Source organism: Marmota flaviventris, chromosome 18, assembly GCF_047511675.1.
Source record: "Marmota flaviventris isolate mMarFla1 chromosome 18, mMarFla1.hap1, whole genome shotgun sequence".
Classification (NCBI taxonomy): domain Eukaryota; kingdom Metazoa; phylum Chordata; class Mammalia; order Rodentia; family Sciuridae; genus Marmota; species Marmota flaviventris.
Window position 1 is genome coordinate 56,325,640 of NC_092515.1, and position 72,089 is coordinate 56,397,728.

The following is a 72,089-nucleotide window of genomic DNA, read 5'->3' on the forward strand; positions in this document are numbered from 1 at the left end:
CCACCTAAAGCAAAATTCAATGGGCTGGAGAAAGAATGTTGAATATATGTAAGTGCAACTTTGATAAAATGTTGGCTCTTTTGCCAAGAAAAAAGTGTCAATTCAAGAGTTTTTATATGGAATTATTGGCTGCTTGCTATTTTCCTTTCAGCCCACTTCCCCAAATGGAGTGTAGTAAGAGAGCGAGAAGCCATCTGATTTTCTTGGCTGTCCGTATTCCAGCCATCCGTTAAGGCCCTTCTCAGTTCCATCCTCTTCTGTGAGGATTTTCCTTGCTGGCAGAAGCTCATGTTTCTCCATTTCTTCCATCAGTTCCAGCTAAACCTCTTTGCAAGTCATACAGTGTAGGATAGCCTAGTCCAATCACCACTGCTCTTCAACTCAGTAACTGAGAAGTGTCCACAGGGCATCTCGTGTCCTCTCCTGCTCCTCCCTGATGTGCTGTCCTGTGGCAGCTGGTGTGATCCTTTCAGTCTTGGAGGTGTCCATAGTACGTCCTTCTTTTAAACCTCCAGTCTTTCAATAGACGGAATAGAGTCTGAACATCTTCTGAATCTTGCTGGGTGCAGGGTCATAGGTCCTGAGCCCCTGCCCCATCCTATCTCTGTCCTCTCTGCTTGTCGCGTCTCTGACACCTTTCTGTCCACTACTTGAGCCATTTTTCTTTCTTGTCTTGAACATCTTGTGATATTTCACATGCGTGGAGAGATCTCCTTCTGGCCATTTGTCATAGGCTTTAGTGGGACCTCCAAATCTCAAATACACATTTTTTTAACACAATCTCTAGTTTATCTCTAACCCATGTTTTAGAGCACAGGGCAGCAAATTTGTGCTGCAGAGGTCCAGAGAGTAAGTATTTTTGGTTTTGTGGGCCAGACAGTGTCTGTCAGGGCTGCTCCACTCTGACCATTGGAGCTAGAAAGAAACCATAGATAATACATAAATAAGTAGGCATGGCTGTATGCCAGGAGATCTTTATTTACAAAAACAGATTCAAAATGAGAGAAAAGAGAGAAAAAAATGCCCAGATTTGGCAGCTGGCCGCTGGCCATAGTTTGCCAACCTGCTGGTATAAGGAAATTCTTAAACAGGGATCTCCTCAAAGTCCCTTTGAAGCATTTTCACAAAACAGTTATCTGGACTCCTAATGTATGAGTGCACACACACACATACACACACACACAGATTGAAATAAGAATTTTAAAATATGTCCTTGTGTCCCACAGTAAATTGTGCTATCTTGAGAAGTAGTAGGTGTTCAGATCCTGGAATATTAAACAGAAAGCTAGTAATTCCTTGACAGAAATGATACTTACAAATGTCTACTGAAGAATAACACCATTGTTTCTAGAATATTCTATAACTCGGCAGTGTCCTCATGCTTGAACTTTGGCATCAAGCATGACTGAATTCATCTCAGCTTCCAACCACCTGCTAGCTGTTTACTTCTGATAAGTTTTCTTAACCTGAGATTCGGCTTGCTTATCTTTAACATGGGGATAGTGATATTTAACTGGCATCATGCTGATTTGGATAAGCGGTAGATATGTAAGTATTGAGCCCAAGGTCTCATCTTGTACCTGGTTCTCAAAAAATCATTTGCATTTCTGGTGTTAGTGTTAAAACTGGCATTTGTGTCTGCCATACGGCTCATGGCTTTGACCCTTTATCAGAAATACGAAGCTATAGCCTGGAATGCCTAGAAATATGTCCCATAGTATTAGGGTTACATTTATCCCTCTAGTTCTCATAGTACTCTGACAAGCTGAGACCTCGTAAAATATCCCAATTCACCTCACCTGTGCCGGGACTTGCTCAGTCATTGAAAGAGCCCCTGTCTCTTCAGCTAATGGCGAATTTGCATGGGACATGGAAACAGTTCTTGTGAGAGGTTTTAGGTAGAGCCTCCCCATCTAGATGTTTGTCCCAGAAATTTTCTCAGGCCATAAATAGACCTCTGACCAGGACACGTGGCTAAGTGCTCACATTCTGTGCTCTTCTGGGGCTGAAGCTGTGGGCCCCACCTTCCGTGGAATTCTGCCAGCTCTCTAGACCATGTGAATCTCTGGGCCGAGAGGTCACCTTTTCTGCTTCTGGGACATACAGTCCCTGCACATCTCGGTCCAGGCCAACAGCCCAGAAATTATTCTACAAAACATTTTGCAACACTGGCCTGAGTACAAGACGTTATCAGGCGAGCTTACTCCATATCCACATGGTTCTTCTTAGTATTTCACCTTTGGAGGAAACACAGCCCCAAATCATTAGTTTCCAGAGCCACAGATGGTACAGATAAATCTCCAATCAATATGTGCACTGATAAGTTCTTATCAGTGGAAATGGACCCTGGGAAGTGTTCACCAATTGATGTTATCACACTAAGTAAGCCACTAATAACCCTGCTTCGTGGGTCATTACTGTGTTCTAGAGATTCAGCCCCAGCCCACATACTCACACAGGGCCTGGTGCTGCACATTTCACACGAGCTGGTGTTAAAGTATAATGGGAGATAAATATGTCTTTACTCTCCTGTTTTGGACTCTCCTTCTCTGATCCCATTATACATTATGAGCTTTTGTCACAGAGAAAGCTTTGAGAGAATACAACTGGGAAAGGGCTTTACTTGGAGAGTGGAACTCTCATGATCCATGTGCTGAGTCACCAGCAGTTTGCTGATTCATCAGGACAGCTCAGGAGCCATCATGTCCAGGAGCCAGCTCTCACCCAAACTGCCTCCTCCCAGTTAATTACAGTGGATTTTTACGTTCTACTCTTAGAAAGGAAAATTTAAGTGCATCTAATATAAGGAGAATCTACTCTTCAACCTTGGATTTTCAGAAAAGTGATGATTATGGGCTAGGGTCTTACTATAATAAATAGAATACCTGTCTTTTCACAGGTATGACACCTTTCATGTGGTTTCATCAGTGATGTCCAAGGGCCAGGCTTATTCAGTTTATTTCTTCTAGAATTTTAGAAGATTTTATCTATGCTTATATGTGCGGCTAAACTATACCAATCATAGCTTATAGCAGAATTAACTGGTGGAAAGAAAATGCCAATTAGTAAGTTTTCAAATACTTAGTGAATGTTGTAGGTTATACTCATAAGCATGTGTGAATTCCACTAACTTTCACTGGGTATATTGTCAGTGTCAGATCCACTACTGGCCGAAGACAATAAAGTATCGAACAAGATGGAAACAGTACGGAGTTCACATAAAGTAGAGGCTCATGGGAAAAACAAATGTGATACAAAAATTAGATGATTCAATAAGGGTAGGGCCTTGTATTAACCAGGGTTCTCTAGAAGGACAGGACTCCTAGCAGAGGGTGGGGGAATTTTAAAGAATTGGTTCTTGTAATTTGGAGGCTGGTGATTGTGAAATCTGTAGAGAAGACTCCAACATAGGGAACACTTATACCTCAAGTCTGAATTCATCCTGAAGGAAGAGTCCCTCCTCTTTGGGAGACCTGAGCCTTTTCTCTTAAGGTCTTCAACTGACTGGGTGAGGCTCAATACCTTATAGAAGGTAATCTGCTTTACTCGGACTCTACTAATTTAAATATTAATCTCCTCTAAAAAAATACCTTCAATTGACATTGGTGTCTGCCCAGATATCTAGGTACTGGCCTAGCCGAGGAGAAGCATACAACCAGTCATCACAAGGCTCATCGCTGTCGAGCCTGGGATACTAAGAGAATACACAAGAGATGTCCTCAGCTAGTCTGTGGTGTGGAAGATGGACTTCCAAAATGGCGCCCAATAACCTCCCACTTGTGGTAGCATGCCTCCTTCTCCTGCATTGTGGATCAGACTGCATGACTTACTTCAAACCAACGAAATGAGGTAAAGGTAGTGGGATGCCATCCCTACGGTGACCACAAATGTCTGGGACTGCCATCTTGCTGACAGACTCTATTGCCTTCTTGATTCACATGCATGACAAAGAAAACTGCCATAGGAGAAGTCCATAGAACAAAGAGACAGGTGACCTGCAGACAGGCAGATGGAATGCCAGACTTTTCACAGGTATGCCGTCTTCCACGTGGGAGACAGTGATAGACTAGGCTTATGTACTTTATTTCATCCAGAATTTTAAGAGTCTATCTATACCTACATATGCAGCTAAACTACAGAAAGAATTACTTATAGTAGAATTAAATGGTTGAAAAGTGGTGCCAATTAGTAGGATTTCAAATATTCAGTGAGTTCCATAAGCAATTAGGTCCCACAACTATGACATGTTCCCATCCAGGCCCCTTTGTGAACTGCAGAGCTCAGCAGCAGCAGGAAACCCCTGGCACCAGACTAGCTCATTGTTAAGTGACCTGCTCAGCTGTGAGGAGAACTGAAGTCCTTGGTGCAGCCACCCATGAGGAACTGCTACCAGCAATCATCTGGAGGCTTCCAATCAGATCCTTCCTCGGTCAAACTTTCAGATGAGAATGCAGACTCTCAGATGACACCTTTATGTCAGCCTCATAATACACCATGAAACAAAGGACCCAGTTCAAGCAGCACTCTGACTCCTATTCCAAACACACGGAAATTATGGTCTGTGATGTTTTAAGTTGAGAGGTGTTGGGGCAATTTGTTATGCAGCAGTGATAACGAATACATAAGTGGGTGGAAACTTCACTGAATTAATGAATATGTGCTCTGAAAGATATATACATATGTGAGGATATACCCAAACCTTAAACACATGGCAACTGGTGGAAAATTCAGGAGTTAGTCAGATTGTTGATGCCTGTGAGCAGAGAAATAAATGTTCTGCCTCTTCTATAGCAGAGAAAGCCAGAACCAGAATTTTTCTCAAGTTTCAGACATAAAGGAACTTTTCTAGACTCTAACCCCACGGGATGTGGAAAAGTTTCTGGATTTCTTCATCACTGCTTCCTGGGTGCCTGGGACACAGATGGCATGATCAATAATCCCTGCTTGAACCAACCAACCAATGAGCAAACCAACAACAACAACAAAAATAAAAAAAATAAAAATGAGTGAAGAGAATCCAGGACTGATCAACGCTGATCGACTACTAATAGACAGATTTAGATGAGGCGATGGTTTTTAGGAGGAGCCAGTTTCCATTTGCTTGGAGACATTCGTTCTGCGTGAGCTGATGGAGAGTCTGGAACTCGCTGAGATCTTGATCATGATGGATGATGCCACAGCCCAAATCACAAGTCAGGGCTGCCCCAACCCAAATCGTCTGTTCAGAGTCACAGACTCAGCATGTTGCATTAGGAGTGACTGTTGTGGATGGGAACTAGGTTGGGATACAAAGAGCTCCCAGCTGAGCAGGTCACTTGACAATGCGCTAGTCTGGTGCCAGGGCTTTCCTGCTGATGCAGAGCTCTGCAGCTCACAAAGGGGCCTGGGTGGCAACGTGTCATTGCTGCGTGACCCACATGCTTCTGGAATCTCCAGCGGGCTCCATCTCCCCATTGGGTCTGGATGTGGAAACCACCCGGACCTTAGCTCTGAACCCCAAATTTCAGGGCCCAGAACCATCAGCCTCACCTAGTAGAAATGTCGATTCTCAGGCCCTCCCCTGACAAGCCTTGTCAGAAAACAGGAAGGGCAGAGAAGCAAGCAATCTGTGTTTGAACAGGTCTTCAGGGGATTCTAATTCATGCCCAAGTTTGGTTTACAGTGGAGGAAAACTAATTTAGAGAGCACCGTAATCATCTAGATGGGAGATAATGAGGAAATAATCAAAGGAGGGAGCAGTTAGGATGGCGGTAGGGGATGCAAAGCTAATATATTTTTAAAAGTTAGAATTGCTTGAGTTTAATGATTGATCAAATGCAGAAAATAGACGAGGAAAGACTAACTAAGAACAGAGTAGGGACGAAGAGCATGAGAAGAAGATTAACATTAAACAGGGATGAGAGGTGGGAGGGAAAGGGAGAGAAAAAGGAAATTGCATGGAAATGGAAGGAGACCCTCAGGGTTATACAAAAGAACATACAAGAGGAAATGAGGGGAGAGGGAAAAATAATACAAGGGGGAGAAATGAAGGTCAGTAGAGGGGGTAGAGAGAGAAGAGGGGTGGGGAGGGGAGGGGAGGGGGGATAGTAGAGGATAGGAAATGTAGCAGAATACAACAGACACTAGTATGGCAATATGTAAATCAATGGATGTGTAATTGATGTGATTCTGCAATCTGTATATGGGCTAAAAATGGGAGTTCATAACCCACTTGAAGAAAAGTGTGAAAGATGATATATCAAGAACTATGTAATGTTTTGAACAACCAACAATAAAAAAAATAAAATAAAATAAAAAAAAAAAAAGAAATGATTCTTACAAAAAAAAAAAAAAAGAAAAAAAAAAAAGACTTCAGGCTAGTTCAGGAGTCCAACGTGTGGGGATGGGTGTGGTTTTAACTATGACAGGAGTTTCCAGAGATGCAGGACTTCAATTGCTGAAACCAGGAATATCCTAAGCAAATCCAGACAGTTAACCTTCCCTAACAGAATTTAGGAAATTATAAAAATGGTGATAATGACAATTGGTGTGGACTGAATTATGTTCTCCTCAATTTTGTATGTTGAAACCCTAACCCTCAATGTGACTGTATCAGGAAATAGGCCATTAAGGGGGTCATACTGTTAAATAAAGGTGCAATGTTTGAGTCCCAACCTGAGGGAACTGTAGCCTTATAAGGAAAAGACTGTATCTCTCTCCACCATGTAAGCACACAGCAAGAAGGCAGCCATCTGAACACTAAGCAGAGGGTCCTCACCAGAACCCAACTGTGCTGACAAATCTCAGACTGCTAGGCTCTATGACTGTAAGGAAATAAATATTTGTTGTTAAGCTATTTAGTCCATGTATTTTACATGACAGTTAAGCTAAGATAATGATGGTTTTATTATTTATTATGTTGTAAACACCATGAAATACTCTGTATAATATCTCATCTCATCCTTATAACACTTCCTTAGATGAGTGTGATGATTATTTCCAGTTTAGAGATTAGTAAACTGAGGCTTAGAGAAGATAAGCCACTTGTCAAAGTTACACAGCTAGTCAGTGTCAGGGTTAAGGTGCTGTTTATTTGATTGCACATTAGAATCATTGGGAGCTTTTAAAATTGTGGGTGCTTGGGACCAACTCCCAAGAGTTCTCACGCAGTCGATGAGGGGTATAGGCCAAACCCTGGATATTTAAGCCAAGCAAGGCTGAGATCCGGGTGTGTTAGAATCACCTTGGAAACATGTAAAGAAACAACAGCACTAATTGAATCCAGGTGTTTTCACAAGCATTGTGGCTCTAAACCCCCAGGCCAGAAAGGTGGATCCCAGGTCTGCCTGACTCCACCCGCCAGAGAAGCTACTTTTTGGGACCTGTGAATTTTGAATGTTGGCATAATATCCAGGTGGAACTGTTGAGGGTATATGTCCTCATACCCAGATCTATGCATCCGACCAAGGTTGGAACTAGAGTTAAACACCAAAAGCATTCAACCTGAGAATTAATGCTTAAGAGTTAACCCAGGGAAGGAAAACAGAGGTGGGGAATTCTAAAGAACATGATTGACTTTTAGATAGTGAGAAATTTTGCTTATCTGTGAGAAAACAGTCCTCGGAGAGCTTTTGGACATTATTGTAGCTAGGATCTTGCCCAATGCATGAAGATCAGTCCCTTGGCTTTCATTGATACAAACGGTAAGTAGGCCAGTGACTCTAGGTGAGAGCTCCATCCATTGAAGAGCAAGCGATTAGCCCAGCCCTGGAATTTGCTGCTTGGCACTTCCTATTCTCTATAAAATGCTTGAGACGTCATGTGGACCTTGTGGTTTAACATCATTGATTCAAGAGTCAAGCCAATTAAGAAGCATTATGTGGATATATCAGGGAAGAAGCCTCTAGGCCAAAGTAAAGAAAAAAACTCTGTTTATCATATGTGATCCTAAACAAATTCACTTCCTCCGTACCATGAGACTAACAAATGCAAAATACAGGAGTCAGCCAACCACTTTCCATTTATTTTCATTTTTTTTTCCCTCTCAATGATGTTGTTATTTGAGAGTCTAAGTTGAAAAAATTCTAGGGCGTGGGGAAATATCTTGTTCATCTCTGTATTCTTAGGGCCTATTTCAAATCTGAGAGCTTTGTAAATGCTCAACATAATTCTGTTAGATAAGTTCTCTTTTCTAAGCCAAGTCATCTCAGGACTTGTACATTGAAGAAATGACTCCAAATTTCTCAAAATTAATCAAGGAAATCTTCCAGAGGTGGCATTTTTGGCTCAATTAGGGAAGGGTGATGAGACGTCGAATCTGACCCTATCTCTAATTGTTTCTAAAGTACCTGACCTTATAGGAGGGTGTATGTGGCTCCGAGTTCACTTGCAGCCACGAGATACTGTAACACATCAAGAAAGATGAACCAGTGGAGGAAGGAATGGATGGTGGAAAGACCAGGGCAGGAAAGAACTTTGGAACACATGTAATTTTATTTCTTAAGCCAAGAATCATATATCCAAAAATGTGATGTTTTATTTCAAGGCCTCATCATGTCAACTCATAATCATATCAATCAATCAATCAATCAATCAATCATCAATCATCTACTGCTTTCTAGTAATGAGAAGATGCACTTGGTACCTTCTTTTCCAAATTTTCAAAATATTCATGATAAAAATTCAGGTCAAAAATTCCTCAGAAAATACTCTTGAGAACTGGGTTTAGGTGATATGAAGTCCTAACTGCTCAAGAAATGATTTCCATGTAGCAATTATCCAGTGAAAATGACTCTGGACTTGACTCATACACATGGTCAAATTTTGCTAAATGTCAAACGTTTCTTTTCTGTTGAAATCGATACACTGGCAAGGAAGCTCCACAAACCTGCCAGCTTCCAGGGGGCTTTTCTCACATTGTCCAAAGAAGTAAATTGAAGAAACCACTTATTGGATGAAATTGGAGGATCCCCAAATTCATAAATCAATTTCCAAATTGCAGGAAAAAAATATTACTTTTTAAATGCACCTAATTGTTATTCATTAATCTAGGCCCGAGAAACTTCATCAGGGTGGTTTATTGATGAGGCAGCCTCCAAAGAACATTATTCAGGCACAGGGAAATGAAAAGCTCAGACCCTCACCAAAATAATAGATTGTAGGATACAACACCTGATTTGATGGGGTTTGCTTTAGGCTAATTCAGGAAATAACACAGGGTTTGCATATTTTTATTTCCTGGGTTTCTTTTTTAAGCAAAAAGAAATAGAAGATGATGGGAGGGGAAATAAGACAGGTACATTGGAAATAAATATGAAGGCAGACGGATTGGAAAACTCACTTTAATTTTTCTCCTAAATTCTATCTCAGAGAGCCACCGTATGTTATCAATAAGCTCAGAACGGGGACCTCAGGCCTGATAAGCATAACAGGCTTTCTCAGGACTTTTTCTTGTCCCGGTGGACAAGGAAAGTACCCAGCCTCCCTGGGAAGTGGCTTCGTAAGTCCACCTGGATCAGCCAGGAAACACCTGGAAATATCCCCAATCCCAAAAGGAAGATTTATAGCTGTTTTTCCATGAGGACATTTGAGAAACCAACTGTCTCTTTGATAAGCCAATGCCAAACAACCCACTCTGCGGGGCCACAGGCCAGAGGACCATTTGTATCAAGCAGCTGCCTTTCACTGCTTCACTCATCCATCCGTCCATCATCCACAGGCACATCCATCTATTTACAGCCTGTCTCACAGTGACAGAAGGCCTCCCACAATGCCCTTCAGCTAGAGCCCACTTTCTCTGCCCCCTTGAATATTGAAACTCCTCTGGAGTCATCCTCAGCCATACCCTTCACTTCCTCGACGTCCATTTGCCACATGCATAGCTTTCACTGAGGTCACGGAAGACCTAGGTCTTCCCAAGCCCAGGGGTCCACAGCCCGCGATCCTTTAGCCAGTGGCTCAGCTCCACTTGACATCGTTGACTGCCCACTTGCCAAAGCACCTCGTCTTACAGAGGCCACCCATTAAACAGCACGTTTCTCATTTGTATCTCCAACTTCTTTGCCTCTGTATTCATATCTGTCTCCCTAACAACTCTTTAACCTCTTCACTGGGTTATCCACTGGGGATCCCAAAACAGAACGCTTCACCTCCCCCAGCCTCAAGCCATTCCTCTGCAGACTTCTTCATAAATCAAGGGTATGTTAATATTTCCACCCACCCTGTTGCCCAGACCCCAAATCCTGAAAGTCACCCCTGATTCTCATTTTGATGCTCACCTCCCAGCCATGATCCCATGCTTACACTATATCTAATCTTTTTGATGCCTTCCCATCCTCTCTCCTGGATTCCCATCTGCTATAACTTCTGCTTTTACCCCTTCTCTACTGTTTCCATAGACAGGAGTCAGATCCTGTTACCCAAGACACGGTCCCAGTGACTTCCCATAGCATTCACAACAAGACTCGGATTCTTAACTTGACCTACTGTGACTTTGCCTTGCTGGCCTCTGACCTCTGGTTTGTTTGTGGGGGGAAGCTGGTCCCCTAGGTCAGTGTAGGGCAAATTTTGACCATACCTTAGAATTGATGAATAATTAATTGTAAAATGCCTGGGACCCCACTTGGCTCTATTAACCCAGAATGTCTGTGGGAATGAAGCAAAGATATGCATTTGAAGGCTCCCCACGTACCAGAATGGATCATGTGTAGGTGTTCCCTTCCCATCATTCATTCTCAGAACATTGTCATCCTTCCAGAAATGGTTTCTGAGTTCCTGCTGCTCAGGATTTCCCCCTCCCCTCTGCCTCCTTGTTGACGTATGACCCATTACTCTATTTCCTCATAGCTTGCGTTACTCTCTGAGATTAATCTGCCTAATTTCTTATCGACGGACCATCTTCCTTTACAAGAACTGGAGAGGGTGATGATGGGGTGTGTGCTTCTTTCCTTCTCTAATCCTAATAACTTTCCCGTTGGCCAGAACTCCATGACAGGACCCACCAAATTGCTAAGGATGCTGGGAAATTTTAGCCAACAGTGCTCCCAGGAAAAGAGGACTTGGTTTGGGTGGTCATCTGGCATGTTTGCCACAGAGTCAGGAAAAGGGATGACTTCTCAGGTGTCCAGGGAAAGGGCTCCTACTGGAGACCACCCAGAGGAAGCGGCATCAAAGAGAGATTAGTGAGCTTCCGGCAGGCAAAGGAGGCACTGATGGAAGGGTGAGGTTTCCCAACAGGGGGCTCATCGTGGTTGCTGCAGTATTTGAGGATCTGGAAGAGAACATCTGGAATGTTCTGGAAGCTGGAAAGATTCTAGGGTGACTGGGAGAGAAGCTGCCAGGGAGTGCGGAAGACATCCGAGACTGGGGTGCCCCGTGACCCCTAAGAACTTTGCACTTTTCTCCTGAGATGATTTGGGGGAGGAGAGAGATGCATGATCTGATTAGCGTGTTGGAAAATTCATTTGGCTAAAGTGTGGAAGCAGGGACATGGTGATGGGTGGGCCAGACTTGAGGCCCTGGAGACCGGTGACAAATTACAGCCATCCAGGAGAGAGATACGTGATACAATTTTTAAATGCCAGAAAGAAAGAATCGCACACCCTGCCTATCTCTTTGACGGATTATTCAGTGTAATTAATTTTTGAAAATTGGATTAGCTGGTTGATGACTTCTTAGAGTGCCAGCCAAGGGATCTGGGACCCTGAGTGGGTCACACCTGAGTTTTGGGCAGCTGTGGTGGTCTGCAGAATCTTCTATGTACTCTGGCACGTCGAAGGATGCTTGAGGGGGCAAATGATGAAAACTGAAATTCCAGCGGAGCTCCATACAAAGGGAATCTTTTATTCCGCAGAACCAAGTCCCGGAATGGCTGAGGGCAAATGAGACTGTCTTCTGAGGTTTTGCTCTGCGTCTGGCTTTGCAGAGAAGCTTCACAGTGGTGACCCTGCTGCCTGATTCTTTGTCAGCACCCCACCTCTGCTCCTTCCAGTCCAGCTGACCTGTATGTCCCTGGGAACACCAAGGGCACACACCCTCAGGCCTTTGAAGATGTTGGACATGGAGCTGCAACATCCCCTTCTGCTCTTCCTGATTCATGGTCATCGGAAGCTTCCTGCCCTGGTCACCTATCACCTGATCTAAGGATGTCCTCTTCCTATCCTGACCTGGCTGATGCTTCCCTGGTATTCTCCAGTAACTGGAATACACCTGTCCTGTTTTATTAAAATCATTGACTTTTTTGCCTACTTTTCCCATAATACTAGACCTGCCTTAGTTTTTCCATTTCTCTTTGTACTAATGTCTGGAAAACAGCGGAGACTTAGGAAGTCAATCTCAACCCCATGGATTTCTGCTCTGTTTAAATTCTTTCTTGTTTGGGAGGAAATAGACCAGGCCACATCGTCACCATATTTACTATTAACAGTACAGCACTACTGACCTGACAACCGCACATGCACGTCACATTAAGCTTATGCTTATGTATGTGTTTAAAATAGACTTTTAGGATTTTGGCGAAGTTTGGGTGTATTGCTGGGAAAAGGCTTCCTTTGCCAATGTGCTTCTTGTAAGGAAAGTAACTCAAATGTAGCAGTCTCTGACATTTTGTGACATTCAGGAGTCCACTGCCTTCTTCACTTTCTTAGCCTTCAGCAGAAAAATAGGACAGGAAGCTGAGGTGCATCCTATTCTCAAGTGGTGAGTAGAAATGAGACTCCGAGGGGAGGAGTGGCGAGACTCTAATGAGCAATCAGAACAGAAAAATAGAACAATGCATTTTCTATAGAAATACCCTGCATCCAGGATGGAGTTGTTGCAGGCCCACTTTAACCGGAAAGAGCATCAAAATGAACATAATCCAATATTTGGTTTGCATTCAGAAACCCAGGTCCTTCCTAATAATGTACAAAGGAACACCATGCACTAGCTAGCTGTTCAGTGATGCTTTGTGGCAGGGGGGAAAAAAAGTCTTAATGACAATTTGATTTTTTTTTTCAAAATGAAAATAATAGATCAAATAAATTCTATGACTTTAAAAAAAAAAAAAAGACTGCAAGGCGTTTTCCAGCTTCACTCTTTGCTCTTCTGGTACCTCGCTCTCCCCTGGTGTCCAGGAAACGTGGGATAAATACTTGCTCAGTGAAAAAGCAAGGCCTGTTGCCTCTGGAGGATGCTCGGGCCTCTCCTGGGAATTCAGTGTTGGAGATCTGGGCAGGTCCAGACCCTGCTCACCTAGGGTGGACAGGTGTCCCCAGGTGAAAGAGGTATGTTTTAGTAAGTGGGACAGGCATCGATCAGTTCACTCCTGTGTGGCTTTAACATCCATTACCGTTTAGCGTGACTCTCTGGCTGGGCACCCACCTGTGTTGGTGGGTGCATGCCTGTAACCACATGTACTCACACACTGAAGGATTGGCACTGGGTCTGGCACCCAAGGCCCCTGCAGTGCAGCTCCAGGTAGCACACAAAGGCTGGGGAAGGTGCTAGGAAGGCCTCTCTCCGGACTTTTTTTTTTTTTAAATATTCTCCAAGTTTCTGAACAATCTACACAGAAATAATCCTGGGGTTGGGAACATGGTGAGATGTTGATTAGAGAATTCAAACTTTTGTCTTAAGTTCTGATGTATGTAGAGCATGGTGAATACAGTTAATAACACTGGAGTTTTTACTTGAAATTTTATAAGAGAGCAGACTTTATGTGTTCCCCCCACACACACACACTGTATATGCACAAATGGTACCTGTGGGTGGTGATGGGTGGTGTCAATTAACGTGATGATGACTGTCATCTGCCCTGTGTACCAGTGTCAAGTCTGCACATTGTACACCTTTGCACAATACAGTCTTTGCTTGTACCCCTACCTCCACAAAGCTGAAAAAATAAACAGAACTAATTCTAACGTGCCAGTTTTCACTGCTGGGCAAACAAAAGCAGCATTGGAGCCCAGCAATGTGGTCATGCCGCCCGCTCCCCCTCGCCCAGCTCCGTGCTGGGGCTGCCATCGTCAATGGCCTCCTTGTTGCCCATCTCGGCCCCCGTGGGGTTACTAGGGGGCTCTCTCAACTCAATGGACTCTCTCTCTGCCATTGTCTCCCGCTATCAGTTCATAGGCTCCAGGATATAGACTGCATTACAATTAGTCATAATGTCCAGCAGGCCCTGAAACTTATTTGCCACACAGAGTTTATTGGCCTTTGTGACAGGGACAAAGGGAGGCTTGTTGGAAGCTGGGCACAAAAGGCAAACACAATGTATGGATTTCTGAATGACACAAAGGCAGGGAATAATAGCGGCTGCACAAATGGCCGTGCTGGGGACCAGCCGAGGCCCTTCCCCCAGCCTGCTCGGGCGGCGGTTCCACGCGCTTGCCTGACCTGCTCTTCAAGAGTTTTCTGGCAGGAAGGGACAACCTGAGCTGGGCAGGAGGCCTCACACTGTCAGAAGGGTCCCTCAGCCGAGAGGGAGTTCTGGGAGTGACCAACAGTATTTACACAGCACTCCTTTGAGTTCTTCACGGGAGACGAAAATGGGTTCAGAGGTTCCAGAAGAAGAAACCTGTCCAGACGATACCTGAGTGTGTGCAAGTGTGTGAGTATGGGTGTCTGTGTGTGCGAGTGCACATGTCTGTGAGTGAATTTGAGGGTATGGGTACGTATGTGTGTATTGGGACTATGCAGGTGAGAGTGTGTGTGTGTGTACCTGCATGTGTAACTGTAAGTGTGCCACATGCCTGCATGTTGGAACACGTGGGAACATGTGAGTGCCTGTGTGTGTGACAGTGTACAGTGGAGGGTTGCATCAGTGTGACCATGTGGGACTCTGGGGAGCCTTTTCTGTATGAGTGCATGTGTGTGTGTCTGTGTATCGGAGTGAGCAAGGGAGTGTGGGTGAGGGGTATACACCTGTTTCTCTGCACTTGTGAGCACATGTTGGTGGTGTGTGCCTGTGACCACACGTACTCACACACTGAGAGAATGGCGCTGGTTCTGTTGATGTGGGCTGAACCCTCTAAGAGGCCCATCAGCCTGCAGGCCCATCAGCCTCCACTGTGACAGCCTGACTGATAGAGAGCAGCCCAGCACTCTGGCAGGACCAGAGGAAGGGTCTTCTGACCAAGGTGGCTTTGGTGACTGCAACGAACTTTGATCCATGATGTCACCTAATAAATTCCCAGTACCGAGTGACGCGGTTCCATCTCCCAGGAGCATCCCATCAGCTCCCCCACAGGCTGGCCTTCCATTTTCACCTTCCGGACACCACTGCGCAGTCTCAGGCACGTCCACGTCCTGTTGGTCTACCCGTCCTTGGGCTCCCATCAACAATCTACCTCCCTCTCCCCTTCCCTTCCTCCTCCATCCCTCTCCCTTCCCTTTCCTGTCTCCTTCTCCTTTCATCATCCTCTGAAGGCAGAGGCACCCAGATGTGAGGCTCTGGGTTTCTGTACTCTCCTCCTCCTGGAGCACAGCAACTTATCACTGGCTCCTCTCACCACCCCTAACAGCAGCCAATGTTGTATGAAGCTCTCCCTGTAGGAGCTATTTTGCTCATAACACCTTAAGAAAATAAGAGGTGCTTTAGAAAACCCCACTGCCACATCCTGACGGTAGGAATAGTACTTGGTTCTGCAGATGGGCCTGTCCATGAGAGTGGGGAACCGGTTTCAAAAAGCCCATTTCCACCAAGCTCCCAGCACATCCAGAGAGGCAGCCCGCCCTCTTCCTTACTCCCCTCTGGCTCTAGGTGATTTTTCATACTTTTGTGTAAGTTCTTCAGAGTGTTTAGGAGTGTTAAAGAGGCATGGACACTTGACTAGACATCCCCTGGCACTGACTGGCTGTCCCGCAGTTCCCAAGTTCACCCACCGGCCTATCGATCGATTCATTCCTTCACCCATTCCATCAATTTGCAAGTGTTTTAATAATCTACTTATGTATGAGGCCCTGTTCTCAACTCGGGGTACACAGAAAACACTTAGATGAAAACCCTTCGCTGGGAAGCGTCCATTCCTCTCTGAAGAACTAGGACCCTCATGAGGATTCCACCATGTGGCTGTTGTGAAAATCACATGTGAGACCCCCTCAGCCTAGCCTCTGGCCCAGGTGGGGTTTCCAAACATGCCAGCCACTGTTACTGTCATATAAAGGCTTCCCTTACATCTGCACAGACTTGCAAATTGAACTTCTATGGAATGAAAAACTGAGTAATTAAGTTACTAACTTCCAAGGCTTGGTGAGTCGGTTGGAGCATTTATATGTTTACATTCATGATGCTGATGCTGGCTCTGCCGCTTACCAGCAGTAGAGGACTGAGCTCTCCCCTCATCTTTCCTCTTCTCAATTACATGGGAATGAGAAATGAGATACCATTTATAAAACACGGAGTGCAGCAGTGCGTCACCAGCCATTAGGATGCTCACATAGCGAAGGTGAGCAACGGCCTTTGCAAGTCCACACTCCTGGCCCCAGCTCCCAGCCCTCCTTGTAGTCCATGTGGCTCTTGGTGGCTTTTCCCACACTGCACCAGGTTCCTCATCTTTAAAACTGAAATAATAGCTGGGCACGGGGTGTACCCCTGTGATCCCAATGACTCAGGAGGCAGAGGCAGAAGGATTGTGAGTTCAAGGCCAGCCTGGGCAACTTAGTGAGACCCTGACTCAAAATAAAAAATTAAAAGGGTTGGGCATGTAGCCCAGTGGTAGAGCATCCCTGGGGTCAATCTCTAAAACCAAACCAAACCAAACAAAGCTGAAATGATGCTTATCTTTTAGGAGGGTCAAGATATAAAAATAATGTATCTATTGGCACAGAGTAGGCAGTCCAGTGTTAATTTTCTCTCTTAACTTCCCACTGAATTCCTGCTAGAATGAATGAAATGAAATACAGAGTGGTATACTTTTTACATTTCAGTGAGAAAAGAACTCACCTAAATCTGTCTTCAGTTTTTCTCACCTTTTCTTCATAATTTCCATATCTTTCTTTATTTCAGTGGATTAAAAAAAAATTCAGCCCCACATTTAAGTCAAGGATTAACAAACGATGGCCCCAGGTCCAGCCCAGCCTACAGCCCATTTTTCTCCAATTCATGAGCTAATAAACTTTCACTTTTTAAATGACTAGAAAATATGTCAAAGGACAGTAATATTTTGTAACATGTAAAAGTTACATAAAATTCAACACAGTTCCTGTGTTGTCTGTGGCCACCTTCAGGACAAATAGCAGAGAGAGTCCCGCCCATTGATTGTGGCAGAGCACTTTGACCCACAGAGCCAAAAATATTTAATTTCCAGTCCTTTAAGAAGTTCATCATCCTGATCTTGTTTATCCATTTAATCTTTGATTGCGTTGTTTTTTTTTTTCCCAGTTATTCCTTTAACTAACTGAAGGGCCTTTTCCCCCCAGAACTCAAAGTTTTAACAATAGAGTTGTCCTTAATATTAATGCTATAGTCCACCTAATCATTCGAGAGACATTAGATTCACTTAAACTTCTCTGTTACTTCTATTAAGTCCGTTTCCATGTATGTGACCTCTTCTGCTTGAATTGTTGCCCTGCCTTTCCAAGGGCCAGTTTCCCCTGATTGTCTGCATCCGTGTGTAATTAAGATAGTGGGGAGATGAGACTCTATAGTGTTTCCCACAGACCACAGGAGAACCCCTGGCCATCTGCTGATGGATGCACATCCGGAACACAAACACTTCCTCTTGGATGTGTTGGCAAGAGGACTGGTTGGGTCTGAGATTACCTTGTCTTCCTGCGGGGGAAGAGGCAAACTTCCCACAATGCCCAGGCACCGTAAGTCACTTGGGGCCATTTTTGTCTCCCTTTCCTTATCCCAGCTCTGGAAGGCTCCTTAGTTTATCCCTCTAGCTCCCGGGTCCTTAAGGAAAGGTATACTTATGTCAACACAGGGATTCACAAAATAAGCGTAATAAAATGTGTGCCGTTTCGTGGAAGAGACTGAATAGCTGACATCAACCCTTTAAAGGAACCCATACCCCACCTCCAAATAAACACAGATGTTAAGATTCACTATGATGAGACAGAAAGTGATCTTGTGGAAAATAATTGAGAGTATCTCATTCACGTGTCTCGTTCAACTGCATGTGGTGAGTGGCTTAGGGTCAAGAGCAATGTCCTACTTTAACCTGAATCACAAGAGCCCAATCAGTTACATCAAAGGAAACTAAGCCAATAGACCAAAAGTCGCTCTCAAAATATCACTATGAGTCCGTGATATACCAGAAATGGTTCCATGTCCTTCTGCACGTGTGATCTCATTTGTTCCATATAAATCCAACATGGAAGTGGTGGATATCTGACCCAGCCCTGTGGGACAACCCTGAGCTGAACCAGATAAGAAGACTCCACCCGTAGGACTTTTTACCCAACAACTTCAGGCACTTACAAATGCCTTATCTTCTCTGGCTTCAAAACCAGGGCAAATTGAACCCAGAGGAATTGGGCTTCCTGCTGGTGTCCAAGTAGCAATGGGGGAAAGCCAATCAGACCCAGCGCTTTGGTCTTGGACCTGCATGTTAATCTCCAAACGCTGCTTCTTCCCCATAATGAGAGCCACCTTCCCTTTAATTAAAATTCCCTTACAAATGTAGACATTCCACATTTACTAATAATTACTCAGAGAAGATTTTTTAGCAATCAGCACCACATAAATATCCGTACCTCCTCCAAGACCATAGCAGTTGCAGTGTGCTTTCTGCCTCAAATTTATTATTCATATACTGCTGCAGATAGACAGAGCTCTTTGTGGCAATTAACATGGGCCTTCCAGTCTCCTCCTGCGGAACGCGGCTGGAGACCAGCATTACTGCTTCGATCACAATTACTATTAATTGGAGAGCTCTCCCTCTATAAAATATGTACTACCCGAAAGTGCGATGAGCTGCCCAAGAAATATGAACTGCATGTCGAGAGATGTATTGTCAGGGCTCCGGATTTAACAAGTCATTTACCCTGCAATTACTGGGGGGAATCCTCTTAATGGGGCTGAGGACATGCTCCAAACAGCGGGGGCTGAGGCTCCAGGCTCATGTGACTTTCCCATGATAAAATGAACCACAGGCTGACAGCAAATGGCCCCATATGTCTCGCTGGTGTTTTTATTTTTAATACAGTTGGAGAACTAGCAGGGATTCCTGGTTACATGAGCTCCCTTGGTCTAGTTCAGAAGACTCAAACATCCTACCAATTCATCATTTATTTATTTTTGTAAGTCATGGAAACTGCTACATGCCAGACCTTGACCTTGAATCCAGACCCTGGGATACCAAGGTGAGCGTGGCCAAGCCCAGCCCTGCAGGAGCTGAAGTCCCACGGGGATGATGCTGGGTCACAGAGTGAAGGAGACGCTCCTGTGAAGATGGGCAGCCACAGAAGACACAGGAAGGAGGAGCCGCCATCTGTCTGCAGAGCTTGAACCTTGAGCTCCTACAGGGAAGGTAGGAATTGTTGAAGGGAAAAGTATCAGTGAGGAGAATCCAGGTGAGGAGGTGGCATGTTCAAAGGTGTGTTGGCAGGGGATCAGAGCAGGTTGGAATCACCAGAGAGTTCACTTTGGGTGGTGGAGTCGCCTTGTGTGTGGAGACTGTAGTTCACGGGGTTGTTTCATCATACAGCCACCGCCCAGAGGAGTTCCCTCTCTAATCCAGGTTGACTTTAGGACCTGGTTTCCATGGCTCCATGCATCTATTCTATCAGAATGTTCAGAGCATTTCAGTGTGAAAGATCTCTGCGGTCTCCTCCATGACCAATACCAGGTCAAGCGAGAAATCTGAAACATCAAGACAGGGGTGGCTTGGCTCACTGCAGAGGCAGCAATGCAGCTTCGGTGCTCCTGACCAGACACTTAAGCCACCCTAACTGAGAGGGATGAGTGGGACAATAGGGACCGTCCTCTCCTGGGGAGATTCTGAGGTTCCCGTTCTAACTTCACTTCTTCTTAGTGATGGGGTGTATTTGGGCAAGAGAAGTCACCTCTCGGAGACCAGGTTTCTGTATGTGAAAGGTGAGCAAATGTTCCTTACCTCATCATCATTTACTGAAGCCATGGGAAGTCATGGGGATCCTAGAGGCCTGTCCACTGATAGCACACCTGAGATGGCAGGAATTCTAACCTGTGACTTGTGTCAAAGTTTCCCCAGCCTGACTGCCATTGGAATCACTCCAAGGTCATCAAAATTACATGTGCCTGGGCCCCACCCCAGAAATGGTGATTTCTTAGTTCTGGGTTCAGTGAACAGGTCACAGATAGGAGTGGAAAAAACAGCTTTAGAAGAACATTTAAAATACAGAATTAAACATTTTTAACAACCCACATTTTTTTTTCTTAAATTTTATTTCTTTTAAAGGCATTTCTAAAACATCTTCCTTTTTTTTTTTTTTGTATGATATGCAAAGGCATTATTTAGGTACATCTCCAAGTTCCTAAGGGTATAGTGAAGCCAACCTGCTCTATCTCAAGAATAAAACCAGGAAACTCTAAATACAGACAATGCTGAGGCCCTCCATCCACCGTAAACGAGATGTCTAATTATGAACGAAGGGTTTGAGTTTGTCCAGATCCATTGGTGTTCAGGCATTGGTATGGTCTGAATTCCTGTGTTCCCCTTCCCCGGAAATGTTGAAACCTAATCATCAATGAGATGTTATCAGGAGGTGATCACTTTGGGAGGTGATTACTGCTTGAGGGTGGGGCCCTGGAGAATGAGATCAGTGCCCCTGTGAAAGGGTCCTATTTGGTGTGCACAGTCCCTGCACTCAGGGCCAATGCCTGCAACCCCCTGCCTCCCCCCACCCAGCCAGCTGAGGACCCCATCCCCCTCCAACTCTGCTATCAACACTTTCAGAGGAGTAGAGAAAAATACAAGAAGGAATCCAAGCAACAGTAGAAGCAAAAAACACTTAAGTATCCCTTTGTTATACATTCTGGCTATTTTACCTCCAGAGTTTCTAGAATGGAGAAGCATTGTTTCAGAATTTCAAAGATCAATAGCTAGCTTTCCCTTTGCCATAGTCTTTTCCATACCTGCCGTTCATCTCTTGTTTCTGGCCCTCTCCTCTCTTAATTGATTCTTCATAATGGTGTTCGTTTCATATCGTCCTGTGGTCTGCCAAAGTTTATGAGTGGAAACTTTTATTGGATATTTTTGCATCACATTTGGGTTCTCTGCTCCGCTTTCCTCACTCCCTGAGTGGCCTCAGGCACATCGCCAGACCCTCAGTTCAGTGTCTTCTTGGGTAGAACAATAAGGCTTTTCATGGCTCCAGACCCACAGCAAACATTTAAAAACTTCTTTTGGAGTGCTTGATGCTATAAAAGAAGTTGTGCACTTTTAATTCAGATAGAGACTTTTGTAAAACCCAAAGCTTTTACACAGATTCAGACAAGATGTCTCAGGTAGGTACAAGGGGTGAAGCCAAAGCTACCTGGTATAGATTTTCTTCCTGCCTCATCACGAGAGCACTGCTGGTCATCTTTAACGTCAAAGCCCAAATGAAGTAAAATAATATGAAATGAAGTCAAACGGAAATGAAGCAAAGCACAACAAAAACCCAGAAGCAAAAGTTTACTTCCTGATAATAAGAAAAAGAAAAAGGAAAGCAGCCAAGATTTCTGTGCCCTAAATCCTAAATAGAGGACGAGAGACCAGGATAGAGGTGGTGGGAGGGCTTGCTTCTCTCTTTGAGCTGTCAACTGTTCATCTTTAGAAGACAAACAGCTGCTCTTCCACCCTGTCAGAGCGTTCTCACCTTTAATAGGATTGAACAAGCCACTCTGCGGTCCCACCTCCGACCTGCAGGAATCTTGTCTCAGGGGACACCGCCCATGGCCTGGTAACACAAAATGCCTCTTGGCACTATCCTCAGGATGCATCTGAGTTGCCCCTGACAGTATAATTTGCATACATCACCAGGTTTCTCCATCCACACCCATCCATGCCACAGGGCCCTAGAGTCTGCAGTGGGCTTGCTGCAGCCTGGGTCCTCCTGGCTTGAAGCAGACTTTGTAAATAGAGCCTGCTCCTTGGGAGCTAATTGTGCCAAGCGCCTGAGATTAAAAATGACAGGGTACATTTAAATGCAAATTTACCATTGAAAAGCAAGTCCTCACTAGTGGAAGCTCACCTCCCATAGTCTGCAAGTTCTCTGCAGCACTGCTTGGGGGTAAGGACAGAGTCCCCACCCAACCAAATGCAGATAAGGCAAGGTGCTCTTGTACAAGTGGACAAAGAGCCAAGGAAGCTGGGGCAGGGTCTCTGGCCACCTGGAGGAATCATCCACCATATTAATCTGAGCCCTGTTCAGACCCAGATGCTGTTCCTGATGCATGAGGGCACAGGGACACACACATCCGAAATGTGTCAAGCAACGTCAGATACGCCCCAGCACACCCTGACCCATGTGCACACCAGCACGTGACACGGTCCCACCAGGTCCCTCTGCATACACATGCCTGTAAACATAAGCGTGCTCTGGAGTGTGGCTGCTGCGTGGGCTCAGGGTGGACTGTCCTAAGCTGTGACAGTGGGCAAGTTGTCTACCCTCTGTTCTCAGGCTAAACAAGAAAAAGAAGGGAAAGTACTTGGTCCTGCAAGGCACTCACTCAAGAGCCTTATTATTATCATCGTGGTCTTTCACCATCTACTTCCACCTGCCAGGCGAGGAGAAAGCAAGTCTCTGAGCCCTTTGTCCCTCTGCCCCTTCCTACCCAGAAAGCTCCTCCTTGTGCAGATGGGGGCCCATGGGAACTGCAAATGGCCCAGACAGGAGGAGCCATGCTTCTATCCACACACACCCACACAACAACACACCACAACTGCACAACAACACTACAAAGGAAAAAAAGTCTGAGCCTTGCCCCTGCTAGTCATCAATTCCACAGCTTCGCACAAGCACCTAGGGTTTAGATACAACCCCCTACTGCCCAAGCACTATGAGGCCACCTTCATGGCTGAACATGAAAAAGTCAGAACTGAGAAGACCTAGCCTCAAATGGGGTACACTCAAGTAAAGGGGGGGCAGATTTGCCAACAGCCTACAATATGGTGGGAGGGGGGTTCTGCAGTTAAACTCACGGAGTTATTGAAGTTATTGGAGGGCAGGTGGAGGAGGGCATGCGCCCGAGGAGGGCTGTATAGGGAGTGAGATTCTAGCAGGATTCCACAGATTGGTCTTCAAGGGTGAGGCCTGGGAGGTGTCCCTGGCCCAGGGAACAGCACGTGCAGGGTCCTCCCTGGGCATGGCTGCAGCTCAACCTGAAACCCAGAGGGCCGGCCAGGGAAACTCTTCTTTCACTGCTCATGCTTGAGTTTATCAAGCACCAGGTACAGGACGCTGGAAGGGAAAATGACCTTGAGGATGGCACAGGGTGCCTTTACCTCCAAATGCAAGAGGCATCCCCGGATGTCCCCCTTCCGTGGCCCTTCTGCATATTCGCATCCACATGCCTTGACCCAGCTGTGAACGGAGCATGTGAATTGCAGAGAACCCCTCAGAGAACATCACGGAGCCCAGAGGGCGGCCAGGAGAGTGCCAAGAATCAGGTCATTTGCAAACGGCCAATTGCTACAGTGGAGAAGGGGCCTCATTTTCTCGCTGCCTTTTATTATGGTCACTATTATTAAAAACACTTGAAAGTGCATGAGCACCTTCTCGGCGTCAGCAATAATCCAGTTCTTCTCTCCTGAATGCCAGCTGTTGGCGTCACCAGGAGGGACAGTCTGCTTCCAGGGCAGCTGGAGGGCTGCTCCATCATGGAGCAGGAGGACAGGCCTCCTCCTACAATCGTTGCCTTCACAATTGTGAATTCAAATAACCCAGTTACATAACGCGGTGCTTGTGACAGCCCATTGTTCCGCCAGCCCTCACAGCAGCTTGTGTTCCTTCCACTGTGCGCCAGACTGTGAGTGTCCCCTGTACAGGGACGGTGCACCACCCTGCATTCTTTCTTTTCCCCGCAAGTGAAATAGATTTTTGCATTCACCAGGTATTTTCAAATATTCCATTTTCCTCCTCCGCAGTGCGCCACGATGTTTTCCGACTTGGGATGGGGTTGGGGGTATAGAACTCAGGACTTGCACGTTGGCTCTGCAAATGAGAGGGGGTGCACTAGAGCCCCGGAGTTGGTAGTCAAATTGCAAGAGAGACTCAGTCATCATCTGGGTGTGGATGGAACCTCTCCTTCCCTCCCCATATGATGAATTTTATGACATCAGGTTGCATTCAACTCTAATTAAAAAATCCAGTGGCCATTGTGTGCCAAACTGCTGTTTTACCTTACACATCTTTTCTTCTTCTTCTTCTTCTTCTTCTTCTTCTTCTTCTTCTTCTTCTTCTTCTTCTTCTTCTTCTTCTGACAAAACTTTTTTCTCAGAAGAAGCACAATAGAATTTTTTTTAAAAAAGTAAACCATAAACATGTTGTCCAAGTGTCTTTTAAAGATTTTTTTTTTTTTTAAAAAAAAGAGTAACACTCAATTAAAACAAGAGAGGTTTATAGATTCCACCCCCAGCTCCTTGGCAAGATTTGAAATAAACAGCTGTGCAGGAGGCTGTGGTCGAGTCTGGCTGTGTCTACCTGGGGCTGCTGGCTAAACAGTTCTGATTGAACCCACAGTCCTCTTGTTCCGGGACCCTCTGAGGGGGATTCATTTCTAGACTCAGTAGTTTGGAAGACTGACTATTGGGCAGTGGTTCCAACATCTGCAGGGGCATTTTCGGAATGAGCCACTCAGCCATCCTGGCCTCTGAGCAGGGTCTGCAGCTGGTTGACCAAATATCTCCTTTCAGGTTTGATCCTGCATCCCAGGGTCCCGACCCACGTGGGAACCATCCATCAGGGTTCCAGATTAGGAATACATGCTGATCTGACCCAGTTCAAAATGTGGTCTGAGTTTCAAAACCTGAGCTCTGTGCCCACGGTCTTGTCTCTTCTTGCTGGAGTTGACTGTTCACTGAACCACTTCAGTAAAGATCACACGTGCAGATAGCACTGACGGATCCCTCTGTGCTGGGCAACCAAGCAAATACTTTACGAGTATTATATCATCTAATCTTCCCAACAACCCTGTTATTATCCCAATTTTATGGATGTAGACACTGAGGCCCAGGGAGACTGATAAAAAATAATAATAATAACTAGAACCATGCAAGTCCTATGGGAGGAAACTGGACTTTGGATCTGGGGATCCTGGTTCCAGAAGCTGGAATTGGAAGCAGAAACCGCTGCACCTTGTCTGTTCTTTCTCTCAGGAAACATTTCGATCACCCTTTGTATCTACTTGTTGGAGAGAAGAGCAAAATGATGTCCTTAGATTTCACAAAACAGATACGGCATGACACTTGAACTGCGGGTATCCATAAGGTATCCCTGAATGGAGACTGCATGCATCTTCTGTCACCATGAGACAAGTCTCCACGAACTGGGTGGCTGTAAATGACACACAGATATTGTCCCACAGCTTCCAGGTGGGCTGGCCAGGCTCTCTGCTTAGGGCCTTGCAAGGCCAAGGTCGAGGTGCTGCCAGCTGGGCCCCTCCTGGTGAGGAACCTGGTTCTAAACTCCAGGGGGTGTTCACTGGAAATAGCTCCCTGCTGCCTGAGGACGGAGGGTCACTCCCTCCTGATTGTCAGCTGGGGCCACTCAGTCCTCATCCCATGGCCTTCTCCATCTTCAAAGCTAGAAATGGCACGTGGAGTCTCTGTCCTCTGTCTCTCTGACTGCTCTCTGCCACCACCAGGACTCACATGATTGGATCTGACCCACCTGGGTCACCTCCATCCTGACTTGGGACTTCAATGACCTCTGAGAAATTGATTCACAGCAGTACCTGCATTAAGGTTGTATCAAATATCCAGGGGATGGGAATCTTGAGGGGCCACCACAGGGGTTCTCTCTACCACAGAGATAGCAGGCTGGGGCCTGGGCACCTGGGCTGGGAGTGGACGCTCCCAGGCCTTCCCCCTGCCACTCATCAACAGCTGGATTCTTGTCTACTGGGCCTCGATTTCCCTATTTGTAAAAATAGGAGGAAAATGACTCAAATTCTCATAAGGATTTTGAGAGAATTAAATGGAGATGATGCTTGTAAAGGGTTTTACACGGTGCCTGGCATATAATAGCTGTTCAACAAACGTTGCTTCCTATCATTACTGATATTATCTATGATTAATTATGTGATTATATATATCGAGGGGACATCATTCATACTAATAAAAGTGTAAAAAGTAAATGGCTTTAAAGGGGGTGATTCTTGAGACAATTATAACCAGAAGAGAGGAGCTAGAAGGCTCCTAACACAGAGAAATGATAAGGAGATGGAACTCGTTTATCAGTACACATTGTACACACGTGCTGAATCACCACACTGCGCCCCATAAACGCGGACAGTTACAACAGTAACAATTAACTTTTAAAAGAGCCTCTCTGGGCATTTTCATTCAGTCCCAACTGGGCCCAGCTTCATTCCAGCTGCCACCCCTCCAGGGGGCAGTGTGTCCCACACAGGAAGTCCTCAGGGCAGCTGTGCATAGGAAAAAATCACACTGGGGGTCAAGACCCTCCTAAGTATCTTACATACTGTGACTCTTCACCAACCACCTCGGGAAGGGCGTACTAGTAGTATCAGCCCCCTTTACAGATAGGGCAACTGAGGCTGGTGAGACCTCACAGCTGGCCAGAGGAAAAACCGCTGAGTGTTCCGTGCTTCTGGCTTCAAGCACTTCCCTCCCCCTCCCCTCCCCTGCCGGTTCATGGAGGGGCTTGCATCTCCTGAACCTGCCCAGATGGCTCATCTCCTGCACACAGCGGGTCCACCGCCTGGGCTGCCCGGGCTGCCAGCTCCCGTTTTCCACTTCCTTCTCCCTGTGCCTCCCGCTTACACTTCATGCATCTTTTTAGTGTGCCTACAAGTGGCCTGGGGACCACCTAAAAAGAACATCCTACTCCCAGCCGTCTGGGGTTGGGCCCAGCACTCTACATTCTAACAAGGCCCCTGGAGGCTGATGTGTGCATCACATTTTGAGTATCAAGTCTCCAGTGAGCCATGAGCTCCCCGAGACCCGGATCATGGCTGGCATTTCTGCTGCCTCAGTGTCCTCTTCCACGAAGTGGGTTTATCATATCTTGCCCATGGTTGAAATCAACACTTGAAAACTACGTTAAGAAAATAAGATCCTTTCTTCTCCTATATCCTAATTCCCTCCCTGCATTTATAAACACACATGCACACACATGCACACACACACACGTGCACATACACAGAGAGCTCAAACCCCCTCTTGCGTTTGTCTCCCTCATATTACCTCCAGGGCCTAAGATCTCACAAAACCTCCGTGCCTATTTCTCCCTGCCATTTTTCATTTAAAACATTCACTTTGTAAAAGTCGATCCTCAGCCTATTTGGCAGCTTCGGCCTCCTAGGACGGTCATCTCAGAGGCTAAACGGGAGGCGGGAGGCCCTGCTCTGTCTTGGGGAGGCTTCTTGGTCACTGGGCCCTCTTCGTTCGGCCTCTGGTCTCGGGGCCAACCTGCCCTCTGTCTCTGTTTTCTTCTGATCCTATTCTTATTCCCCTTTGATCACGATTTGTCACTTCTCGGTTTTATTTCTGATGATACAGAGCAAAGACGGCGTCTCATCTTGTCTCATTAGCAGGGAGTTTAGAAAGTGCCCCGTGGACCGTCGGCCTCTGAGTCATGTTGAGTTTTGAAGTTGCTGATATGGATTAAAATAGTGACAAGATAAGGTCGAATAATGAAGCCGAGCGTCCCACCAGCTGGGTATGGAGTGCGATGGATTCTGTTCAGTAATTAAGCGGCATGACTCCGATCCCACGCCACACCCCCTTCTGTATTTTCTGACAGACTTGTCAGACCTAGGAGCAAATCCACTGGAGGAAGCCCCTTGGTAAGCTCTCCGCCTCCCCGCTGGAGTCAGACTGGGTGGGGTCTGTGGAGTCTGGAGGATCAGAGCTTCTCCAAACTATCGGTCTTTCTAGAACCTTCCATGGCTCTTATTGCTGCCTCTGATACCCAGACGGGCTGGAACAGGCTGTGGCTGCTGCCTGTTCGCCGCACATTCCACCCTGGTTGTTGTTCTTCCTGTTGCTGGAATCAGATCTCTATCCTGTTCCCCAGAACTAGGGAGAAGTCACCACTGCGGCCATCATCACAGGGAGGGGACAGGACGAGAGCCCACGAGACTCTCACTGACCTCACCTCCCACCCTGAGTCCTGAGGAAGCTGCCGCCTGCTCAGCCCTCAAATCTGACCTGCCAAGGAAAGCTTTGCCCTTGTGCCCCATGGGCCCCAAGAGTTATGCCCCCCCCCCAAATAAAATGACCCTGTAACAGTTTCCTTCTCCAGTCCTGGGGGTGAGGCTTCTCTTTGGTCACTTTGCCGTGTAAACAGAACCCCAGGTCAATACATTTTACATCCAAGACCCAGCGAAGTAGTCTAGGACTTCGCCACAGAGAACACTAGAAATGTGCATTTCCTGGCCCCACCCCAGGCCTACTGAGTCGCATTTCCATGAGATCCCAGGTGAACGTCTATGCACTTAGGGCCTCAGAATCACTAAGCTGGAGACCATCAAGCCTTACCAGGTCTAAACAACAGAACAACTCTTTCATAAGCAAAATCTCAGGCAGACTTCTAGCACATAAGAACAGATGATCCGGCTGGAGTGAGATGAGCAGTTACAACCCAGGACCCCTCTGAGTTACTCTGGGAAATCCTAGGGGGATGATTGGAAAAGCCACTAAACTCTTCATTTATATCTTAGAAAACAGGCTCAGAGAGGGCAGGCAACTCCCTTGAATCACACAACAAATTGGTGGAAGGAAGGCCTTTCTAGGATCAGGAGGCTTGGCTTCCTGAATAAGTGCCACTTACTAGACCAAATATAGGAACAGACTTAAGTTAGGTAACTGGAGGGACAGTCTTCACCAACTCCACCTATTTTAAACACTGTTTCTTGCCAGTCTTGCTATAATTCATTTCTACCCTTTGACTCAAGACTGAGGCTTTCCAAAGGCCTTTAAAAATCACTTCAAGAAGTTTTACTGTTAGGGTCTGTAAACAAGTCAGGATGGCGCCTGGCATTTTGCGAGAGGGAGTGGTTTGTGAAGTAACGCCAGCGAGCCATTAAATGTGGAGATTCCTTATTGGTTGACTGCTGTATCTAGTTTATGTTAATTAGATAAGCTGTGTGGAATGTATATATACCCCTCCTGTCCTACAATAAAGGGCTCCCACTCCTGCTGTATCAATGTACACAAGTTGTTCGTCACCCCCCCGGTTATTTTGCTGCAGCCGGACTGCGGCATTTTACTTTACTGGAGGAGTTTTTATGCAACATTACTGTAAACACTGCGGTCTCTTGCCTGGGTACAGCAACATTACCATGAGCACAGGGTTGCCCTAGAGGGATGAAAGTCGGAACACCACAGAGGTACGCCAATGTGTATCGAGTACAATTCACAATAGCCAAGTCATGGAATCACCCTAGGTGCCTGTCAAGGGATGAATGGATAGGAAAATGTGGTACATATACATAATGAAGTATTATTTGGCCATAATGAAGAATGCAATCTTGTCATCTGTAGGAAAACAGATGGAACTGAAGAGCGTCAGGTTAAGCTAAAAGAGCCAGACTCAGAAGAATAAATATTGTGTGCTTCTCTCATACGTGAAGACTAGAAAAAGACAATGAAGGATGCCATGCAAGTAGACGGGGTGAGGAGAAGGGGGACCAAGTAGGTTCCAGACATGTATGAATTTGCCAACATGAAATCTGTTATTCTGAATAATTAATATGCATTAAAAAGAGATCGGCCAGGATTGTAGCTCAGTGGCAGAGCACTCGCCTAGCATGCATGAGGCCCTGGGTTTGATCTTCAGCACTTTAAAAAAACACAAAAAGCTAGAGTATCCATTGAAGTGTCCTTGGTCGTGGGCATGTTGGTCCAGCAGGTGGGAGCTCCTGTGACCTCCTCAGTCCATTTTTGATTCACCATTCACTGTTCATAGTGGGAAGTCAGGTGTCAGAGATGGTGGTGGATGTGAGTCAGGGAAGGAGATGGGCTGGGGAAGCACTGGGCTGAAGGCTCTGAGCTCCTTCTAGAAGGTTCCTGGTCAATGGAGGACAGAAAGATCAAAGAGAGACTAAGAACTTCAGTCTCTGGGACCAAGAGTTCTGGCCTTCCACCACCATCTTTCTCTTGAATGTCCAAACCTGTCTACTGTTTCTTCTGGGGAACTGACTTGGGCCATTGTGCAAACGTGTCAAGGAAGAAATGAGTCACGTGCTCCGTGGTGCCCTGGGACCAGGGCAATCGCCTTGGTAACATGAATGCTCTCTTTATTTGTACATTCCTCCAGGGAAATGCCAGATTATTCACATTTTCCTGAAGTATCTGTTAGGCATCCTGATGGCTCTCACTTTTTTTTTTTCTTTTGAAATTTCTGTTATTGTCCTTCATTGTTCCCTGGATTTTCCAAAGAACACGAATCACCAAACCAAAACAAAACAAAACAAAAAAGAAAAAAATTCTGTTTTCCAGACAAAAACCTAAATTTTCCAAGACACAGATGGTCTGGCTTAAGGAATGTTTTCACAGCCACCTCCTTAAAACAACGTATTTACGTTTTCTGCATATGGAGCAAAAGTAAAGGGGAAAACAGTTCAGAACACACACCGAGATAGCAAAGGAGACCCTTCAGGCACAGAACAGCATTGAAATCTCCCTGGTTGGCCTGGGGGAGGGCAGAGAACCCTGGGGCTGGAAGATGAGTGGCCCCCAGGAGAGGAAGCTCACCTGTGCTGATGAAGGGCTCAGCCCTTGGTTGACCAGGAGGGTAAGGGGCTCTGGGGAAGGCCGGGCCTTATCTCCATCACAGCTGCAACCATCGTGAGGTTGACTTTGAAAGGTCTCAGGAGAGAAGACTCCTTTTTCCCTCCACGCTAACTAACCCCCACGGATCACTGACAAGTCCCCCACAACACCCCCTGCCTCACCTCGGGTCACCAACATCACGGGCTGATGGCTTGGTTGGGGGGTGACCAAAGTGTCCCCAGTTGTGACCGCCCTCATCTCCAGCCCTGGCAACCAGCAGACCTTTCTCAGCCCCTGGTTTCCCGCCGGCCCTTTCCTGCCTCCTGACTGGCGGTTATTCAGTTGTAACTGAGGAGGAATCCGATCCTGGACTGGTAATTAGACTTGGCCTCTTGTCCTTTGGGGCCCGCTCAGTTACCCCGTGGGGCCCAGCAAGCTGATCCAATGCCACGGGGAAAATCCATCATTCTGAGTTTAGGTTTGGACATTTCGCCTCCCCTGAGTTCTTTCTCCTTCTGTTGGGTTATCGCCCAAACTCTGTGGGCTCTGAGGAGAAATGGAGCGCATGCATCAGACCCTAGTATCTCTGGGTTCTAGACTGGAGAAACTCAGCAAGTTCCCAAGCTCCAGCCGTCATCCACCAATTTAAATATGAAGTTAAAATATTGCTCTAATGTGGATGCTAAACCTACTCCAAAGGCCCCTTGCTAAAGGCTCGGTTCCCCCAGGGAGTACTTTTGGGAAGAAGTAGACTTAGGAAGTGAGATCTCTTGGTGGGGGGGGGGGGGGTCATTAGGTGACTGAAGGTGGGCTCTTGAAGTGACTATGGGACCCTGGCCTCCTCCTGTCTCCCTCTTTGCTCCCTGACTCAGGATGGAACCGGTTGGCCCCCTGCTATGCGCTGGCCTTGGTGTGCTGACCTTGCCAGAGGCCCAGAGCAATGGGCCGCCTGATCTTGGTCTGGCACTTCCAGAACCACGAGCTACAATGAGTTTTTTATAACATAAATTAATATAATATAAAAGAAGTTATTTTTACAATATATATTAATGTAAGTTATAAGTTAATACGAGCCTCAGGTGCTGACAAGGGTGAATGCCAACCCCGTAGAGAAGTTGTCAGAAATCAATGGAACGACGCTCTGGCATCTGTGCAGAACACAGAAAAACTTCGGCCCTGAACGTGGACAGTGTGCCACTTTGTTGCTGGTGTTTTCCTTATTGTTCTACTTTCATTTATTTTTTGGAGAGAGAGAAGGAATCCAAATTCAGTAGGCTTCCTTTATCCATGAAATAAGCCCCTTTTGGATACACAACGGAAACATTCAAAATGAAGCACCTGCATACCAGAAATAAGGTATGGCTTTTGTATTTCAGACATGGTGACGGAGTCAGGGTCACCCCTCTCAGATGGGACATGGTGGAGCAAGCTGCAGTTCCCAATGTCCTCACATGTGTGGCTATTCCTCCCACTGGGGTCTTAACACACAGCTTTGTTCACTTCTGCAAATTACCACCCTTGCTTCTTGCCTCAGGGTCTTTGCTCATACCCTGGAATCCTGACCTTTCCCTCAGCAATTATGCATTCAGTTCCCAGAAAATGCTAGGTGCTTTTCGAGGGGATGCACTGATGACAAAGAGCCTGGTCTCAAGGACTTTATGGCTAACGTGTGTGAGGGTCTCTCAGTTGTGGGAAGGTAGAAAACAAGCAAAACCCTAATAAAGAGGTCAGATCACAGTGATGGGTAAATCTTCAACAGGGGAATGGGAGAGAGAGTAACTAACTGCTTGCAAAGGTCAACGACCCTTGAAGAGGATTTGGGGAAAGGATAGCTTGAAGTGAGACTTTCTAAACTGAGATGGTGCAGGACATGTGAATATTTGGGGGAGACCACTCCAGGCCGTAGGAAGAACAACAGCAGATGCCAAGCGGCCACCCGTAGTGACTTATTTCCAAGATGACCACCAATGGTTTCCTCTCTCACTGTAGGTCCATCCTCCTCCCCACCAAGAAGTGTAAGCTGCTGCTCCCTGTCTTGCATATGGACTGGCTCTGGCCACTCTTGACCAGCAGAATGGGAAGGAAGTGACATTCTGGGATTGCTGAGGCTAGGTCACAAGGAGACTTGTAGCTTCTGCCTGAGGCTCTTGAAGCACCTTCGTGAGCTTCTCCCCGTCAGAAGCCAGCTGCCGTGCTAGGAGAAGTCCAAGATCTCTGAGACGCCACATGTATAGACCGCTTCCAACAGGTCCAGCTGGGCTCCCAGCCCACTGCCAGCAGCGACTCCCAGTTACATGAGAAAGTCATTTGGCTGTCAGTACAGCCTAGCCTTCCAGTATCACAGGTCTCCAGTCTAATCAACAAAAGACTGAAACTACAGGAAAATTGGCCCAGCTGAGTCCAGTTTTTCAGATCTGGGAGCTGTTATCATCCATTTGTTTTTCGCCCCAGGTTTTGGGATGTTTTGTTATAGCAGCAGAACACACTATGACTCTCTCTATCTACCTGCAGTCCATTATCAATTCCTTCTTATTCTTCGACTCCCTTCTTGAAAACCCTCAGCTTAGATTCTCAGATGTCCTCCTATATTCTCACAGGAGCTTGTACTTTTCCTTTATAGCACTTCTAATAATTTATAAATTGTTCTGTTTAGGTATTGCATGATAATTTTTGATTGTCTCTCTCACTCGTCCATGCTCAATGACAATACATTCTCATGTAATTTGCTCCCAGGACAGAGTACAGATGCTGGCTCATAGTAGGTACCCAAGAAACACTTGTTAAATAAAGGAATGAGAATTAAAGTGTTGGCTTCAGGTGGAGAACTGGTTGTCCCAGTTAGTAGACTTTGATAACAGACACTGTTCTCAAACACAATTGCTCCAGTGACCCTATCTGATCAAAGAAGGCTTATAAGTTAAAATATCAAGTGTCCAGGACAGGTGCTGCCCAGAAAAATTGAGAGACGATGGTTTTGTGAAGTCTCTGAGGACCAGGAGCCCCTAACCAGACCTGCACCCTCATGGAAGTAGCCTGAGATTTGGGAAGCCTGCAACACGGGGCTTCTCTACATACCCTAGAGTTCCACACCAGAGTCACTAGCAGCACACACACAAATGCCCTGAGGGCCTCTAAACATGACCCAGTTAATTCCTCCTGACTTGCGTCCACTTCAGATACCTCTCATTTCCTGCTTGCTACCTTTCTGTGATAAAAATATTTTATGTCTTGCTACCAGGTTCTTGGAGCTTATCGTTTATCAGGTATGATGCCAAATATCTTAGATTTATTATCTCCTTTAATCCTCTCAGAAACTTATGAGGTACAAAAGTATCTCCCAATTACAGATGAGTAAATGAAGGTACAGTTGGTTAAGAAATTTGCCCAAAGCCATGGAATTAATAAGTAGCAGAACCTGTCTTAAAAAGAAAATAAACAAATAAAGAAGGAATAACACAGTTGGAAAAAAAATTCACAATGTATCCAAAGTGTGGGGTTTAATCCATCCCATCTCAAGTCTTCTTAAAAGAGGACATGTGCATCCTCTTATTTGTCCCCTTTGGGTCTTTGAAACCTGGCTTGTGACTATATAATGTGATCCCGAGCAGGCCAAGTTAGAAGCCAGGAAAGACTCGTGCAGGGGATTGGACTCCCTTTCCCAGCAAGCCATCCGAGCCCAGGAGCACAAGGAAAGAGGAGGATGGGGAGACAGGTCATGGGGGCACTCGCAGGACTCTGCAGCCCTGCACAGTAGCTGAATATTGTCACACTGACAGCTGGGGAAGGAGTCTCTCTCTCAGAATCCCCAGCACACAGCCAGAGTGAAACATCAGGTGCAAGAGGGTTTTACCCTGGGTGGGCCAGTTTGGAAACTCAAAACTGATAAACACGTCTGGGAATTTGAAAGACTGACTCAGAAATCCTCAGGCCCTTGGCTGCACTCACATGAAGGCTGCAGATCCCACGAAGGAACGGCTGCAGTCTCCCTGTGCCTCTCTGACTCTACCCCGCTGCACATCCCCGCCCGGCACCCGAGCTGCCTCCTCAAGGATGAATCATGGAACCACAGGAACAGCAACTCGGTCTTTCTCCTGCCCACTTCTGGGAACATAAACAATAATAATGTAAATACGACTTAGGGAAGACTTAAGCCAAGTGCTTAAAGAAAATCTATATTTTTTTATGTAAACAGTCTTCTGTTTACCCGATGTGGTATAGTTCTTCTGCTTAACTTGGGAAGATCCAGAAGCAAAGGGTACAACCCGGGACCGGGAGACGGTGAAGGAAAGACACTGCCCAGCCTCACTTTTCATGCCCCTCCACCCTTTGCAGGCCTGGAAACAGCAGGGTGTTCTGCTCTGTTTGTTGGCTCTTAGGTGATGAGGCCTTAAAGTGATATACTAGCGTTTTCCTTTGCACGGCTCTTTTTCCTGTCTTTTGGAGGACAAAAAGCCATGGGTTAAGTGTGTGAGAGAAAGACAGAAGGCGTGAGAGAAGGAGTGTGAACTCAGACATTGCAGAAACCGTGGAAATGCCCCATGATCCTTCTCTCTTCCTTTGTCTCAGGGCTGAATATTGATCTGAGGTGGTGATCTATGTGGATAGAAGATGTCAGACAACTTCAAAATTCCTTATTGTTGCTAACCACAAGTATTTGGGGTTTGTGTTATCTAGGCCATAATGAGAACCTGCCAGCAAAAAATTCAGACACGCAAATCTTTGTGTAAACTACCTTAAGAGTCTTAAGCTGACAAAAGCCAGAGCAAAGTCTGAAATTTTGTCCTCAGAGTACCATAATTGCGACTCTAGTGCTTCATGCACGGTAGCAGGATTCCAGCAGACAGCGGGTTCTCCACGTACACCATGCTACCTGCAGGCCAAAGTCTTCACTTTGTTCTGAGGGTTCCCAGTCGGATGCAGGCATCTTTTCAATGCTCTTAAGTATCAGGGAACAGTAAAGATTCCTGCCACACTACCTCTTTTCTCATCACTGGGGGCCACCGCTGTCATCAGTCTAAAATCCACATCCCTCCCACCAAGAGCTTAGGCCAGCTGCTGCCACTCGATGATTTGAACCTTGAGTGGAAACACTGAGTCCAAAAGAGATTGCAGCGCAATCATTTCCAATGTCTTTGTGCTAAGAGACTGGTTGGAAATCCTCCACGGCTATCCTTCCCACCTCTTGACAGCCCGCCCCCTTCCTGGTGACCTGGGGCTTCCCTGTGGCCTTGGACACACCCCCATCTGAAGCATGAGTTCACCGGAGTTCACTTCTGTTGCTTATACTCAAAGAATTCTGAATTCGTCTCCTTTTCCAGATGTTGTACTAGCAGCTGGGGATTCAATGGTGAACAAACCCCTTTTGATACTTTAAATAAGACAAAAGTTTGGCTATTCATTTTTTAATGAACATTTTAGTTGGAGGTTGTACCACATATGTATTGCTGGAATCCAGCAAATTCATGCTGCCTGTTTCCTTAGGGCTCTCATGGCCTAGTGGAAAGAGAGACAGTGCATAAGAAATCACTGTACAACAGAAAAGCATTATAGAGCAAAAGCTCAGGGCACATCTGACAAGGACAATCTCATCCAGGACCCAGAAAGTCCCAGCCCTCAGTGGTTCTAGAGGGTCTAAGGCACAGTGAATAAACAGCTAGCTATCTCATTGAGCTCAGTGGAACTAATGATAAAATAAAAAAAAACACTAGTAACATGGAGAAAGCTATCTGATATCGATCGTCCCTCTCTTGCAACCTGGGATAGAATGGCTCAAACACATTGTGGCATTAACCAGCCCAGCCAGGCTGTCTGAGCACATGGATGTGGGTATATCGGAGCCTTTGCCTTTGCCGTTCCTGGGCACCAGTCTTCAATGGCTGCCCAGCTCTTCCTGGCCACAGAAGAGAAGCTAAGCAATTAACAAAAAAGAACAACTAAGTTATATGTGGTGCCTAGTATGTGCCAATTCAGTACTGACTTTTCCACATTATCTCCATTCATTCTCATGGTGACCATATGAGCAAGTGCTTTTAATTTCCTATTATTATTCCATCAGTTTTAGTGGAGAAAGTAGACTTTGAGAGCCTAAGAGACTTTCCAAGGTTACTCGTCAATAATATCTGCTTGACTCCGAGGGCCTCCCTCACTGCACCAAGTCACAGCTCTTCACAGTTAAACAGAGGCTACCAGCGTCTGGCCAGCTCATCTGGAGGCCTAAACTGACCTCCAAATTTTACAGCACAGTATGGGTCTGTTCTCAAAAGCTCTGCTCTCTGGATGTGGGTCATCTTTGCCTGGTAGTAAGAAGAAAATAAGGAGGGAAGAGAAAAGGGAGAGAGAGACAGATAGGAAGACCGGGGGGGGGGGGGGGGAGAGGAGGGAGAGAGGGAGAGATTGAGAAAGTTGGAGAAAGATAGATGATAGAAGCAAAAATTAGCTAAGTCCACCTGATCAACAGTGGGCCTTCGAGCTCCAGGTTCCCTGAGCCTGTGCTGTGGCCTTTTGTACAAGGCTGGCCTCCCTTGTTAGGTTATATTCCTCATTGTGGCCTCAAGGAACCCAAGAAACACATTCATTGTCTTTTTGGTTGTTTTATAAATAGTGCTTGGAAACGACGGGTCATTATCACTCTTCTGGCCAGCCAGCCAGACTTTCCATGCCCGTGTGTGATGCCCTTAATCTTCCCAAAGCAGCAGCGTCATTTCCCTAAACCAAAAGAGCTGTTTACTTTGGCCATATTCAGGGCAGAGTTGAAGTCTCAGCCTATCTTCCTCCATGCCCAACAGGCTGGGGCTAGAATCCAGACACTCGACCCATCATCCATTCTTTTATTCACTCCACTTTAGGCCCTCCCAAGCTTTACCCAGGCAGCGGTCCATCCATGTAGTCACCCCCCTCATCCTGTGCATCTATTCATCTATTGACCCATTCATCTGTTTACAGTGCAGGAATCCCCCAATAAACTCCCTTTTAATCATTCATCCACTTAGCAACTCCTTTAATTCATCACTTACTCAGTCACCCACCATTGCCACACTGTCACCTAAAGACTTTCTTACTCAATCATCCAACCACCTATTCATTTGATTTATAAGCACCAATTGTGGGCCAGGCACTGTTGCTGTTAGAGGAACAAGGATGAACAATATGGCTACCCATTCCCCATCCGCCCACCAACCTGTCATAGATCAGCCTCTACTCATTCGTCCACTATCCAGAAGTCCCCTCCCCTGGGCACTGGATTGAGTACTAGGTGGATCCCAGGTTTGCTGGGAGAGACGCATAGCAATGAACCCTGATTTAAATCCAGGCAGAGAATGCAACCAAAATGCCAGTTGCAAGACTTTGCTAAAAACAACAGAACCCAGACAAAAGACTAATCCAGAACTCCAGCTGGCAATAGAAAGGAAAAAAATTGGAATACGGTTACATCAATATGAACCACAAAGAGGTTCATTCAGGTACAAAATTTAGTTCAAAGAACATATTAACTAATAGTCCTGGGACTTCCTTTGGGTCAGAAGGAAGCTTGGAAAGGGGTTCCATGATTAAGTCCCTCCATCCATCTGTCCATCCACCCATCCACCCACCAATTCACCTACCCACAGACTCATATTTTATCCACCCCTCCACCTCCTTGTTCAACAGTTATAGTAGGTGCTCTTAACTAGAATTTCAGAGGTAAGTGAAAATCATTTAAATGTGACTCATCCCTGAATTCTGGGTATCTTCCTCTGCTACTGACACCTAGCAAGTGTAAATTAAATATTTGCCAAATAAATTAATGCATGCTCTTCGTTATGACTAGATAAACCTGAACTTGAAAGGTAGCGCCTCAATCAGATAATTTAGCTGATAGGAGTGATTTCGCTTTTATGTGATTGCTTAATGGCAGTGTGCAGCATCCATGCTATCTACATTTGAGAAATTAATGTGCCCACATGAGACCATGACTAGACCAGACACGTCTGGGGATACAGCTCTAACTCTCTGGCAAGGGAACCTGTTCCCTCATGTTCTAACACATCACCGGGAGGCCCGCGGCCAGATCCCTGCATTAGGAGCTAATCAGTTGGATCTCAGGATTCAGGAGATTCAATTATTTCTGTTGAACACTGCTTGATGAGGTCACCACAGAGACCCTTAATCAAACTGACTTAAGTCTGACTACATGTGTGCAGACAGGACTCTGATTTGTTCGTGTAACCCATGTCAAATGGGGCAGATCATTCTGTGAGTCTGGTCAATACCATCAAGCTATCTGGAAAACTCAGACTGAAAACTTTTTATTTCTTAAAAGACAAAATAAAGTCCTTTAGGTGTAAACCTAGAGGCAACAGCACGTGGCAGATGTGGGGTGTGAAGCCTGACGGTGTCTCCCTTACTAGTGCTGCCATCTTGGGTATCTCTAGTCCTCGGTTTCTCTATCTGTAAAATGAGAAAAGCAGATTTTACTTCCCCTAGCCGGGTTCCAGCATAGGAAGTCCTGCCCAGCAGATGAAGGAGGCATCTAGCAAACAGCAGCTCCTAATTTCTTAGTTCTCTGAAGAGGTGCTCTCCAGGCCTAGCTCCCAGTTTCCATTGACTTGAAATCAACTCATGGACTGTCTGGAACTCTAAACTGCCTCATGAGGGCTTTGTCATCTCTGTCGTTGCCATTTTCATCAAAATAATAATCATCCCCGCTTCTGCAGATAGCAACACTGAGGCCCGAGTTGGATAAGGGCTTTTTCATGGCATGTCAGAGTCGGGACTTGAACCCATCACCATCAGACTCTGAACTCAGTCCTCTTTGCATCGACACAATTGTAAACAGAAGATTCTACAAAACAAAGAGGATAGAAGAGTCTTTTAAAAAGACCCTTAAAGCGGGTGCAGTGGTGCATGCCTGTAATCTCAGTGAGGTGGGAGGCTAAGGAAGGAGGATCCCAAGATCAAGGGCAACCTCAGCAATTTAGCAAAGCCCTAAGCAACTTAGAGAGGCCTTGTCTCGAAATAAACAATTAAAAAGGCCCTCAAATCCCCTAAGACCACTCCTCTGTGGACTTGCTCAGGCAACAGTGTACGGCTTGCTGGGAAGGAGCAAACAGCAAACAGATTTTGTGTGCTGTGGGCCTGTCTTCTTTCCATGTGGAATCAGTCCCCTTAAACTCTCCTGTGACCCCGAGATAAGCTCCTGAGACACTAGATAATGCTAGCCTGAAGAGCTGCCCTATATGCCCAGGCTCCCACGAGGAAATCTGTGTTTTATTTCACTGTTTTCCTGGGTGTGCTTCTATTTTCTTATTTATTTATTTGAACCACTAAATTATCTAATTAGTGACATATATCGTTGACACATGGGCCACTATGAATATTTACTGCACACTTGTTCATGCATTTATCTAAATAGGTGGCATGCCAGGGCTATGTAATAAGGAATAATGATTCTTTAGAAGAGTTGCAGGAAATTATAGAAGGGGGAAAAAGTTTTGCACAGTGGGTTGCAGCTTCCACCGCATCTATCAATTCTTCCTGAGATAGAGCAATTGCATAGTAATGACAAAAAATTTATAGTAATGAATAAATCAATACCAAGCTCTGCGGCAGTTTCAGATGTTACTTTTATGGGCCCTCCCGTGTCTATTATATATCCCTTAGCGCTGGAGCTGAGAGACTGCAGTGAATGCCAACAGCCATCGGGAGGAAGGGAACGACTCGGGCCCCAAGAAGATGGTGATCCATCACCGTCCCCTCTCAAGCAGATCCATTTGTATCTCTGAGCCCTAAAACGGAGCAGCTTACAGTGATCAACGACACAGCAGACAAGTGTTTGTTTTAAGAATGGAGCTGTCACTTGTGTTAAGGCGAGGGCAAAAGTATAAACAAACAAACCAACCGGCTGGGTGAGATGGGGCAAGAGGAAGGGTGCTAGTGGGGGGAATTCGGCAAAATCACACAGAACAAGGACATCAGCCCAAAGTGGTGTCTTTGAAGGCTTTACTCATTCAGCAAGGATTTGCTGAGTTCCCACTGTGTGCCAGGCATAGTTCTAGGCAGGAGTTGGCAAGGGCGTTCTGTATGTGGACAGACAGTGGATATTTGGGGCTTTTCAGACCATTGGGTCCCTGCTATCATTCTGCGACTCAGGTTGTCAGGCAAATGCAGCCATAGGCAGTGTATTCATAAAGGGGCATGACCAACTCTATTTGCAAAACAGGTAATGGGAAGGATTTGGCCCAGGGAGAACATTTTTCCCATTTAGATACAGTGTCCCATTTCCAAAAGAATGGGGTAAATGCCAGTGGGTAGTGGGATGGTTTGGTAGGGACACAAAGTGCAAATAACGTAATATCGCACAATGAGCTTTAATTCTGACTGTTAGCATAATCATCTTCCGATGACACTAAGAAGAAAGCCTCTGCAGAGTGCTGGTCTTCAATGTTTGCAGCTCATTTTTCCTCAAAAACAAAAAACAACAACAACAAAAAACCCAAGCCTCATAGCCTCCATGAGCAATGATTTCTAGAGAGATCATTTACCATTGTTTTTTGATGGTTTTCTATTGACTGCAAAAATAACTTGTTTCTGCTTACCATTTAGAAGGGTAGAATAGTCTAGAACATGGCCTATGAGCCTTGGCACATCAACATTTGGGGATTGTTCTTTGTGGTGGGGGTGTTCTGTGCACTGTAAGGTATTTGGCAGCATCCCCAGTCTCTCTCTACCTACAACATCAGACCTGTATCATACCCTGCAGTTAGGCAAAGAGCAGCTGTCTCCAGATATTACCAAATGTCCCCTGGCAAAATGCTGCTGGTTAAGGCCCTTGGCCAAGGGAATACGTGTGAAATGTTGGGATCCGATTTAATATCCAACCAGGCACATCTTGGTGATATTGAGCAACTTTAATCTCCCAGGCCTCACTTTCCACATATGTAAAATAGGTATGATGATGATTATTGCTCCAACCTCAAAGAGTTGTTGTAAGAGTTAAAGTAATTCATTCACGCAAAGCAATCAGGAGATAGCTCACCTTAGGGGAAAGCATTCAATAGACATCTGACTGGGTTATTAGTCACAGTAATATAATGTTTTTTCTTTAAATATGTGTGTTTGTTTAGCTTCATATCCCAGTGAGTCAATTTAAATAATAGTTTAGGTAGTAGGAAGATCCACAGAAACTCATGAAGATGTTGTCAACTCAAGAAAAAAAAATAATTAAAAAAAGTGGAATTCAGGCATGTGGCCAGATCCTGGGTTTAACTTAGCTCTATCACTAGACAGGTGACTCTGGGCCAGTTACTGAACTTCTTTGACCTCTAGTGTTCACCCAATGAAGAAAGATGATACCTCTTCAGAGAGGTGTAATCAAGCAAAATCAAGATAGTATTCTTAGGGTTGCTTAACACAAAGTAGGTACTTGGTAAGCACCACTTCTCTCCCTGTCTTTGTTGTTAATAATGCTTAATGATTGCATTAATCATTTATTGTTGTGTAACAAATCACCCTCAAAATTAGTGGCTTAAAACAATGGTCACTCATTAGCTAACAACTCCAAGCATTGGAAATTTGGGCTGAGCTCAGCAGGATGATTCTTCTGCTGGTCTCAAGCACATGGTCATTTATATGGCAGCAGTCTGCTAGGACTTAGCAGGAACTGATTGATCCAACAAGGCCTCATTCACAAGTGCTGGCTGCCTGCTGAGCCTCTCACTCCATCCCTCTCCCATCCTCCACAAAAGTAGTGTCAACAAGGAGGCAGCCATGTTCCAGACAAGCAGGAGCAGGTGTGCGAGACCTCCTGAGGTCTAGGCTCAAAAGTCACCCCAGGGCACTTCAACCACATTTTAGTGATACCAGCAAGTTGCAAGTTCAGCTAGACTCACAGGATGGAGAAAGAAGCTGCCTTCTCAATCTCAGTGGAAGGAGAGATAAATCACATTGCAAAGCAGCATGTGCCCAGGGAGGGGTGATTCACAGGGCCAGTTCTATCAGAGGCTCCCGCTTTGTCTGCTAGAGTAGTAGCCCACAGCATCCTCCTCACATATTTTTCCATAAACACTCATGGTGGATGCCATTCACATGACTAACACGTATGCATGGGGTGTCCAGATGTTCATGAACCATCCCACCCCCACCGAATTGCATGAGAAGTACAAAATACCACAAAAATTCACAGTTACCACAGCTATTAATGGCACATAAGTTCAAGGTCACTCACTACATTTTGCATTGTGGGCAAGAGAAGCTGTGGAATCTGTAGCATTTTTTCACCCTGTTCTAAATCCATCTTCTCTCAAGAATAAATGAACAATGTGTGCTAGATAGTGTGAGCTTATTGTGATGATTAACTTCCAGTCTGTTTTCCTTTAAAAAAAAAAAAAAAGAAGCATTATGTCAAATGTCAATACTTCACTATTAGCAACAAATGGCATGTTCAGACCTCAAAGCTGCTCAGAAAAAAAAAAAAAAAGTAACTGCTCAGAAGAGACTTAATGCATTTGGTGGCACTCACTATTCCACAGAAGTAAGTGATTCAAATTAGAAATTAGTTCCCATGTTCCTTTTTTTTTTTTTTCAGTAGCCACTGTCCAAAAATAATAGGCCAATATTTTCTTGTTATCTCTCCTACCTGACAATGATTTCTAGTGGTTTTCCCCCTGCACATATTAGCTACCCCTTTCCTAAGCTTTACCCTAGACCTGTATATTATCAATAGCTGCGTCACCCCTGATTTGGATTTCAAACATCAGATTTTTCAGGACAGAATCAGAGCACTCCCACTTGAATCCCATCGATCTGTGAACCCCAACAAAAGTGCTTACATCCCATTAGAGATTCCAGTCCCAGCCTCACACTCCACCACCCCACTTTCTCCAGTTTGGGTTCCATGGTTCATCTTTATAAGAACATCCCCTCCTACCCTCCACTCCCTTCCCTCAGTGACTGCTGCTGTCAATCTCACCCCTGTTTAAACTCATCTCTCTTCTTGCTTCATACCTGTACCTGAGCATTGCATGATGACTGCAGAAAAGTTCTCAGCTACGGTTCCTGGCCTCGCTTTAGATCTATGACTGCATAACTCAAGTGGGCCTCCAGGACCACTCGAAAGGGCAACCAGAGTCCCCAGGCAGAACCTCCTCCCTCCTTACCCAGATGACAAGTGAGATCTTCTCCTCACTCCTCCAACAGATGACCTGGATTCTTAAACTTATTGAGAAAACAGAAGCAATGAGAAGAGCATTTTCTCTTTTGACCTGTACCTCCTCTACACAGAGACTTGGCCTCTTCTCCTCCATCAGGACGGCTCGGCTATCCCTGCTGCTTCATGAACTCACCCTCTCTCATCAACCCAAGGACTTTACTCCTACAATTTCTATTCTTTCTTATATCAACAACCTGTTGAATCATCTTCACCAGAACATGACAGAACACTTCCCATCTATAAATAAGGAAACCCACTTGACCTCACCACTTCTCAACAGCGTTGACCATTTCCGTGCCAGGCCCTCAGCAGGATTCAATGCTCTCCTTTTATAACTCCACGAAAACAATTCTGGTTAAACTCCCTGATGTTGTTCATCGGCCAACTCCCACATGGCAGGCTGCATTGTCCTTCAACGCTCAGTGTCACTTGGCCCAGTAAGGTCATTTCTTGAGATCTCTCACTACCTTTAGTCATGACATGTTCCTGGTCTCCCCCCCTTACCACAGGCTGATACAACTCTTAGGTCTTTTCTCAATCTTTAAGTTGTTTCACCCAAAGATTTTGACCGTATTCCTCTTTTCTTTCACATCTACAACCCAGTCTCTAGTCTCTTAGCCGTAACTCCTCTGTGTCAAGAACTTCCAAATTCACACTTTACACTTCTGGATCTGATTTCTCCATGGAACTCCGGACTCCTATTTCCATCTTTACTTGGAGACCTCACAAGTTTCTCAGGTGTTGGAGATGCAAAACAGAATTCATAATTTTCTGCCTTAAACTGGTTTATTGTCCTTTCAGTCAATATCATTTCCATGTACTCAGTGGCCCAACCCCAAAACTAAGAAGTTAGTCTTATTGGGGCTGGGGATGTGGCTCAAGCGGTAGCGCGCTCGCCTGGCATGCGTGCGGCCCAGGTTCGATCCTCAGCACCACATACAAACAAAGGTGTTGTGTCCGCCGAAATATTAAAATCTCTCTCTCTCTCTCTCTAAAAAAAAAAAAAAGAAGTTAGTCTTATTTTACTTCACTCCATCCTCTTCATATCCAGTCCATTAGCAAGTTCTGCTGGATTTATCCTTAACATATGTAAAAGCTTGTCTCTCATGACCAACTCTGGAGCCCCAATGAATTCCTAAGTCAGACCTCTGCAATATCCTTCTACTTCCAATCCTGCCTCTGCAGTAGATTCTTCACAGCCCAAGTGAGCCTGGTTAGAAACAAAAAACAAAACAAAAAACACATACCTGTGTGTGTGTGTGTGTGTGTGTGTGTGTGTGTGTGCGCGCGTGTGCACACACATGTTTAAATTGGAGCATTGGATGATGTTATGCTTCTTTTTTTTAGAAGTTCAGTATTTTTGTGTCACACAGAGTACAATCTCCCCTTTAGTTTTCATGATCTTGCCACCACCTCCCTGGACTCATCTTCCACACAGCCTCACTCACTGCACACTGCCCTTTTGCTCATTTACACGCCAAATCCCTCCCTACATCAGAGTCCTTGTGTTTGCCCCTCTCTCTGCCTGAGACTCTCTCCACTCTGAAACTTTCTAATGACTCACCCACTCACTCACTTTGCTCCTTTCTTAATCCAAACATTACCTCTGCAGAGAAGCATCACTGACTACACTCCTAAGCCAATCAGTTGTTCACCATCCTCATTCCTGGCTTTGTTTTTCTTTAAAGGACATTTCATTACCCCAAATTCCATCTTAAGTGTATTTGTCTACACACTCACTGTCTCTGTCTCTCACTAGAAAATAATCCCCGTGAAATCAAGGATCTTGTCTATCACATTCACTGCTCACCACACATTGTACGCATGAAATATGTACTTGTTGAGTAATGACTGACATTATTGGTAAAAATAATATTAATGGGAATGTTCTTAGCACTCTGGCTTTTTTTTTTTTTTTTTTTTTTTTGCATTCCTATTAGATGTTATCATTTAGCCTCAATAAGAAGCACAGGGAAGGCATTCACTTGTGTGGACATTCCCATTTTATTTAATTTCTTTATCCACCATCTTTAACTCTTCCAGATTTAGAAGGTGTTTAAATATATGAAGGGAAAGAACTATGTCATATCACAATACATGCAAAATAAGTAGCTTGCTTTTCTAGTCTCCTAGCATTGCCTATAAGCTCTCATATCAGACACATCAGAATTTGGAAGAATTCATTGATGCCTTCTATTACACAGAGACACAAAAACTATGTGTAAATAGTTTTAATTCCATTGAAATTAGTATTAAGGGCCACTAATTTAGAGTACAACTCATCCCAGTGACTGACAGCTGGACAGTTGTCCAAAGCAAGATTTAAGAACGTTGATCTCTGGTTGCATAACTCAGAGAGGGATTTGGTGATGGAATTTTGGCAAGTTCCCCCATAAATTTACTATTGACTTTCATATAGAGGTCTATGAGGTTGATCATTAATCATTCAAATAAGGCCAGTCTCTGGGTCAGACAAAAGAAAAATTAGAAATATGGAGAAAATTCTTCACCCCTAGGTGCTCTGTGACATTACTCTGTGACATGGGGGTCCTATCACAGAGTGAGGACTCAGGGCCTGACATGTAAGGTGCAAACACCTCCCTGACTCTTCCTCCCTGGCCCTCTGCGAAGACCACAGCACCTCCAGCCCCCGTCAGGGCAATAGATTTCTCAGATGCTAACAGGAACTCCCTGGGGGAGGGACTGGTGCTTCCCACTGTCCATGCAGAAGGCTGTGAATTCTTTCCTTCCAAGAAAATGGTGAAAGGGAAATGTAGGTCTTCCAACCAGTGATTTATTCTGTATCAGAAACACATTTACCTGGCCTATTTTTCTGAAGAGAAAAACCTCAGGTTCACTTAGTAAAACTCAATCTGAATATTTCTATCCTTTATTTCCATACAGATTAGCTTCACAGGGCCTTGAGTATAAACACCACAGATGGGCTCGCGGGTTCTATGGGGAAAGAGGCAGCAGCGTGGAAGGGGATCGTCGCTATTTTAAGTTTCTTCATGGTTCAGTAGGCAGCTGCTAAGAGTTCTAAAGGAGCAAACAAAACAAGAAGAGTTTATTGATTAGTTTACAAATAACTGTTGTATAAGAAAAGGTAGTGAATGGCGGGCTGGCTTACCGATGGCTTACGGCTTGCCCGCTCTCCATTCTGTGGCCTGGGGAGACGGCCTCCAGGGGGAAATAAAAGGAGCAAAGCAAACGTGTTGTCTGATAAAGCAGAGTTTGCACCAGGTTCAAAAAGCAAAGAAGCAGGCCCCTTTATCTGTTGCTGATTTGGAGGTACACCGACGTATCCCTACTCTTCGTCTCTTCGTGCAAAAATCCATTTTATAAAATGTTTTTCTCCTCTGTCCAACACAATAGTACTTTGGGCCTGGGACTCCGCGACCCAGGTAACGGGCATCGATAGGGTCCTCCAGGTGCAAGCTGTTTGTTGAGTGTTTTAGAAAAGGAGCAAAGGATTGCATCCTGGGGGCTCCTGGACTCTTATCTGAAGGACTGTGACCTGGAGAAGGGAAGGCCATCTCAGATGAAGGAGTTGTCCCTAAAGGAAGCAAACAGATGCAATTTGACTGGTTATCTCACCCCTCTGAGGGGCAGCTTCCTCACTCTGGTCAGGCTCCTTGGGAAGAATTATTACGATGAGGCACATACAAGCCAGGACACGCGGTAGGCCGTGCTCACGATGGACCACATTGCAGTTCTCGTGAGACGTGGAGAGTGGTGAGGCAGGGCTTGAATGCAGGCCAGGCACATTGGGATGGACCTCCTAAGCACTGCCAGGGATTTGGTCTGGTGTCCCAGACTGTTGTATAAACTAACAAGTCAAAAACCACACAACAATTTAAAGAAAACTATTAGGTGCATAATGGTCTAGGAGAAGAACCAATAGAGTAAAACCCTCTTGGGAAGCAAGAGCAAGACTCAAGCCCAGGGAAGACTATGTGACAATGGAGACTGAAGAACACAGTCTACATGAACAGGAAGACTAAAACGCTGTGTCCAATCCCTCCACCAAACCACCAACCCCAACCCATCACCAAAAAGCCTGGTACAGCCCAAGGAGGCATTTGGACATGAGCAGAAGTCAAACTTGCAGTGGAGGAGTGGCCTTGTGCTTCAAGGATGGACAAGGGGTATTTGACTCCCTCTACATGGGAAGTTTCTAGCAGGAAAGCAGGGTTCTCAGGCTCAAAGCAGACCCCAGCTTTCAGGGATTATAGCACATTGCAGGCAAACCTTCAGTCATGTGGCACCACTCAGCAGCCTGCAGTCAGGATATGCAGAGGCCACTCTGGCACAAGGACCAAGGTGTTTCCTCTATAAGAAGATCTCATGTTTAAAGATCTAGTGACTGGTGGTGGGTGGTGTAGCAAAGGATCACTTTGGTGTTGGAATGAAGCACTCCCTGGAGCAAGATGTCAGAAAGCTCTGAGCTCTCATTCCAATCTGTTTCTACCACTTCCTGTATTCCCCTCTCTGCTGAGCCTCTTTTTATTTATCTGCACATTTTTTTTTTAAAATCCTACTTCAAAAGTTTGCTGTGAAAATTCAAGGTCATTTGCTTTTATTCAATAAGTATGTGTTGAATGCCTATCAAGCCAGGCACCATCTTGGGGAATGTTACCAAGACCAGGTCCCTGCCTTCACAAGGCTTATATTCTAGGGCCATGTTTAAAGGCTCTGTGTCAGAGGGAAGAGAAAGGTTGGGCACAGGGACAACAGAGCCAGGGCTGGTGAGGGCAGAGGCAGGCAGGGCTCTGGGCTGGAAGAGCAACGCAGGGCTTGACTTTCATTTGAGCAGTGAGCAACCATCAGAAGCTTCTCCACAAGGGAGATTCATACTCTGGTTTGTATTTTGCATGCTTGTACAGAAAGAAGTGTGGGGAGAACCAGAGTGGGCCAGGGGTACCAATAAGAACTGCACAGGACCTCAGACGGGAAATAGCCAGGGACTGGGGTGGGAACAATGCAAACCCTCAGGAAATACTTCCTTAAAGAGCCAGAGAGTAAATAGTCTGGGCAAAATTAAAGTCAAAAGGCAGCTTACATATTTATATGACTAATTCCAAACATTTTATCAAAAATAAAGAGAGAGATGGTAGGTAGGTAGGTAGGTATATAGATAGATAATGGTTTGCTGATCCCTGCCTAGGGGACACCAGGAGGAGAAGAGATGGGCCTTTGTAAGATGGACATGGCCATACTTCTTCTGGTGGGCCGGAGCTTGGAAAGGGCTCTGTGCCTCCTGATTTATGCATGTGTTCAGAAGCCCCCTGTTTGGCTGAATCAGAAGACGAGCCAGGTTGATGTATCAGGACATTGGTGTCTGGTTTTGCTCATTCTCTTCTAATTACAGTCAGATTTTACCTAAAATAAATTTCTGGAGATTATGTGAGAGGTAATAGGGATGCTCCCTTTTACATTTTTGGTTGTAGGAACACAGACCTATTGACATTCAGGGAGACTTGGAATTCCACAATTGTGTTGGGGTTGGGAATGCCAAAGAATTTGTTCCTTGGACCTGATGTGCACATTCTATGACCCAGAAGAACCCAGGCCACTGACATTTATGGACAGTGTGGGGGGAAAGATAAAAGCGAATGGGTACCAATTCTGTGGCCACCTGATTTAACCACTTTAAGGTCAAAGTACCTGTAACCACCACACAGAACTGTTGCCTGGTGAGGCCAGCAATGAGGAAATCAGTCAGTATTCCCTACACAGAAATATCCAGTGCATGGGGATTGATATAGCACAGGATACACACCCATACAAGTTTTCTTCTAAAGTTCACTAGGCTTAAGTGCTAAAGTTGAATATTATTAATCTTTATTTGCTGACCACCATTTGCACATACACATAAAAGAAAATAAGATGTATGGATATAAACTACTAGCCAGAGTCCTCGGCCTTCAAATTTAATCTTACAGTTTAATACCTATCAGAGTATTCATATTATATATCATATATTGTTTATATATGTATACATATATATTTATGTATGTATGTGTGTGTGTGTGTGTATGCATACAGAGAGAGAGAGAGAGAGAGAGAGAAAGTGTGTGTACCTGTGGTACTAAGAATTGAATGCAGGGTGCTCTACCACTGAGCTACCCCTACCCTTTATAAAATTTTGAGAGAGTTTCATTATATTTCTCAGGAAGAACTTAAATTTGCAATCAGCCTCAGCCTCCTGCCTCAGCCTCCCAAATAGCTAGGATTATAGGCATATGCCACCCACACTGATCTTATAGAGGCAGACAGATAGATATTTATAGGTGCATATATATTGACTAAATTATATATATTTACACATACATTTATGTATTACACATATATGTATTTACACATTTATATTATAAAAATAATGCTAACAAGGAAAGTTTAAAAACTTTATCTCAAAGGGGGAAATCTTTACTGAATTCCAATAACCACTGGTAATAGATTTATGTTTCATTCAAGTCTTTTACAGTTTGATATTTTTTCAAAGTAAAGGCACCTTTTGTTGTTGTTAACACAGCTTTGACCCTAAAGCTTAAAAAGGAATCTTGCCTCTGCTTTAGAATTTAACCCAGCACCTTCTCAGTAGCATTTTCTATGGCTCCAAGGATTTCCAAGTCTCCCACAGGGGCACAGCTAATAGTTATCACTTACAAACCAAAGCACCCAGTTGAATTTATCAGGTGTTCTCAAAATTTCCCTATTGTAAGTAATAATTCAGCAATGGTGGCCCTCTTCATAAATACACTGGTTATTCCAGAGTGTAGTGGGCACAAACCTAGAAGGTCCAGTGTCCCCAGTCTTTTCAGGGCCAGCTTGCCTCCAGAATGCTGCTGTAGCTCCCTGCCTGTTGGTGGGACCATGGGTCTCAATCCCTGCCCAGTTCAGGAGCCTCAAAAATTTACATCAGAGGAAGATGTTTGTTAACTCAATCAGTATAAAAGCTTTATTTCCATTTTCTTTAAATAAATGCATTCCCTCTATTAAATTGCTTTCTTATTTGACTCCACATTTTTCTTTTTCATGCAGCATTTAGGAAAGAGTTGCTGCATGTCTCTACCTCCTGTGTTTGGGTGCTAATTCGTCTCCATCTCTTTGTTAAATTTACCTACAGTTTTTCCTTGGTCTTGTAAAAGGAATTTTTATGTCTGTTTCAAATTATAACCACATCAAGACGGCCGCTGCTACTGCTGATAAAGAAGATACTGTCCATGGGCACAGAGATCCCAGGACGTGTCTGTAGACCGGTTTCCTTCCCGACACCCCCTCTCAGTCCTTGGGGACAGATTTGGGCTTGTGTGGCATTTGAATACTCTTGATCTGCCCTTATGTAATAAGAGTGACTCACGCGCGCCAGTGTGTCACCCAATCCCTGGCCTGGGGCATCTCTGCTGGCCTGTAAGCTTCCCACCTGCCCTGATCCAGTCTGAATAGAGATAACATGACTCAGCTCCAGGGAAAGGGTGGTTCTCCCTGTCTGGCTGGTGTCCTCAGCTCCAGGAAGCTTGGGGCTTGTGGCTGACAGCTGAGGGAAAGGCCACGCCGCTCACGTCAGCAGTGCCCCTCGGAGGGAGCCCCAGGCAGGAAGGAACAGCCCAGAGGCCAGCCAGACCCACCATCAGCTCCCGGTGTGGAAACCCCAGGGCACAGAGTCTGCCTAGAGCCTCACCAGGTTGCTCTTTCTTTCTTCTTCGCCTCTTGGGCAGTGGGAGGGACAGAGATAATAAGAGCTGCTGATATGTGTTAAGCCCTTTCCATTTGCCAAGCACATTGTGCAAGACACTTCACATCTGTGGTTCATGTTTGATCCTCACAATGAGGCCCAGGAGTAGCCTCCACCATCACGTCCATTTGACAGATGTGGAAACAAGGGCTCTTCGGCAGGAAGCCCTCGCGGCTGGGGAAAGCACAGACCCAGAATTTAAGTCCAGTCTCCCGGGCTTTTGTAACCAGAAGGCCAGTCTTCTCCATCTGTAGTGTGCATGGACCACCAGGTTCTTGTTAAAGTGCAGACTCTGATTCAGTGGGTCTGAGGTGGGACCTGAGGTCATGCATTTCTCATGCTTCCAGACGAGACAGATGCTACCAGTCCCCGGACCACATGTTGAGAATCAAGGCTCTGTAGCAACTGTTTTCACTGTGCCCTGGACTTCCCTCTAGTTGGGAAATATTTTCTTCTCTTATCCCTTCATTCCTCTGCCCATTCATTGTCCATTATATGTTCAGCTGACCTCTACCAAATCTCCACCCTGGGTCCACCCTGACTCCACTCTGAGAAAATAGAGATGGATAAATCTCATCACGAACGTGGAGAAAATTGGCTCAACAAGGAGACAAGAATATCCTACCCCACCCCCAACACACACACCACCATTATAAAAGGGCACAAGAAGCTCTCAAACCGAATGTTGTATGAAAGAAGTGGTGGTTTTGCAGTGGATCAGGAAAAGCACCCCAAATGTTAGAGGAGGAAGCCCAGGGAAGGCAAGACAGGTGTCATGTGTTGGAAAGCTCTTGCCTCGGAAGGAAGGTGAGATGTCCTCAGATTCCCAGGCCAGCATGAGCCGTGGGTAGAAGAGAGGCTCACGGGACAGGCAAGAAGTTCCTGGCTAGAAGCTCTCCCTCCCTGCTTCCTGCCTGGGCCACATTATGGCTTTGTTTACCCCATTCCTTCCACCGAGACAGTTCCCACCCAAATCCCCAGGCCTGGGCATAACCCACACCCCATCATGCTCCAGCCCTCAGGCCCACCTTCATGCAGTGTCCAGGCTCCTGCCGTCCTTCATGAATATGGAAGGAACTCTTTGTCACTTTCTTAGCTCTTAGTCTGTGCTGGACGCCTTAGGAAGCGCCGTGCCTATGATAAGTCATTCAACACTCCAGGAAACTGTGGAATACAGAGTATCATCATCTGAATTGTTGAATGAGGAAACCATGGCACTGGGGAGGCCATCCAGCTCAAAGCACAATGGCTGGATTAGAAGGCAGGCAGGTTCTTAAGTGCTGGGCGGTAAGGTCCCATGGCCACTAAGCCCATCTATCACCAGAAACTAATTCCCCCTCCTGGACACAGAGGGCTTGGCTGAGTGCAGCACTCCCAGCCAGGTTGTAAGCACCTTGCAGACCAGCCGCGGAAGAGAGGGAGTGAACCAGGACACGAGGTGGAGCTGGGAAAGGAGCAGAGATTCACAAGTTTTCTCTGATGTATTTGGGGCCCTTCCAAGAAGGGGCCTAATAGATTCACTAGTGCAGCCCCGAGAGATGTTAAAGGACCTATCATCAAGTTGCCCCCGAGACAGAGACCATCCGAGCTGATGCTGAAGGCGAAGGTGGCCTCCTGTTGCCAGCCCACACAGCAGACTCCAAATGCACTCCAGGCCCAGGGCAGGTCCAGTGTCCTGATCACAGCCATTACCAGAGGGCCAGTGCCAAACAAAGACACCCAAAGCCATGGGTCATTTGTTCCACCCCCAAGACAGCAGAGCCTCTCCCCAGGCCCAGAGGACCACTACTGAGATTGCTATTTGCCCTCAGACAATCCACCCTAGTTCATGTTCCTCAAAGCGTGGCCCCTGGACTGAGGCATCAACATCACCTGGGAACTTATTAAAAAACAGTCTTGGGCCCTGCCAAAGACTGAATTGGGAATGCTGAGGGTGGAGCTCGGCAGCACGGGTTTTAACCGGCCCTCTGGGGGACTCGGGTGCACGTGCAAGGAGAGAACCACTCTCCCGGTCAGGGCAAGTCTGGTGTCAGACACCTGAGATTCAGGCCCCGGTTTAGTCAGAGGTAACTCACTGTGCTTGCCTGCAGCTACGCCGAGTTGCTCAGCCTCAATCCCCCCACCTTTGAAAGGGACGACGAATATATATCAATAATCATGGCACGGAGTCACTCTAGTAACTTGGTAAGTCACATAGCAGCCTGCACGGGCCACTGGGTGGAGGCTGGTCCTGGTGTTGATGGCCGTGGTTCCAGAACATGATGGAAAGCCTTATTGCTTATTTGTACCTCTACAGAAAGTGGTGGTTCAGAAAATTCCTCAGGGGCTCTGTTGTCCCTCCAATGGCTTATGAACTCCCATTTAAACTCTTTTGAGCATTGTCATCGAACAAGAAAGAGGACAATGAGGGCTGATTTTGTCAAAGGATATTAGACAGGAAATGACAGCACGCAAGACCAATGGCACTTACAAGGAACCCCAGAGAGCTTGGCAGGACCCCGGGCTGGGAGGAGTAGGCATGATTTGTACAAAGGCCTCGGAGTTCTTTCTGATTTTTATTCTATAGCAGGTCGGTGTAATTTTTTTCATAGTTGTGATTTTTCATACCTAATTTTTTTCATTTTTTATTTTGGGCATACTTAATCACCTTGAGTAACGAACCCCTTGCAGGATTATTTTAAAGCAGATTTTAAGTTTTCAGGATTCCATCTCTAAACACTTTTGGGTGGATGCCTAATAGATAAGGAGTTTATATCGGGAACGTAACCACTCCCTATTACTTTATACTTTCAGTGAAACACTGATTTTTCTGGGTGAAAGGCAGGAGGGTCCTTATTGGAAAACAGAGCATCTGGAGGAAGGGAGAGTGGCAGGAAGGAAGGTGTGATAAGGACCTGAAGGAGGGTCCCCTCGGAGGCAGGACCCAGGAAGCTTCCCTGGCGTACGCTTTGCCCTGGCCAGTCCTCTCCTGTGTGGGGGCTCACAGTCCAGAGCAGTGTGGGGGCTCTGCTTGGAGTAATAGCCGAGAAACCCGCAGCAAGCAGACCCCTCCCGGAGGACGACCAGAACCCAAACACCACAAAGAGCCTCAAAGCAGCCGAAACAACGAGGGCCCCCAGCCCCGGGGAGAAGAGAAACTCCCTGCCCTGCCGTGGCCTCCTAGGCAAGCGTTTTCCTTTGGGGCAGTTACCAATTTGCAAGAATCCGGGGCAGACAGCAGGAAGCCAAGCAGTGGTCCACGGGCAGAAGCCAAGAAGCTGACTGGTGCTCGGACAGGCTTAGGGCGCGAGGGGGAGAAAGTCAAGGGTCGACTTCTGAGATAGCCCAGGCTGGAGGGGCTCAGGTCTTGTGAACAGAGATGGAAAGGCCTGAAACTCTGAGATCCTGAGCCCCAGCCCGCCTTTGCCAATTGTCCTGGGTATGGGAACCGGAAGCAAGCTGCCGTGAGATGCAAGGACAGAGGCAGAGAGAGCCAGGACTGCAGAGTGGACGCACTGGGACTTATGATCAGAAGTGTGTTTCAGAGCCACAACAGGTGGGTCCTCACACCCCAAGGGAGAGGAAGGGCTTAGGTGTGCTGTGGCCAATTAGAATGTACCTGACTTTTCCCCAAAACAACTCCCATATGCAATATCTATTAAGAACCAGTCTGGACAACTGTGGCCTCGCAGTGTGTGTGTGTGTGTGTGTGTGTGTGTGTGTGTGTGTGAGAGAGAGAGAGAGAGAGAGAGGATCACAATCTGTGGGGTGGGGGACACTGGGGATTGCACCCAGGGCTTTGAAGCACTCCACCACTGAGCTACACCCCAGCCTTTTTTCTATTTTGAGTCAGGGTTTTGCTAAGTTTCCCAGGCTGCCTCAAACTCGTGATCCTTCTGCCTTAGTCTCCTGAGTAGCTGGGCTTACAGGCATCTGCCACGATTGTGCCCGGCTTAGCCGACTTTGTTTGTCCTGTAGGGTTTTTGATGCATGGCAGGGTCACCTTGTGGGCAGAATGATGCTCACAACCACTATGGTCGTAGTGATGCCAAGCTGGGTCCCTGCACCAGTCCAAAAACTGCACAGACCAAGAAGAAAGAACAGTCTGTAGGCTAAAGAGGCAAATAGAGCTTTAGGTGTCTCATGGTCCTAGGGAGATAAAATGTGGAGTTTCGCTTCCAACAAAGAGGCCAAGCAGAGGTAAACTCATCAGGATGCTGAAAGAACAAACAACACTCTTGATTTAAGGTAAAGGGGGAACACACGGAATCTTCCGGAAGCTGAGTTCCAGCTGGAAAGAGCAGCTCAGTCCTGCTCCAACTGCCTGCCAGGGGCTGAAGGCTCGTGCACACCTTCAGATACTGTTTGAATACGAAGTCTGTTTCTAGCACTCAGTGAAAAGTCACCAGGGCTAATAAGAGCCGGGACTAAACAACAACAACAAAAACTGAAAGAAGGAAAAGAACACAGGAGGCAAACCCTGAAGTTATCAGACACAGATATTAACATCATCATAACAGGAAAGAAAGTTTTGCAAAAGAACTGAAATATATATAATTAAAATGGAAATTCGAGGACTAAAAATTATAATTGCTGAAACCAAGAACTTGGCTGCTGGGTTTAACAGCAGTTTAGACACAAAGAATTGGGGGCAGCTGGGGGAACTGGAAGTTACCAGAAAATCTCTGAAGCAGATGGAGAATAAGAGATTAAAACACATAAATGAGAGCAAACAACACGTAAGGCACAGGACGTAGGTCTAATATGTGTATAACTGAGACAAACAGGGAGACGAGAAAGAGAAAGGCTTAGAAGAAATACTGGAAGGAACAAAAGCTAAGCATTTGCCAAAGTTGATGAAAGACTTTAAAACCACATTTACAAAAAACAAAACAAACAAAAACCCAAGCAGTATATCATAGTAAATCTGCTAAAAGCCAATAATAAAGAAGCCTCAACGAAATACTCACAGATTTCAAATCCAGCCTCATGTTAAAAGAATTACACACTGTGATCTATCCCAGGAAGACAAGGGTAGTTCAATATACAAATATCAATGAATGCAACATGCCACATTAATAGAATGAAGAAAAAACAAAATCTTCTCAACTGAAACACAAAAAGCATCTGGCGAAATTCAATACCTGTCCAGGAAAAATTTGTAAGAAACTGTTCAATAAATTAAGAACAGAAACAGATGTCCTCAACATAATAAAGTGTATCAAAAAAACCTCATAATAAAGTGTATCAAAAAAACCTCATAATAAAGTGTATCAAAAAAATCATCATACATAAAGACTAAAGTTTTTTCCTCTAAGATCAAGAATAAGACAAGGATATCTGCTTTCTCCACTTCTATTAAACATTGTATTAGAATTAGCTAATACATTATATATTAGCTCATAGATGATGTAAATACATGTCAGTAATTACAAGAAATATAAATGGCCTAATATCCAAATTAAAATACAAAGATTATCAAACTGGGAAAATTTTTATAGGGCTACCAAGAGATGTATCTATAATATGAGATTGAAAATAAAAAAAGATGTAAGGATATTAATTCACTTCAAATTGATTTGTAGATTCAATAAATTCCAATCAAAATATCAATAGGTATTTGTGGAAATTGACCAACTCTATAATTTATATGAAATGCAAAAGACCCAGTTAGCCTAATGAAGCATAATAGAAAGTAAAGAAACTGATTCATATACATGTAATCACTTGTTTTAAATGATATATAAATGATACTGAAATGCAGTGGGTAAATGTTTTGTTCAACATATTGATTTGTTCAACATATGGAGCTTGATCAATTAATTGAAAAACTGGCTTAACTCCAATGTTTGCTATACAGAAATATCAGTTCCTTGTGGATTGACAACAATATGTAAAAATTAAAATAGTCAAGTTTCTAAAATATAGTGAAAGTGCATTTTATGACTTTAATATAGGATAATAAACTGGACAAAAACATCATGAATCTTAGGAAATATTGTTGACAAATTGGCCAGCATTAAAAAAAAAAGAATGTCTGTTCATGCAAAGATACCATTGAGCTAGTGAAAAGTCACAAAGTGACTTATAACATGATATATAGAGATATTGTCCTTCTTGTGACTATCTATTTTGGATCTGGGTTGTGGGTCTTATTAGATTCTTTGAGTTTAAAGTCTATGTGACATGCACTTCTGATTTGTGCTCTTCTCTGAGTGTTTGTTATACGTCAATAAAACATTTCTGAAGTCCACTATAAATTATTATAAAAAAATCACTGTAGTTCCAAGATGTCCATTTTGTAACTGACATGTAAATATATTTAAACAAAATTATTTCTCATAAATATTCCAAGCCCAAAAACATTGAATAAAATCTAAAATTTGATAAAAGAAAAATCTGAAAATGGGTCTAATGGATCTCAGGAGCCAGCAATATGTACCTGGTAAACTTGCCTCAAGTAAAAAGGTGTGGAGATGGGCTCTGATGTGTCCACAACACAGGTCCAGTGATTTTCCATGGATCTTCCTGAAATTCTGCTCCTGTCCCATAGGTAGAAGATGATATGATCTCTCTGGTCCTGATGGGGCCCATGCAAAGGCTCTTGTTGGTTCCTATGGTCAGAAGCAATGTGCTCCAAGAGTCCCTGAGCCTAGATGTGACCATCATCCTTGAAAGTCCCGGAGTCTCGCAGCTCTCCTGCCCTCTTGCCAAGGGACTCACAGTTTGGAAATGGAAGCCCCCAGGTACAAGCTGGAGGCAGGGCCAAGAGTATTCACAGCATAAACAAACGGTGACAAGAAATTCTATTCACTCCCCACAAATTTGGAGCTGGGGGTAGCAGAGGTTCCCAAGGCAATGACCACATGGACAAAGTGAGGGAAGAAGAAACACTCATGCACAGAGACCCTGGTGTTGCAGAGACGGTGCTGGAGAATAACCTTGAAGAATGGGAATCACAAGCAGCCAGAACCACTCCCAAGGGGAAGCCTGACTGGGGAGGTACCAGGTGGGTCAGTACCTGCACCTTCTGACTTCTCAATTTACGCTCCCTAAGGCAACATCATCATACCTACCCAGATGAAAAGACAGACGTGCTTGATGGACTGTATCCACATCCCCTGATGACCCCATGCTTGCCGGAGCCAGAGAATAGAAAAGAAATGGCTGTGTTTATGGATTATGCCAATCCCAATAAGATTTCTAGGGACACCTTGAAATGTCAGGAGGGGCTTTGGTACCACTCTAGAACAAGGTCTGTCAACCTCAGCTCTGCAGAATTTTGGAGCCAGGTAAGTCTTGGTTGGGTGGTTGCCCTGTGCATTGTGGGTGTTTAGTACCATTCCTAATTCTGCCTGCTAAATGACAGTGTGCCCCCATCCCCTGCCCCCTAACTGTGACAACCAAACAGCACCCAGAAGGCAAAAATCCACCCTAGTCAAAAATGACTGCTCTAAAGGAAGGCCAAAGACTGAGCCGGTGGATAGGAACAGTGGCTTGGGGTTGCAGGGAAATCAGGTTTCACGAAACATAAGAAATCATTGATTTGCTGTCAGCTGGGAAGTTGCACAAAGAAGACAGTTTGGAAGGTCTGCAGCAAAGAAATCATGTTGAAAGGAAGATGCAGGTTTAGCACAACCCTGGGGAGAGAAATCTCCAAAGCTGCTCCCTGTGTTCTAGTTGGCAGTGGAGTGTTTGCAGAGCTGACAGGAGGCCTGGGATTTATGCACAAAGTTTCTCAATTTCCAAAAGGACTGAGAGAAAACCTTCATCTCTTACTGGTACACTTGGAAATAAAAGCAAATGGGGAAAGGAGACAGGTATCAGTTGTAGAAGCCAGCATCCATTCTCTCTCTCTCTCTCCGTCTCTCTCTCTTTCTCTCTCTCTCCCCCGTTCTTTTTCTTTGTGGCACTGGAGATTGAACCCAAGGGTGCTTTATCACTGAGCCACATCCCCATAATTTCTTATTTCTTGGAGACAGTGTCTCACTAAGTTGCTTAGGGCCTAGCTAAGTTGCTGAGGCTGGCTTTGAACTGGAGATCCTCCTGCCTCAGCCTTCAGAATGGCTGGGATTATAGGCGTGCACCACCATGCCCAACTCAAGCCTGTATTATCTATCCCAGCAACTTTTCTATGATGCACATTTTGGGAATCAAGATTAATTCCCACAACAAGGATGACCTTATGACTAAGGAAGTTTGTGGGTCAGGAGGTTGCCTGGGGATCAGGGTGGGCTGGGCACAAGAAGAATGCTGAGCAGGGACTACTAGCAACTACAGTGGTCTGAGGTTTGGTGTGAAGGATCTTCTAGGCCCACGGCAATCAATTGACAGTGTCTATGTGACATGTATTGAGAAAACTGTGTCTCCGTTCAACAGGGGAAAAGAAGCCAGATTTGATTAGTGATGTCTACCTTGGACTTGTCAAGGGGAAATAGTGAATTTTAAGTTTCTTAGACTGCATGCCATCACAACTCTGGTTAAATGAATGAATAAGTGTCTCTTATGTTTAATTTTGCTAAAGAACCACTTAAAAGGTATAGTTTTCTACTATTTATGGCATACATAAATAAAATTTAAATAATTCATTTTTTGAATTGTTTGAGGGCACATTCCTTTATTTAGTAATATATTTACTTTCTTTGCATTTCTATTCTGAGTCTATAATGTGTGCCAGGTCCTGTGCTAGGGTGGCAAATATATATAATGTGGAATTCATGGCTTTGTGTGAGTCAAAAATCAAATGAATATGCAAAGAGATCAAAGGGTAACTATAAATTGCAGCCAGTCATCTGAAGGAAAGGCATGTTTTGGTTAGTTTACCATCACTGTGTCAAAATACCTGAGAAAAATCAAATTATAGGAGGAAAGATTTATTTTAGTCACATGGTTTCAGAGGTTTCAGGCCATGTTTGGCTGGCTCCATTGCTTTTAGTTCTGTGCTGAGGCTGAACATCATGGTGGGAGCACATGGTGGAACAGAATTGCTCACCTCAGGGGCTGGAAACAAAATATACCCTTCAAAGGCACACTGCCAGTGACCTGCTTCCTCCAAACAGGGCACCTGTCCTCGAGTTTCTACCGTCTCTCAGTCCCCTGTTAACCTAGGAACCCATCAGTGGATGTCCATGGGGTAATCCACTGAGGAGGTCAAAGCCCTCATGATCCCATCTCCTTCCTCCCCAAAGTCCCACCTCTGAACGCTGCTCTAAACCTTCAACACAGGAGGTTTGGGGGGACAGTCCCTGTGTGAACCACGACAGATGCTAAGAGGATAAGAAGGGCTATTTAGTGTGGGACTTGAAGGACTAGGGACAGCCACATGGAGAGCAGGGTAGGGAGACCAGCAGGGTGGCTATCCTGGGGTGGGGTGAGGTTGGTGTGTTCTAGAAGCAGAAAGGAGGCCTGGGGATGAACAGAGAAAGAATGGGAGTGGTCCTGGGTGTGCTTACAGAGAGGCTCAGGAGTCGGGTCACAAAGGCTCTTGGTCTCCTTGCTCAAGGGACAGGGGCGATAAACAGCGAGCCCCTTGAGAGCAGGGATCCTGTGCATTCTGTTCACTCCTCTGTCCCTCGGGCCTCATCTAGTTCTGGAACAGACTAGACGCCCTGAGCATATGTGGCGAGAACAAAGAACCCAGAGGTTCTGAACATCTGCTCTGCTGGGTACTATGAAAAATCTCATCTGACCACCCAATCATTCCACGAGGAAGATATCATAGTCATTTATACAAGCAAACACGGGGGACCCAGAGAGGTGAGGAAACGTCCCAGAGATGGGGAACCATGAAGCAACAGAGCCAGGATCTCAGTGTGAGTCTCTGCTTCTTCACGAGGAAAACAGTGGTGCTCCTCGTCAGGAGAGCAGAGCGGGATCTCGCGTCTGGTGCTCTCTGCAGAGCAGCGCCCCTCAGGCCGACTGCTGGCTCCATTCGTACCCCAGACCCTCCTCTGCACGGCCAGGATCGTCCCTGCCCTGCTGTCTCATGGGATGAGTTTGGAGAACAAGCGGGAGAACCCATGAGGACACTTCTTGAGCCAGTGGCGATTCCTGAAACCTGTCCAGGCTTTGTAGTTCGTGGTGCTCTCATCCAGGTCAGTTTTGTTTTCAGTGTGGCGGGAGGTGAGCGAAATCTGAAAAGGTTTTCCATCTCTTAGGAAATAGTTTTACTTTTACTTAACTTCTGAAAGTCTGTTATGACACAGACCCAACTGACTCACTTGGCAAGCTCTGTAGGATTCGGATCAACCTCTGACTCGGACACAAATCCCACCTTCAGACATCCTTTCAGACCAAGTCTCAGAATCTCTGGCATGTCTTGGGTGACGACGGAAGGCCCTACCTTCCACAAAGGACAGAAGAGGTGACGAAACCTGGGCTTTCTCCGTGGTTGGAGCCCAAGTCAAATCCCAGCCTGAGGTTTGGAAGCAGGTGCACGGGGAGAGAGAGGCAGTCATCTCGGTGCATGTGAACCCAGGCAGGATGGCCCGCTGCCTGCGTGACTCACCCTCTTCAGCCACCCCCACGCCTGTGGGAACCTGGTCTAGGAGCGGGATGTGGTTTATCTGGCTGCATAACAGGCAAACCAGCACCTCTGGGACTAGGCAGGTCTACCGGACCCCTTTGCTCGTGGTGAGAACTGTGTTTCTTTGTTTCCTTTAGAAGCTCTGGTGGCTGAGGAGCAAAGAACGACACACCACATCTGTTGATAATCTGGTCAAGACACCAGAATAGATCCAGAAGTCAAAACAGACATGTCAGCCAGATGGAGGACTTGGAGTGGTTATTTCAAACTTTGGTGGATACAATGTTACTATGAAACTGATTCACAGGAAGCCTCCTCAGCCCTGGCCCTTGAGTTTCTGATTCAGTAAGCCATTCTGCATCAGGGTACTTGCCATCACTCCTTGGAAGTATTTCCTGGTCACCATCTGCCTACAGAGGTCTTTTCTGACTGGAATAGACTTATTTACTACTGTATCAGAGCACCTTGGGAGTCTCTGACTTGGGGTGAGCAGGACACAAGGGGACGACCAAGAGCATCATCATACAAGTGACCCAATCAGCCAGCGAGGAGGCAGATGTAGGCAAAGCCCTTATCTTGACATTTATGTCCTTATGGTGATCCCCTGGATTACCTATAAATAACTTTCTTTTTTCATTCTGGAGTAGAAACAAATATTTTATCACTTCTTTTCTTTCTCCTTCTTCCTTTGATTTAGATCCGAGGTAGTAAATAGCTACTATGCAAAATGGAACATCTCTGGATCTCTTTCTATTCTGGCATTTGGGTCCTGGTCTATCAGACATGACCAGAAGGATAGGGGCTGCATGTATTAGGGATGTCTTGGTTTCACGTATTCCTCCTTTGAAAGTCCCAAAGAAATTCTCTGAGACAGCAGAATCATCTGTCTTAGGAAAGGCTAGGTTATTTAAAAAAATTATCAAATTAACCATGAAATTTCAATGTTTAACTTCACAAAGATTCTCAATCCCGGTTAATGAGGACTCCATCCCACACTGTCATTCAGGGACTCAGGCTGATAGAAACTCCACCATCTTGTTTGCTGAACCCTATGAAACACAAGGTTTCGGGGTCACCACCAGCAGAGGAGGAGAACAATGAAGGATCCCACCCATCTTGTTCCAGAAGTGACACATTTCCATTCACCTGTATCCAGTTCTCGTCTCCTTTCCAGGTACAAAAGGTTCCCTTTCAGCCCCCCGTAACTAGTTCTGCCAACACATTGTGAGCAGTACTGACCCCTCCCAAGCAGCCAGAGTTGAGCACCTGGCCCAGCTCATGCCATAAACGATTTACTAAATACAATTTACTAATACTTAATGTAAGTATTGATAGGTCAGCTTTTTAAGATCACCTAAGGGCTTCAATTGAAATGCCTCTGCCCTTTTATTATTAAGGTTGACATTTGAGGTTGCCTTTTGCTGGACAATCTTTATCAAGTTAGGAAAGGGTCCTGTGCTTTCTTAACTTCTGAAGCAAACATACAGTAGCTTTGTCATAAAAAATAAAAACAGAACTGAAAGATACAGACAGGAAAACTTTTCAACAATATAGCACCTGGAAAAGTGCAGTGTGGTTCTGCTCTTGGCTGCCAAAGCCTGCAGCTAACTTATTGAAGAAGTATTTGCCCAGTGTGGCTGGAAACCTGTCTGCTGGAGCTAGTTGGGATCTTCTTCCCTTTCACTAATGTGTCATGTTTGGATTTCCTCCTAGAGTTCATGTTGACCCATACTTGAATGGCTACTGCTTCCTGGTAACCGAGGAAAATCCTAAATTGCAGAGAATGCCCAGCTTTGCCCCAACCGATGTTCAATTTTTAAATACCAGACAATCTCAGTCTCTCCCTCCCTCCCTCCCTCACCCTCCCCACCTTTGTTTATTGCTTCCTAATACTCTCGCACCTGTGTACAATCTGTTCTTGCATGCATTCATGCAATGCCAAAGAATCATGATGTGACTTTTCCCCACTTCTAGATAAAGGCCTTCGGATATGTTCGATAAAATGCCTCTACACATGCAATGTCAAAACACCTTCTTCCCTCTGTTTTGGTACATAAGAGTATTTTTCAGGTCAAGTTCTACCTCGAATGCTCTCCTTAGAGTCCTTTTCTCTGCCTCCTCTTTTCTTGTTTCTCCAGCATTAGGAGCTGGAGCTGAGAGCTCACATTTGCAACAGACAGGCTGGCGTCGGGTGTGAACCAGGCAGCCACAAGAAAAGCAGGATTGCTGCTGCTGCTGTGGTTTCCCAGGCTCTACCTGACAGTGTCCTGACCTGCCTCCCCCTTGGCTAGGCTCCCAGGTGCCATGCTTGGCCCTGGTGCCAGTGGGGACCAGAGATAGTGTTGTAGAATGAGCAAAGTAGACTCCCTGGTTTGGTGAGAGCTCTGTGTTCTGGATGCAAATAGGAACCATGAGTTTATTAGTTGCATGACATGCAATAAGTGAATTAATCCTCAGGAGTTCGTTGTACTCCTTGCAAAATGGTGACAAGACTTTGTTGTATTAAGTGAGATATTATGCAAAATTTCTAAGCCATAAGCTGGTACGAGGATCTCAGGAATGGATGCTTCCTAGCCAGACTTAGTGGCACATGTCAGTAATCCCAGCTACTCGGGAGGTTGAGGATGGAGGATTGCAAGATTGAGGCCAGCCTGGGCAATGTAGCAAAGACCTGTCTCAATGTCTCAATGTAGCGAGACCCTGTCTCAAAATAGAATAAAATGAGTTGCAGATATAGCTCAGTTGTAGAGCACTTGCCTAGCATGCACCAGACCCTGGGTTCCATCCCTAGTACTGGAAAAGAGGAATAAATGAATACTTCCTAAAAGGGGCTGATTGAACTGATTGGCTATAAGATATTTCCCAGCTACCGTGAAAAGTTTAGAGCAAACAAAAAAATCAGTCTGTCTAGTAACTAAATAATCAACCATCAACGAACAGGGAAAAAGTAAAACCTAGACTCAGCTAAAGGAAAAAAAAAAATAGATGAGATAGCACATATTTACCTCTTCAGATGAGCGCCCCCACTTTCTAAATCAACCCAGAAGGCCTTTTATTTGCTAATGGATCAACTCCAAAGCACGTGCCCTGGGAAATCACGATATGCCTAATCATTTTAGCAATAATCCCTGAAAAATTGGTCATTACTGGAAGTGACCAACCATTTGGTTGTAACCGCCTGAAGCAAGATTATTAACAGCAAATGTGAAGACGATTATTTTAGCAAATTGCCAGCGACTGGTAAATTCAGAACACAAAGGCCTCGTGTCTGGCTGAAGTCCCTGGGAAATCCTCTTATGGCCACAGTAAATGCAGCTGCTTAGGATGTAAAAGCTGTTTAGGTCCATTTTCTTTCGTTTGGGACAGGAAGAGAACAGTCACAGACAGAGATGGTGGGACTGTAGGTGGGATGAGGTAGAGGATGCTAGGGAAAAGTCTGTGTTTCCAATTTGCTGAGACAAAGGGAAGTCCACGAGATTACAAGACTCAATGTGAACACAGAAATGTAATCTACCATCAGTAAACTTCTTATACCTGTGAATTAGCTCCATATTTTTTGTTTGCAAGAGATAGGAGGCTTAGCCCAAACCAATTTAAACAATAATAGAACAGTTGGGCTCATTTCGGTGGAACATCCTGAGAAAGGTCTAGCTTCAGGCCTGGCTTGACCAAGGGTGTCATTGGTGGTGCCTGGACTTCATCAGTATGGGTCCCACAGTGGGGAAAGAGGGCTGAGAGTTGGTGCACTCCAGGAGACCCAGCAAAGGCCCCACTCTCTCTAATCTGGGTTCTATCTTCAGCACCAAACCAATCACAGTGCCTGGGGGGAGGGGTGCAATGAAGGAGAGGAACAAGCTGGAGCCACAGGGCAGAGACATTCTGGAGGAGGTAAATAGAGAGAGGGGAGAAATGGGATCCTCTGAAAGGATTTCTGAGTGTGCTAACAAAAAGAGGGGGCTGGAAGGAGGACAGGAGCCTTCCCCTCACCTCAAAACAGAAATTCCCCTCAAAGTGTCAGGATTTAACCCCTATTAATCATTATGAGGCAAGAGACTAAATTCTTGAGGTCAGACCAATGTGAGATAAGGCCGAGTGTGGGCATAAAATGGCATGCACCTCACAACCCTCGCACCCCCGGAAGGCAGGGAGGTATGCTTTTGTTTGCAAGAGAAACAAGGCTCAAACCCAACCAATTTAAACAAAGATGGACTCTTTGGGCCCATTTCAATGGAAAGTTCTGAGAGGGGGGCCTTCAGGTCCAGTCTCACTGGCCAGGGCACGCTGGCTAGGAAGAGCTCTGTGACAGAGACCCTGGCAATCCCTCCTCATGTCTTCATCAGTGAAAAGAAAAAGAAGGGAAAAGTGACCTGTCCAGGGAGCACTTCCACAGCACTGCAGCCCAGGGCTCCCGAGATGTTCAACGCTGGGCTCTCCTCGCCTCCCGCTGATCCTTACTCGGACTTTTTACATTTGAGCGCTCCCAGGGTGCCACGTCACAGCCTTCCTTGTTCCCTTTTGCAAGCTCACTGCAGGCAGGGCTGAGGCCCAGGACAGGGGTAAAGGTCCAGCGCACGCACATCCCCAACACGCTCTCAGGATGCTCGTGGCTAACTGTCTGGACACAGGCTCAAACTCATCCTCCGAGAGGCTTGTGGGTGGGGCCCCTCCACCAATCAATCACAGAAGAGCCCTGGAGCAAACTCTGCCTGTCATTTCTAACCTAGTGGGTTCACCATCCCACTCTCGACCCGTCCCAGTGAAATCCTTTGTGTGCTACGGCCACAGCATGGCGCCCAGTGAAGCCTGTGGCTCAGAGTCAACCACAGCCACCATCTACTATCAGAGGCGGACCAGGGGACAAGGGCTTCAGTGCAAGTTGTTCCTGGAGGTCAATCCTGGGAAACAGTAGGAGAGTGGGGAGGGAGGGAGGGAGGAAAAAAATACAGTGAACCAAAAAAAACCTCCAAGTCAAGAGAGGGGCACTGCAGGTACGAGGAGCTGACCCTCTGGGGACCCTGGGACCTTGTGTAGTACAGGCAAGGACTCTCAACACTAAGGATAAGGGGCTTTCCTCCAGCTCTGGCCCAGGGTGATCGTCAGAAGCAGGCAGAGTGGGCTCGATTGTCTAGAAGAAGCTCCTGGGGGAGATCAGCCTGGGGACGTTCAGTGCACTGGAGGGGTGTGGGCAGGGCCCCGGGGACAGCTGCTGTCCACCACCTCTCACTGAGCTTACGAAACTGGGGACATCCTCTATTTTTCTAGCTTCCTATTTCCCTCTCTCAGGGAGGAAGTCATCACCTGTATGGGTTGTTCTGCGGCTCAGCAGAATGGTGTTGGCTGAGCCTGCTCCTCGGGGGTGTGGGGGCAGGAGAGCTGTTTCCCCCGTGTCTGGTACTTTGGCAAACTCAAAGCCAAACTGGATCTAATAGGACTTCTAGCAGGGGGGCGAACACCTTCTCCAACCTGGGAGGGAATGTCCACTTACAGCAAACGACACAGCAGACCCCTGACCTCAGACACAAAAGCAGAGAGAGGAGCCCCTCCCGGCCACGGCCTGCACAAGGGGCTTCGCTATTTAATCGGATTTAGTCTCCATTCTGTTTAGCGAAGGCTGAAGGGAAATGAGGGGAATGGTGAAAATGTCCACCCAACTGTAAGAAGAAAGGCCCTGAGAAGTGGAGCGACGGGGGTGTGGCGGGAAGCCAGGAACAGCCACTTCCCACCTTCACAGTCACCTCTTCACCTCGCCAGGCTCCCAACACCTGTGTCAGTCCAGACGGTGGCATCAGCCCAGGTCCACACGCCTGTGGAACTCTGCCTGAGCTCCTTCCCCTGCCCGGTCCGAGGGTAGGAAGCACTGACAGGGTCACCAACACTGGACTCCAAGAGCCAGGAAGGGTGCTGATCTCTGTGGGTTCAGGTTGCAAGGGACATTTCTGGGAGAACACGGAGTTGGGCTGGGGAACTTGAAACTACCCAGGATTTAGACCCATGGTGGGGGAGGGCGGTGAGTTTAGTGCCAGAGGTGGGGTGGGCTGAGGGGTCTGTCCAGAGGGCCACTCCAAGGCAGGAGGAGAGGGGCCAAAGGAAAGCAGTGGGCCAGGAGGGCACGGCCAGGACACAGGTGGACAGTCAAGTTCCCCCATAGGCACTGCGGAATTGCCAAAGTCATCAAGGATCTGGAACACATGGGATTTCAGGGAGATTACCTTGGCCAAGGTGTGACAGGTCACTTGCGTGCAGAGCAGAGAACCCCACTGGGAGGCGGAAGGTATTCTGCTAGGCTTTGACTAACCCCCAGCATGGTCAGCCTGTGTTGGGGACATTCCCTGGGCCTGGCAGGATTCTGTGTTCTTTTCATGTAACTCATTTAATCCTTAAAATAGCCTCACTAGATAAACACTGTTATCTCAGTTTTGTTTTTGTTTTTTTTCCCCAGATGGGAAAACTAAGGCAGCGAGAGGTCAAGTCCCTTGCTCAAGGTCACACCATCATCACATGACAGGCCAGGATTCAAAGGCAGGCAGTCCATCCCCAGTGCATTTCACCACAACACTGAAACACACAGCCTTGGATTTGAACCCAGCACTTGAACATACCAGCCTTAAGAGTTTGGGAGATTCACCTCTGAATCTTGGGGTCCTTATCCATCCACTGGTGGAACCTTCTCGGGCTCAGGCCTGTGGTATGTAAATGCCAGTGAAGCACCTTGCATGCTCAAATTGCCCTTCTGTTTCAATGTAATTGAAGTGTATCCCTGTTCCATTTAATTACAATGTATCACTGAGAAAGCAGAAGGCCTTGGGTCCCCCAGCTGGAGAGGGTGGGGAGGAGGATGCCACCTGGGGCAGAGCAGCCTTGCCCCCTGAATGCAACCTGCCCCCCGCCCTCTTCTCCCTTCATCCAGTTCATTTAAGGTCTCCACCCTGTGGAAGCATCGCGGATCCGGGATCCGTGGCAGGGAACTCAGCAGCATTTGTTCTCCAGCCCAAGAATAAACAGAGAACGCAGCGCTCCCGTCCTCAGAAGTGCATTTACAGTACTCGAAACAGATGAATTCTCTCTGTTTGCATTAATCGCATGACTATTTGGTCCAATTATTCTTACCACTTCAGCAATCATGGTGTGCTTGTTCAAGAAGAAAGAAATAACAACAGCTTATCTTGTCGAGAGCAAAGAACAAACAGTGAAAAATCAGGGTCCGCTCCTAAATGCGACACTTGCTGTCATTGTGCTAAAGAGATGATTCATGTTCTCATAGCAACTCGCGAAAGAGAAAAGAGAGAGGGGGTTCTGAAAGGGATTCAGTTGCAATGGTTAAAAACCTTTTCAAAATCAGTCCAAATGGAGATAAAACTCTATTTTTATCACCGACTCAACTCTGCCTGCCCCCACCCCAATCTTATCTTCTCATAGTGACTGATTTACATAGGTTTTAAAAATTCTTTCAAGTAACACATTTCACTCCAATAGGGTGATGGACAAAGCCTTTAATGCTGTCCCATCACCTCTTCCTCCGGAGCCCTTGGGACTGCTGATGTTTTCAGGGAACACTCAGCAGAAGAGCCACCAGGCAGCTTTGGGCAGGGAGCAGAGGCAGTGGAAGGTCCCCCTTTTGGTCACGTCAGGTCATCAGTGGTGCCTGAGCCTGGGACAGTTCTCTCTCATCCTCCTTGTCTGACCTTTCCCACAATCAGATCTGGCACCAACAAGAACCTAAGGGAAATTGCGATGTTTTTCATAGATTTGGTCTTGAACCAACATGAAGGCCATTTCCTGACCTGTTCCTGAAACCCCAGCTCTTGACTTCCTGCATCACCTCTTGGTGAGTCCCTGGATGGGACAACGTCCTTTGCTCATACACTGAGACTTGGTCCTCTCCTTAGCAGTGCCTGCTCTGGCCAACTTCAAGTGACTTAAATCTTGATTTAGCCATTTGCCAAGAGCATACTGTGGCCCCAGCCAATGAGGGGTGCCTATGTGTCACAAACAGGGATCTTAAGTGGGGGCTTGAGTCCCTTTAGCCTTCCATATCTGATGGGACCGTGACCATAGAGCAATGGCTGAATGACCCACATCCACACGGGAAGGCCCCTCACTCTCCACCCACCAGTCATCTGGCCATGGGTTGTAGAACAGCCTAGTTGATGTTTTATTTGTTAGCAATAATTAAGTGAGAAATTTGGTCCCTTCATGTGTTTGAACCCAGAAGGAACAAGAAGAAGCCAGGAGACAGTTGGCAAGCTGTGGGAACCAACTCTAGAAGAATCATTGAGCATCTGTAAAGAGTTATTTTATCCTTAGCAAATAAGACTCTCTTATAGGTTCTGAGGCTTAACACAGAGCTGTTTTATGGTAATGTGGCAGTTTACACATGCAAGGGGTCACTGCTGCACAAAAGATCTGCTTGCTTGACAAAGTAACAAGCATTTATTTATTGATGCACCCAAAACTAGACTTCGCTGCTACAGGCATGAGATGAATAAGTGAGCCTCTTCCCATCTTGATGCACAGTTTTAAAGTAGAGACAAAGAAAACACCCAAATTATAATAAAGTAACAAAATCGGCATAGACATAAATACAGAGTGCAGATATAACATAAGCAGTTTAAGTACAGTATTCGACAAGAATTGACACCCGAGGAGGACATCCCTGAGAAGATAATATCTAAGAAAGGTTTTGAAGGATGAATAGGAGCTTGCCAAATGAGCAAAGAGAATGGAAGTATTTCCCAGGTAGAGAAAACCAATTGACAAGGGCTAGTACCCGACACACCGACACAGGACAAACCGCATGTCAGGCTTGGAGTTGTTTTTTGTTTTATTTGTAATTCAGCATTGCTAAATTATACAACATTGGGGAAATTAGGGAAGGATTCTCAAAGATGTTTCAGACCTCGCTTTATTTTGTAGAGGATCTGGAACCACTGAAATGGATGCAGAAGGCGTGCAAGAGGAGAGTCTTAAAATTCACAGGTATAGACCTGGTGGAGCAGCGAGACCACTCATCAGGACGCGTTTGCCGAATTACTGTTACATGGTCACCAAGATTTTGCTAAACATTTGGATATACAGATAAAGTCCCCAAAATGAAATCCATTTCTCAAAGAAAAATACAGGATCTAACGTCATCATCGACGGCGATGCTTACTCAAGAGCTGCTGAGGTCCAGAGTGTGTTCCGTGAGCTCCACAGGAGCTGTCCCACCGAGACCCCCTGCCTGACAGCTGGAGTCAGCAGCACCCACGTTTATAGGCAGGACACTGAGGCAGGTGAGTGAAGGAAACTCCCAGGGTCCTGTAGCTAGTCAGAAGCTGGGGAAACGCTGGAACTGAACCTGGGATGATGAATGAGTTTGGAATGGATGCTGATTCCACATGGACCCTGACTCTCCCAAGAAAGAATTGAAACAAATTGATCCTCAAAGCTCATTCCACTTCTGCCCTGAGCCCCTTCTTCCCAGGACTGCGTGCTGTGCTGGTGGCTCCCGCTGGGTCACACACACGCTGCCCCTTGGGAATGGCCTTTTATCTGACTTTCTATGCTTCGTCCAAGACGAAGTCTCCAGGCCTTCCTGACCCCGCTCTGTACCTCCCTTCTGCTTTCCATGTTCTCCAGACTCACCGCACGATCAGCCTGTGTGATCACCACGGCCCGCGGAGCCAGCCTGAGCCCTCCTGCTCCCCTAGAAGAGCTCCTATCACCCCAGGGACCACCCCTGATCTTAGTCCCTGCAAAAAGTTAAATGGTGACAGAGTCTCATAATAGAAAATCATGAAAACTGAGAAATAAATGTCACCCCTTTCACCCTCACTTTAGCACATTTCCACAGTT